Raw genomic sequence first — 71,192 nt, 5'->3', positions numbered from 1 at the left:
TTCCAGGTGTCAAAGTTAGGCTGACTGGCCTACGGTTCCCTGGGTCCTGTTTGTTCCCCCTTTTAAAGATAAGTACTATGTTTGCCCTTCTCCAGTGCTCTGGGACCTCACCCATCCTGCAGGAGTTCTCCGGATAATTATGCATGGTTCTGAGATTGTTTCAGCTAGCTCTTTTAGTCCCTTTGCATGAATTTAGCCAGGCCCTCCTGACTTGAATACATCTAACTTATCTAAATATTGTTTAACCTTTCCCCCGTATTTGGGCTTGCATTCCTTCCCCCTTGTTGTTAATAGTGTGTTAAGTATGTCATTACCAGTAACCTTTTTAGTGAAGATTGAAACACACTAGTCATGAAACACCTCCGCCTTCTTGATGTCCTCAGTTATTAGCTCTCCATTCCCGCTAAGTAAGGAACTACACGTTCTTTCATCTTTCTCTTGCTGCTAATATATGTTAAGAACCTCTTCTTATGGCTTTTTCTGTTCCTTCCTAGGTGTAACTTATTTTGTGCCTTAATCTTTCTGATTTTGTCCCTACATGGGTATGCTACTCTTTTGTACTTCTCCTTCGCACTTTGTCCATGTTTCCACTCCTTCCTTTCCTTAGAATAAAGACATCTGTGATTTCATGAACACTTTCACCCAAATTGTCTTCCACCTTCAGATTTGCTACCTTTTCCTCCCTGTTGGTCAGAATTAAGTCTAAAATGGCTGGTCCCCGCCTTCCTGCCCCCCAGCCCTCCCGGTTACTTCCTCTACAAAACGGAGTCCGCAATACATTCCAAGAACTTTTGTGTTTTTCTTTATTCCTTTTCCAACAAATGTCTGGGTAGTTAAAGTCCCCCATTACTATAGTACATCCGTACCAAAAGGTCGCTTTTATTTATTATCCTTTTTTCTTTGCCCAGAGACAATTGGTCTGCCTCTCATCTACTCCTGCAGCAGAGAACAAGTGTATATATTCTTGCTGTATAATTCAACACATTCTCCCTTTTTACCTTGCCTGTCCCTCCTAAACAAGCTATACCCCACTATACCAATATTCCAGTAATGAGACTCATCCCACCAAGTTTCTGTGATGCCACTTAAGTAGTAAATTTACAATTATACTAATCCTTCCAGTTTATTCCCCATCCGCCTGGTATTTACATATAGGTATATGAGATTCTAAGTATTTGCCTCTACTGGTTACTCTCTTCTTCCGCCTCTGACTCTACATGTTCCCTCCCACAAAAAATCTGGCCCTCTGTTAAGGTGGCCCTTTTTTATGCTTTTCTGTTGGCTTTTGTCCCCTGCGCCCTTTAAACCTACTTAAAAGCCCTTCTCTCTAGGGGGCTTCTGGGTGTGCCTCAGCAATCCTGCAGTGATGTGCAGCAGACTCTGCATCCTGCAGAATATTCCTGTCTCTGGTATCTGTAAGTCTTGATGAATAGTTTACATGAAATGGGGCATATCTACCCACTCATTGACTTGTACCAATCCCGGTGTGCCTACTTAGTTTAATTCAGATAGTTCTATGGGGCATTAAGATCTAATTTAGGAAAGCAATCAGCAGTAGATGTGCCTACCTCTGCTCGTTATTCTGCGTTCAATCCCTCACTAGGCAGGATATCCCTATTATACTATATGTTCTGTTGTCACTAGACTGTGTGTTTCTCCTCTAATAGTTCAGCAGGAGAATAACTGATGTTTCCTGACAGACATCACCTCCACAGATTACCTCGCCTTTTGCTTCTGCGATAGAATATTCTGCATCACTTTTGTTTTCCATTTTTCCATCTGCCACAAAGGGTAAAGGGTGTGCTCAGAACCTACCTGCTGTGCCTTTAAGAAAGGGTCCAATTATCAGCGTGTATTTCTCATCCTCCCCTGTAATTCTGAAAGATGAGAATGTAGCAAATACATCATTGTTGTCAAAATCTCTGAGATCGACACGAAGCTCGTTGGGACCTTTAGAAAACAATTTGAAAGCAAAATGTTCAGCACCTTCCATTAGTGTTTATTAGTGTTATTGATTGTTTCTATTGCACAAGCTCCTAAAGGCTCTACACACAAATCAGGCTCCATTACGTTGGGACCATTATTATCATCTAGTTTGAATTGCCTGCATCACACACATCACAGAATTCCACCCACTGATTCTTGCATCAAGCCAATATCTTCCTATCGACTTTATCAATTCAATTTCCATCCACCAACCTGACCTCCCTATTAAAAACCTGCTCCATGTTATGCTTTGCGAAGGTAGTTCAGAATCGATGACCTCATCCAGGCTGTAGCATCCCTTATTGCTGTACTGTGGGCGAACCACCCGAGGACAAAATGCTGCTCCAGGAATTATGACTGGATCCAGGCCATCTACCACAGCATTACTGGTTTCAATAGCTCTGTGTGGCAGGACTGGGCTGTAAGGAACAGGAAGGGGTGTCTGCAGCGGAAGTGTTACCTCTCCCGATAGTACAACTCTATACCCTGTGTCCATGGCTAAAGTGTGGGAACAAAACTTGGTGGAGAAGGTTGCTGTAAGGAAAAGAATGCATCGGTGATGTCTTTACCAAGGGATGTCAGCAGGTGGATATTGTCATTCCCCAGCCAGAATTCTGACAGCTGGCTGCCAAAACCTCTCTTGTATGAATACCAGTCACGGTAAAAATCCACAGAGCCATCCACCCGTCTCTGGAATACCTGCAGGGAAACAGGAGGTTCTCAGCTGGGAAATCCCACGTTGTTTTCCATCCTACTAGAGCAGAAGACCAGAAACTCTGAGACTGTAAATCATTGAATGAGACTTAATGTGGTCAGGTCTATTTCAGCCTCAGGTGACTATTGCAGAGGGAGGCTTGTCTCAGAGGATCGTATTAAATCTTGGCAGCAACTGCACTAGGTTAAAGGATCACATGGTCCGAAATCTACAGCACTGGACTGGATCAGGACTCCTGGGTTCTATATGCAGTTATGCCACTCGAGCAAGTCACATCACCTCTGCTTTCTGTCCTGCCCTTTGTCTGCCTTGTCTATGGAGACTGTGAGCTGCAAAGGACAGGGGCTGTCTCTCAGTATGTGTGTTCAGCACCCAGCGCAATGGGACCCTGATCTTCATCGGATTCTCTAGGCACAACTGGGATATAAATAAGCATAATAATAAATTAGAAGGTTTAAATGTGATGTGTATACAGGATTCAAACCCCTCATCTCCTCAGCTCCCTAGAACACTCCTCCACTCGTACTCAGAGGTTGCTGGAGCGACAGAGCAGCTGATAAACTAGAAGTGGAAGGAAGAAGGAATTCTGATTCCGGAGTCTGGGCAGCTATTGAGCAGGCTCTGAGAGCCGGGCAGAGAATAGCCAGGAAAAGGGAAACCTGTGTCAGAGCAGTGACAAATGTCCCCTTAGACGGGCTCTTTTAGACTCTAAAGCTCCAGGTTCCCTCCATGGAACCCATTGCGTTCACAACCAAGTTATCTCCACAACCAAGGACTAGGGAGGATTAGAAGGGCTCAGGAAGTGTCTGTATTTTTATTTCAGCTAACCATGGGGAGCTAACAGCTTCAGAGCTTCTGTCCTCATGCTTTTCTCCTAGCTGCAACCCACTGGCTAAGGGCCACCTCCCATTCTTGGGACAGTAAACTGTTTGTTGTTCAAGAAAAAACATCCAATGAGCTTCATTATGCTCTGTTCTTACAATCCATCCTCCGCCATCTGTGTCCATGTCACACAGCACAGTCATGGCTTTACAGTCACGGGGGTAGATGGTGTACCAGCCGCTCATGATGTTGCCTCTAGCTAACAGCTCCTTGCAGTTCTTTGCTCCTGGTTGAAAGAAGAATTGAAACATGTAAATTGGTTGTATAACTCTCCTTGGAGCAGGGATTCATGGGCTGCTTTATGTTGCACTGAGGGCCAGATCAATTGCAGAATCAGGTAACTGGAAAAGAATCTTTGAGTCATCTTCTCCTCTCCTCCACACTGTAGCATATGGGAATGGGGTAGTATCCCTTTAAATAGTTTCAGAGTAGCAGCCATGTTAGTCCGTATCCGCAAAAAGAAAAGGAGTACTTGTGACACCTTCGAGACTAACAAATTTATTTGAGCTGTAGCTGACGAAAGCTTATGCTCAAAGAAATTTGTTAGTCTCTAAGGTTCCACAAGTCCTCCTTTTTTAAATAGTTTGTGGTCCTTCTGTGTTCATCTTTGGAAACCTAATAGAGCAGCAGCGTATGTACCTCGCGAGGCTTTTCATACTCTCTGTAGTTAGCAAACCAAATGATTTAGACTCCAGTGTGCCAGTCTGGTTTGTAAGTTTCTTTGCAAGAGGAAAAGACACAACCACTAGCCCAACCCCATCTGTTCTGTGTGAGAACAGATCAACCTGAACAGAGGATTGGCTGAAAGTGTCTTGAAAACACAGGGAAATTGAAATGTTCACAAAGAGTTGTACTGAAAGTCCCCATGCAGCATTTTCAAATCTCTCTGTGAGTCAGAAGGGCTTCGGGTTATCATGTAACTTGGGTGAGCACTCACCTGGAAAAAATATCAGATTTTCACAGGAATACTCACATCAGTTTGCAAGTGAACCTGTCGGCTGAAATGTATTTCCACAAAAGATTCACTGGCCAATTGCTAACAGCAAAATACCTTCATTTTAAAAGATCAATTTGTCTATCTCTAACGGGTTTTCATGTTTGGGTCTCTGGAATGAGATGACATTTAGCGGTCATAAGAAACTCTCACCTTTCTTACACAGTATGTCTTCCACGACTTTCTGCACTGGTCATGAAAAGAAACACAATAGAAAGTGAAATGGAACCAGAAAACATTCTACTGTCTTTTAAACTGTGTAATTGGCCAACTCGTACAGCTGGGATAGCAAAGTACTCGTTATCTTGAAAATGCACTAGACAGGTTTTTAATTGTGAAAATCCAAGTGCTAATGGATGCACACACATCTCTGATCTGAGCCTTCCAGCATTAACCATCAAGACAGCTCTCATTATGTAGCCAACACTATTTTGTCACCCACCGATGAGGCTCCTGCTTGCAGGGCTAAGAATTGGTCCTTAATAGACGAAGTTAGTTGCTGGTCAGTTCATAGGAGCAATGCCCACAAAGCCAGGGGAGTTACATGTGCTTACGCTAGCTGTGAATTTGACTCTATTTTTTTTAAAAAAATTCCAATCAACAACGGGAGAATAACAGTTAAATAAAGTACTGGTAGAAAAAGGGTCATTCCTTTAACTGGACATATAAATAGGATCAATTTCTTGTGATTCATACTCCCCACTCCTGGTATGTGGGAAATATAAGGAGGGGTAGGAGAAAGTAACCTTCTCTAGGATACACCTCCAGATCTACAGATTTCACTTATATTTCAGCTGTTCTCTCTCATACCAAAGGTCATCTGGCTAGTGTTGTTCCGGATGTTACAACACAAGGATGGCATGTGTTTTTGTAGGCACAGCTATTTCTCTCTTTATAGAGCCCAAATCTCACTGGAGGATCAGTGAGCTTGATATTGTGGACATGGTAACTATTCAAGAAACAAGCTTCTTCAGCCACTTAATTTTTAGTGCTGCAAAAATAAAACTGAAATGATGTGTTTAGTATAAAGGAGAGTGCAGAGGTTCTCACCAGGTGTTCCGGGCATTCCTGTACATCCCGGGGCTCCTTTATCTCCTAAAAAAAGAACTCAGAATAAAATCCTTGTTTTACCTGGAGGTCACCTCCATAATTCACCATCTCACTACAGCAATCGCTTGGGTTTCATTGTGTGGAGGGGCTAGTTCAAGGCCTATGTACCAGCTACACTCCGCATGATCTGTTAAAGTTGGCGTTTTGTGGGACTTAAGTGATGTATGTTGCCAACTCTCAGGATTTGGTCATGAGTCTCATGATAATTATTGTTTTCCTTAAAGCCCCAGCTCCTCGGGTCCAGTGGATGTGACATGATTTCAGCCTTTGGTCTTAAAGAAAAAGTAAGTTTCTAGCCCTCAAAGCTACAGCAAAAGCTTCAAAATGTGCCCCCTAAATACTCAAAAGCAGAGGGCAAATAAAAAGAACATCAGATCTATTATTTTTACATAATCTCATGATTCTAAAACCAGTCTCCAGATTTCTGATGAACCTAACTTAAGTTTTTCAAAGATTTGGGGTTGGCAGAACTGCATTTATCTTATCTTGTCTTCTGCATTGGCTGAAATGAAATAGGCTTAGGCTATGTCTACGCTGCAGTTGAGATCTATTTCCTGTGACTGCATAGGACGTCATGACAGATCAGACATTATTCTTAGAGCTGGGTGAAATTTTTCCAGCAAATATTTTATCACAATTTTGAAATGTTCCAACTCTTCATTTCAGAACAACAATGCGTTTTGTCATTTGGCTTTTAAACCAAATCAAAAAGGGGACATTCTTGTTTAACTGGAACCAATTTCATTTCAGCTTTTTTGTTTGGCAAGAAGTGGAAGGAAAAATTGTATAATGAAACGGGGTAGGGGGATTGTTGGTCTCAGTTCCTCTATCACCATGAATAGCACCATAAAGTGCCCTGCTCTGCAGTGAGAAGAATCATCTGAGGTCTCTCACCTTTCACTCCAGGGTGGCCAGCAGGACCTCTTTCTCCTGATTGAACAAAAAATAAGTCAGTAAAGACTGATCAGAGAGAGCGAGATCTTGACACTGGATCAGAACTGAAGTTCTGTTGCAATAATAAACCCTTTATTGTCAAAAATAGAGTGAAGGGAAGTTATGGTGGTTTGGAGCCCAGATATTATAGGAATTGGTGTTTTATAACTAGCTCTAATTGATATTTGATTAAAAACTTATTTCCTGTTCTTAGGTCACCTATAGGAAAACACAGTTCTCTGCCCTTTGTTACTTTACCTTTTGGGCCAGTTTTTCCCTCCTTTCCAGGGATCCCCAGAGGTCCCTGTTCTCCTGCAAACACAGAAAACTGACTGAATATTTTCCAAGGTAGCGTAAATACTGAGTACATAAATCCCACCTACCACCCCAAACTGGAATTACAAGAACTCATCTGTGTCAAAATTCAAATCACACATCAGGATCCCCTAGCATGGACTCTTACATGGAGGCCCATTGAAGTCAGAGGGATAAGTACATCTTGCTGCCAGGTGAGAACCAAAGCTGATAAACAACCATTTTATACATGCTATCTTTAATGTCATAGCTCATGATAATAATCATGATTTCCTCTTCTCTAGCCCCCTCATCCAAACTTCTCAGAGCACTTTACACAGATCAATGAATTGTGCCTCCGATAACCTCTGGGAGGTAAAGGACCATTATCGCCATTATATAGAGGAGAAACCTGAGGCTCAAAGAGAGTGACTTGACTAAGGTCACACAGCGAGCCAGTGATAGAGATGGGGAAAGAACCAGAGGACTTGGTTGCCAATCTGACACCCCAAAGGGAATGGACAGTATTTCAGAGCTTGGTTATTCTGAAGCTCCAATCCCTTGCCATAGGATATGGGAGATGCCATGTGAATTTCCTCATATCAGGGTTGAGGGGAATCTTCAAAGTCTGAGCATATTACAAAAGTAATTCCCATTTACATCATCACCAGCCATGTCTGATTCCCATTCAGTGCCTGGGAACGTACCTCTTGTTCCTGCATTTCCTTGGTCTCCTCTGGGCCCTGTGGCACCTGGAATTCCAGGGCAGCCTTGCACAATGGAGAGTTTATCAGTACTGTTGAAACCCACTAAGTTCACCTCTGGGGAAAGAAATGAACCCATAATCAATGATTGTTAGCTTCTCAGGATCTGAAACATTCTACAGAAATCCAGAGGGATAAACCCAGCAAATGAAAGTCTAGATAGTTCCTTGGTTTTCTTTACTCTATTAGTGATAAATCCAACATTTTCTTCAGTTTTATGCATTTCAGAGACAATGCCCTAATATTAAAAGTTGGGGGTTATTACTATTAGTCTTTGTTTTAAGTTATAGTGAAAACAAAAGTTAAAAAGAAGTTATTAAATATTTGTATTAAAAGAAATCACTTCAGACTTAATTTTGATGTACACATCCCTCTGCAGTGTTTGCAACCCGACTATTGCAGCATTGTGTCAGTTCATGAGAGTCTTTTAATGAAATTAAGTACAGAGAAACAAAAGCAGAATGAAATGCAGAGGAAAAACAAATAGCTGCCATTCAGTTAAGAAATTGAGCAAAACTGAAATAATTTAAAAAACAGTTGCTCTTACAATATCAGATTATGGACGTAAGGAGATGAAACGTGAAGGCAGTACTGCTCTGAAATAATACATTAATTTATGCATAAGATGGCAAAGCCTGTATTCAATCCTTGTTTAGCAAACCACCCATTTCCTTCAAAGAGACCATTTGCCTGAATGAAGTCTCCACAAATTTGACTAAATCTTGCATTAGGATCACAGGATTTCATGATGAACTAAAACAAACCTTCAAATGCTGCTGGATTCTCAACCCAAAGCGCAGAAATGAATGTGTTGACATTGAAAGAGTTGTATAGTGGATTTGCGGTGACAGATACACAACAGTTGTGATTTTACAAATAATCATCTTAATTTGGTAAAGGTGAATTTTATAAAGCAGAGGGATCTGAAATCATAGGCTCACTCTGAGCTTTGAAGATTGAGATTTTATTTTCCAGAATTTAGATCATCTTCCTGTGTGGGTCGGTCAGTCACCAGTTTAGAAAGGCTTTGGCCCCAATATGCAAAGGAGATGGGAGCTTTAGACAGAGAGATTCCAGCAGCAACACAGGGAGGTTAGAAGATAGCAAATGAGCATGAGGGAGAAGAGGTCAAATCAAATTTTGAAGAATCTCAATGGAGACAAGAGACAACATTTTCACAACATGGTTTCTGAAAAATGTGTCCTATTTTCTGAACACCTCAAGTCTGTGTTGTACACTTCTGCAGTATAGATTAATTTTGACAAAGGAATTTTGTACAAAGAAGCTGTTCATTTTATTATTTAAAAAGCGCCATGAGCAGGCAAAACACTTTATAGATGTGTAGGACAACAAACATTCCTGAACAGTTCCCAGTTCTCCAGGGTTCAGGTTGGCAAGAGCCACAGTATGAAACGCTGATGGGACAGGATTGTCTTTCACTCACCTGGGCAGGTGTCCTGAGCCTGACAAACCGTTGCTGCTAGACAGAGTAAAGAGAGGAGAGTTTTCTGGGCAGCTCTCCCCATGGCTGGTGCTGGTCTCAGCAACGGCAGCTTAACTTGTCTTCTCACCACCTTCTCCACTTTAGTATTTCAGTCCCTTTAGCCTTTTATATGCAATAACAATAGACCCTAGAGCAAATAAAGTTCTTTGCCTCCGGCATGTCAGCGCCTCCTTCCCACTCTCCACATTCCAGCAGTTTCCACTGAGATTTTTATGCTGCAGCGGTCACAACTGGAGCTGATTAAATGGCCCGATAGGACATGTTCAATACTGGACTAGCAGCTGTTGCTTCCCCCACACAGCAAATAATGATTGTTGAACGGAGCCAGTCTGAATCTTTCCTCACAAAGTTGATTCCTGTCAATGTGTCTTCTGAAATAGTAAAATAAGGTGCCAAATAATGAGCCCAAACTGACTTTCTCCATCCCGTCGAAGCCCCCTGTTGGCTTCAGTGGGAACCTTTGGGAGAACAAGGAGAGCAGGATTGGGTGGATTTACTCGCCAACTGCTCTATTACTATGATGTGTGTGACAGTAGCCACAGGAGGCCTCATGTCAGATTGGACCCCCCTGTGCTGAGTGCTGTGCAAACCCGCAGTAGGAGCCAGTAATGGAGGGATCGGTTCCAAGACCAGAAGTGACTACTGTGATCATCTCATCTGACCTCCTGTAGAACACAGGCCACAGAACTTCCCCAAAATAATTCCTAGGGCAGAGCTTTTAGAAAAACACCCAATCTCGATTCTAAAATGGTCAGTGATGGAGAATCTAGCACAACCCTTGGGAAATAGCTCCAGTGGTTAATCACGCTCACTGTTAAATATTTACACCTTATTTCCAGTCTGAATGTGTCTAGCTTCAACTTCCAGCCATCTCTGCGCCAAAGACCTTACGATCTAAGCAGCCAAGACGAATGAATGATGGGGGGAAATAATTATTATCCCGATTTTTGCAGTGTTGTGTGTGCCTGTGTCATAGAAAGGAAGAAGGAAGAAACGAATGGACAATTTCCTTAGACACTAATGGGACTCTTATAACCTACAAATTGTGCACTGGTGCCAGGTAAATGTTGTTTCAGGTCTTAGTGTCAAAAGGTTGGAAAAAACTCAGGGAACATGGTGAGCAAACTGGTCAAACTGAAAGCTTATAATGGGGGAACTCCTTCCTACTAAAGGTACATGTGTACTAGCAGTGACAGTAAAAGATCAAACAGAATTGTTGGATTTTGAGATCGTGAAAGGGAATAAAGCAGGTACATTGGATTTAAAAACATACCCAGCCCTTGGGCTGATTCAAAGAGTGCACGTGGGTGAGGAAGTAAGGGACACGTTGTCCAGAACATTTGATAAAACTGTAATAGAAACAGGGGTGGAGTCAGACATAGTGCATGTCAGACGGATCAAAAAAGAATTGTCCAGCCTCAGACAGGAAGTGGAAAGAATTTGCTGAGGCTACAGGTAATGATGGGACTTTACAGAGGGTATTAAGGCTATTATTACGGGGTGGCCAGGACATTCCATACCATGTCCCTATTTACAGTTTAAAGCAGAACTAACTGTTATTGATGGCATGAGGCTTAGAGGAAGTAGGAGAGTAGATGTTACAAGCTGACATGCTGACTAGTATACAGGAAGGGTGCTGGGTATGGCAAAATGTAAATACAGAGCAGAGAGAGACTGTATTGGCCACAAATGAACAATGACAGAGAAAACTGCTAAAACGTGTGAAACATGTCAAAAATACCAACTAAACAGAAAAAAGATCCTATGTTTTAGCACAATGAACAAAGAGCATGGTATGAAATTGGCATGGATTTATTTACCTATGCTGGTAAAAGCTATGTTTTGATGGTGGATTGTTATTCTCTTTGGCTTCAGTGAGGATGCTCGTGTTAATGCCGTGATCTTCCCACTTGATGCAAAGGATATTCCAGAGGCATCGTTGGTGGTACCTCTCCAGACTCCTGAGGTGCTGTCGATAGGTTACTCCATTTTTGCATCCATAAAAGTGTGTAGGAATAACAGTTGTCTTATGGACCATGATCTTGGTGTCCTGCTGAAGGTCACAGTCCATGAAAAACCATTGGAGCAATTTCCCAAAGGAAGCACTTGCACCCTTTATCCTGTGCTGGATCTCACTGTCAATTTTTGCGTTTTGAGAAAGTTGGCTACCAAGGTAGCAGAAGTACTCGACTGTCTCCAGAATCTGACCCTCAATGGCAATTTGTGGTGAGTCATGTGCAAGGCCTGAAGCAGGCTGCTGGAGCACTTTAGTCTTCTCAATATTGAATGAGAGTCCTAGGCTTTGGTAAGCTTGTGCAAAAACATCCAGTGTGGGCTGAAGTCATTCTCAGTGTGTGCAAGGATGGCACAGTCATCAGTGTACTGAGGATCTGTAATGGACACCCTGAAGACTTTAGACACCCCGTCCGGCCATTCTATATTGAACGTCAACTCCATTGGGCAGGCTGTCTTTAACAAGGAGCGAAATGACTGCTAAATAGATCGAGAACGGGGTTAGGGCAATAACACATCCTTGCTTAAACCCAGTTCTGATGATGAAAGCGTCAGTCTCCAGGCCATTACAGAGAACAGTGGCAGACATCTGATCACACAGAAGACTTAGTACCTTGATACATTTTGGAGGGCAGCCAAATCTATGCAGCACCATCCTCACTGAAGCCAGTGTCACCAGCATTGAAGCAATGATCCTCATGCACCAGTTGATAGTCGTGCTGGGAGTAGGGGGAACCCATCCCCCTCAAGGCCCCTGTACCACAGCCCCCGTGAGGTAGGGGGGCAGGGAGGCACGGGGGAAGGTGTGGTGGCAGTCATCTCCCTCGGTCCCGGGATGAGGCAAGAGCTGCTGCCTGGGGGCTGTAACATTGCCTGCCATGAAGCAGCAAGCCACCTGCCCGTCAGGCCTTCCCAGCCGACCCAGAGCTGGTCGCGGCGCACCAACTCCGTGGAAATGCGCCCGATGGGGGCCAGGGCCGTCCAAGCGGCAGTCCCCATCTGACACCGCCTGGAGTGGGGGTGAGGGCAATCTGTCATCCTGGGCCGGCTTACCAAACCCACCAGGTTTAATCCTCCAGGCAGACTGCGCGGATCCCACCCGTTTACCTCTTAATGGTTTCACACACTCTTGAACTCTATCTTCAAAGTTCTTTTCAACTTTCCCTTGTGGTACTTGTTGACTAACGGTCTCGTGACAGTAATTAGCTGTAGATGGAGGTTACCACCTACTTTGGGCTACAGTGCCAAGCAACCCGACTCCAAGAAGACCCGGTCCCAGTATGCTGGGGCTACTACCGGCCTCACACTGCCCACAGGCTGTGTCTTGATCAGAAGGACTCGAATACCCGAGAGCCGCACCAGGGATTGGGTCTTCTATACGCCACATTTCCTTTGCCCCACCGCAGGACGGGAATTCAGTGCTGGACTCTTCCCCGTTCAGTCGCCATTACTTTGGGAATCCTGATTAGTTTTTTTTTTCCTCCGCTGACTAACATGCTTAAATTAAGTGGGTCGCCATGTCTGATCTGAGGTCACAGTTGGATGGGGACCAAGGGGAAGTTCTTCTGGCTGATAATGTTCCACAGTTTGATGGAAATGAATTTAAATAATTGGCTAGCAAGTATGGGGTTGGGCATGGAACTTTGAGTTCCAGGTATCCTCAATCCAACGTACTTGTAGAGAATGGTGTGAAAATGTTAAAATGGCTTTTGGAAAAGGCCACTGCCATGGGTACAGATCCATATTTGACTATACTGAACTGTAGAGCAGCACCAATGAATCATGGACTGTCACCTGCAGAGAGCCTGTTTGGCAGGAAACTGAAAACAAGACTCTGTAACTCAGTAGTGATCCCGAAAGACACTACAAATTTCTAGTTAAGACTCCAGGGATTGATCAGGCCATTTACAAAATGATAATTTATGCTTTTTAGGATTTTTAGAGGCAGTTTGAAATAACAAAAAATCACTTTTTCTTTTCGTGCTCTAAAATCAGACCCGTATTTTTATTTATGGCGTTCATTTTCAGACACCGCCCAGTATGAGAGTAACTAAGCTGGCAGTGTAGGCCTAAACGAAGTGTGTTTTTGTGCTGCTTAATTTATCCTTGATTGTGGGAGGAATCGTAAAAAAAAAAAAAGATTTTCCATGCAGAATCTAGCAGAGATCAGCAAAGCTAGAGTGGGGCCGGGGAGAGGCTGTAGCAGGCCGATACACACCTCTCAGTGTCCCACTGCATGAGAAGGCCACAGACACAACACATCCCACCAGCGGTTCGGTCAGCACTGGCGCATGCCCAGAGGAAACGTCTCCTAGCAGCAGCCAGTGCTCGGCAGGCTCAAACGCGGTGGAGTTTCAAAGGCATTGCAGGGCAGGTGGCCACGGGTCCCCTGGGAGCAGCGGCGATATGTAGGGCGCTCATGTGGGACCAAGTGCCCCCCTCCCCCGATTGGCCTGCTGAGTTGTGGGGCGGGGAGAGGGGCTCTGTCCTCCTGTTGCGCCTGCCCCGCCGGCACGCTCGGCCCCTGTCCCCGGCAGCAGGGCCCAGGCAGGGGGCAACCCACCGCTGCTGCCAGCTCCCCAGCCCAGCTCTCTCAGGCAGCCGCTGTGCTGCGTGGAACAGAGACCTGGAGCGGCCGGTTCCAGCCGGCGTGAGACGTGGCTCCATCCCGCTCTCCACCCGGCCCGGCTGCCGGAGACGGTGACTGAACATGCCCAAGAGGGGGGGGCACCGTGGGAGAAGGACAGAGCCTCCCCCAGGCCCCGGAGAGAATATGGGGTGGGGAAAGCCTAGGCATAGGAAAGTGGGGGGTGGCTTGGGAGATACGTGGGGGGGTTACGTGCCCTCCCCTTTAGACTGTGCCCCCTCAGTATGGGGGAGAAGCAGGAGTCGTCTCTGCCTGGGAGCCCTATAAGAATTGGGGCTGACGGCCAGGGACGGGGTTAGACACGTGCAACCCGTGCAATGGCAGGAGCCCTGAGCCAGCCAAGGGGCCCCCTGCCATGGCGACTGCGTCGGGTGCTTGTGAAGGTGGGGTCAGGAATCGAGCGGGAGAAGGTAGACGACAGGGGCAGATGAATAGCTGGGGCAGGCTCAGGGCTGCTTGGCCGTACAATGTCTGCCCAGCACAGGCCGCTGCTGTTGTTGGGGGCCTGCTGGAACCCCGAGGAAGAGCCGTGCGCTGAGCCCCACGGCCCACATTTGAATTTGCCCCCGGGGGGGGGACGACTCCAAAAGGGTGGCTCTGCCGTGAAGTCTGATGAATGGGACTGGCAATGGCAGAGCCTCCGTTTTGGTTGGAGGCCCCCCCTCCCCCCGCTGCCTGCTAGGGCTCCGACTCCAGCTCTGCTGGCAGCAGCAGCTGTGGTTTGCGGCGCTGACTCCCGCGGTCGCAGGTCTGGCTTTGGCAGGAGCCGTGGTGATGGCTCTAGCAGCAGCAGCTCTGGTGCAGGGCATGGACCTGGGTGGGGCATTGGATGGGCGGGGGAGCAGAGCAGGAGGTGCAGAAGCAGAGATGGGAGTTGTGGGGGGTGAGGGAAGAGAGAATGTGGGACTTGTGATGGCATATGGGGGTCCACAATAAAAGCCTGCACCGAGGCCCTTCTTTTTCTTCCTCTGCCCCTGGCACAGGGAGAGGGAGATGGGGGGAAGGGGTGGGACTAGGGGTCCAGTCAGCATTTGCTGTTAAATTGTTAAATCTTCCACTGGGAATAATACCAGCATAATGAGGGGAGATTATGGCCTGTTTTGCCTCACAAGGCGCCATGGGCTGGGCGATGGGACTTTCTAGTGCGGGTTTAGCCTGAGATCGTCTCAGTGCTCTTCTGTTTCCACCCTCACCCTATTTCGACATGACCCTTCTGCAGCCGCAACGCTGCTGGCAGAGGTAGCTCCCCTCTCTTACACTCCCCAGGGTAGCCAGGCAAATAATGTCCCCTTCTGCCCAGGGCGCACTCTGCCCACAATGTTCACAATGCAGAGCCAGGCACATTTGGGCTTTAATGCTATTGAACTGTCTTGTGTGTACAAACAAATCTGAGACGTGGAACTCATTGAGCAGCCCTTGCTTTATTGACAGAGGGGAAGGTTCTCCAGAGGCAGACGCAGCATCTGAGGGTAATGAGTCCCCAACACCACAGGAAGAATTGCATGGCAGTGGTAGGAGCTGTGGTGGTGCTTCTGGTAATGGAATCAAGAGACAGCAGAGCCATGCAGGAGAGGAGACATAACCTAGACAGAGCTGGCTGACATTTCTCAAATTATGAGCTCTTCTGTGGACAAATAGCCTTTGAAAAAACATGAAAATTTTCATGAAATATCATTGATGTGGTTGTAATGTTTTGTTTGGCAGGAAAAAAAATCATACTTTTTTAATGCACAAAAGCCAAAAGCAAAAATGGGTTAATTTAGAATCTTTTGAAATGAAAACAACTGAAAAATTCAATTTTTTCCCCACAAAACTATTTTTATCTTTTTTTACCTGCTCTAGTCCTAGTGCACTGCGCTGGGTAAGTGTCTATGATGATGTCTGCCCCCTCATGGCTGGTGCATAAAGAAAAGATCTTTAGTGTCATCTTCGGATTAATGTTCATTATGACAGGCCTATAACTGCTATATACGAGCTCAGTATAATTATTACAAGTGCCTCCCTGATTGGCTACGCGGGCCTGATTTTCATCTCTGTCATCTTGTAGGAGAAGTTGTGCCCTTTGGATGACTTCCATTTCACCCCATTAGCATTGCTTTCATGGACCCCTTTCAGGTATAATCCGTTCAGGTTGGAGGCATGACAGTCCTTGTACCACCAGGCCCCTTTAAAGGCTTCAGCACAGTTCAATGACGACACGTCGTTGTCACGGTCGTGTGTTGAAAACATCATGCTGTTGTGCTCCATTAAAGAATCCCCTGTGGGAACAATTGGGTTTATTTATTACATGTTTTTACAGAGACAAGGTGGATGAGATATTCTCTTCTTGTTTACTTTTTACATTTTTACAGTTCAGTTCCCACAGCCCAGCCTGGTGGTTCTGCAGTGGGGTTACCAAATTTCTCCCTTCTGAGGCAGCAGAAATCTCCCTGGGGTCAGGAGAGAGATTGCAGTTTTATTTCCAGTAAGGAACATTTTTCACCAGGCCATATTCGGAGTGTATCTCCACACAAGATCGGATAGGAAACTCTTCAACCTGTCATGACTTAACTCAAAGACCAAAGTCAAAAAGGTGCTGATCAGGGAAGATCTATTAGCTGATTATGCTGCCCTCATAGCCCATGATGAAGATCTCTTACAAGAATTCATGGACCTCCTTTCAAGTACCTGTCAGGCATTTGCTCTCACCATCAGCATCAAGAAAACGGTTGTATTAGGACAAAGGGTTCCACAAGATCCTTCAATCACCTTAAATGCCAACCAGCTAGAAGTAGTCCAAAAGGTTCAGCGATTTAGGTTCTACAATGAGTACCAACCTCTCACTGGATGAAGAACTAAATGTTTGCATTGGAAAGGCTGCCACCACCTTTAGCAGACTAACTAAAAGAGCATGGAACAACTCAAAGCTTACCAGCAAGACCAAAATGCTAGTGTGCCAAGCTTGCGTCCTCAGCACTCTCGTGTGGTGGGCAAATTAGAAGGGCAAATCTCCAGCTGTGACAGCCCTGCTCAAGCGAAGATGACTGCAGTGGCTGGGCCATCTGAGTAGGTTGGAAGACGGACACATACCCAAGGAGAAGTGATACGGGGAGCTCTCAGAGGGAACAAGAATGTCAAGATGTCCCAAGCTTCGCAAAAAGACACATGCAAGCGAGATCTGAAGGAAAATTTGGAATTGATCCTGACCAATGGGAAATCCTGGCAAGTGATCGCAACAAGTGGTGCCATCATCTCCATCAGAGTATCAAAGTCTGTGACAGGAGCTAGCTCCTACAGCTTGAAGTGAAAAGAGCCCACAGGAAGCAAGCAGCTCCACAGCAAGATAGATACATTTGCAGCAACTGTCAAAGATCATGCAAATCTCGGATAGGACCATTCAGTCACATAAGACATCAGAGGCTGCAATTCCCACCGTCTTTCGTAGATGAAAGGATGCCAAAAAATGATAGTCTGAGCTCAGTTACACCACTATAAATCAGGAGTAATTCATTGCAGTCAATGTTCTCAGTCCTTGGGTGTCCTGAAATCAGTTTACACCATTGTGATGGTATAATGTGAGCCCAATGTGGTCCTAACACTAACAGCATAGCCCGGAGCCTGCTGAGGATTCAGGATCATAGATTCACAGAATCATAGAAATGTCGGGCTGGAAAGGACCTTGAGAAGTCATCTAGTGCAACCCCCTAGGCTGAGGCAGCACCAAGTAAATCTGGACCGTGCCTGAGAAGTGTTTGCCCAACGTGTTCTTTAAAACTTCCAGTGATGCGGATTTCACAACCTCTGTTGGAAGCCTATTCCAGAGCTTAACTTCCCTGGAAAAATCATGGAGCAGGTCCTCAAGGAATCAATTCTGTAGCACTTAGAGGAGAGGAAAGTGATCAGGAACAGTCAGCATGGATTCACCAAGGGCAAGTCATGCCTGATGAATCTAATTGCCTTCTATGATGAGATAATTGGCTCTGTGGATGAGGGGAAAGCAGTGGATGTGTTGTTCCTTGACTTTAGCAAAGCTTCTGACACGGTCTCCCACAGTATTCTTGCCAGCAAGTTAAAGAAGTATGGGCTGGATGAATGGACTATAAGGTGGGTAGAAAGCGGGCTAGATTGTCGGGCTCAACGGGTAGTGATCAATGGCTCCATGTCTAGTTGGCAGCCGGTATCAAGTGGAGTGCCCCAAGGGTCAGTCCTGGGGCCGGTTTTGTTCAATATCTTCATAAATGATCTGGAGGATGGTGTGGATTGCACCCTCAGCAAGTTTGCAGATGACACTAAACTGGGAGGAGAGGTAGATACTCTGGAGGGTAGGGATAGGATACAGAGGGCCTTAGACAAATTGGAGGATTGGGCCAAAAGAAATCTGATGAGGTTCAACAAGGACAAGTGCAGAGTCCTGCACTTAGGACAGAAGAATCCCATGCACCGCTACAGACTAGGGACCGAATGGCTCAGCAGCAGTTCTGCAGAAAAGGACCTAGGGGTTACAGTGGATGAGAAGCTGGATATGAGTCAACAGTGTGCCCTTGTTGCCAAGAAGGCCAATGGCATTTTGGGATGTATATGTAGGGGCACTGCAAGCAGATCAAGGAACGTGATCATTCCCCTCTATTCGACATTGGTGAGGCCTCATCTGGAGTACTGTGTCCGGTTTTGGGCCCCACACTACAAGAAGGATGTGGAAAAATTGGAAAGAGTCCAGCGGAGGGCAACAAAAATGATTAGGGGTCTGGAACACATGACTTTTGAGGAGAGGCTGAGGGAACTGGGATTGTTTAGTCTGCGGAAGAGAAGAATGAGGGGGGATTTGATAGCTGCTTTCAACTACCTGAAAGGGGGTTCCAAAGAGGGTGGATCTAGACTGTTCTCAGTGGTAGCAGATGACAGAACGAGGAGTAATGGTCTCAAGTTACAGTGGGGAAGGTTTAGGCTGGATATTCGGAAAAACTTTTTCACTAGGGGGGTGGTGAAACACTGGAATGCGTTACCTAGTGAGGTGGTGGAATCTCCTTCCTTAGAAGTTTTTAAGGTCAGGCTTGATAAAGCCCTGGCTGGGATGATTTAGTTGGGGATTGGTCCTGCTTTGATCAGGGGGTTGGACTAGATGACCTCCTGAGGTCCCTTCCAACCCTGATATTCTATGATTCTATGATACCCTTACACTTAGAAATGTATTTCTAATATCTAACCTAGATCTCTTTGTCACAGATTAAGCTGGTCACTTCTTGTCCTACCTTCAGTGGACATAGAGAACAATTGATCACTGTCCTCTTTATAACAGCTCTTAACGTATTTAAAGACTGTTACCAGATTCCTCCCTCTCAGTCTTGTTTTCTCAAGACTACACATCACCAGTTTTTTAATTTTTCGTCACAGGTCAGGTTTCTAAACCTTTTATCATTTTTGTTGCTCTCCTCTGAACTCTCTTCAATTTGTCCACATCTTTCCTGAAGTGTGGTGCCCAGAAGTGGACGCTGTTCTCTGGCTGAGGCCTCACCAGTGCTGAGGAGAGCAGGACAATTACCTACTGTTTCTTACATGCCACACTCTTGTAAATACACCCCTGAATGGTATTAGCTTTTTGTGCAACTGCATCACATTGTTGTGCATTTGATTTGTTCTTCCTAAGAAAGCGTAGGGGACAATTTCCTGGTGCAAGTGCTAGACGAGCCAACTGGGGGGGAGCTTTTCTTGACCTCCTGCTCACAAACAGGGAAGAATTAGTGGGGGAAGCAAAAGTGGATGGGAATCTGGGAGGCAGTGACCATGAGATGGTCGAGTTCAGGATCCTGACACAGGGAAGAAAGGTAAGCAGCAGGATACGGACCCTGAACTTCAGGAAAGCAGACTTTGACTCCCTCAGGGAGCAGATGGGTAAGATCCCCTGGGGGACTAACATGAAGGGGAAAGGAGTCCAGGAGAGCTGGCTGTATTTCAAGGAATCCCTGTTGAGGTTACAGGGACAAACCATCCCGATGAGTCGAAAGAATAGTAAATATGGCAGGCGACCAGCTTGGCTTAATGGTGAAATCCTAGCGGATCTTAAACATAAAAAAGAAGCTTACAAGAAGTGGAAGGTTGGACATATGACCAGGGAAGAGTATAAAAATATTGCTCGGGCATGTAGGAATGAAATCAGGAGGGCCAAATCGCACCTGGAGCTGCAGCTAGCAAGAGATGTCAAGAGTAACAAGAAGGGTTTCTTCAGGTATGTTGGCAACAAGAAGAAAGCCAAGGAAAGTGTGGGCCCCTTACTGAATGAGGGAGGCAACCTAGTGACAGAGGATGTGGAAAAAGCTAATGTGCTCAATGCTTTTTTTCCCTCTGTCTTCACTAACAAGGACAGCTCCCAGACTGCTGCGCTGGGCATCGCATCATGGGGAGTAGATGGCCAGCCCTCTGTGGAGAAAGAGGTGGTTAGGGACTATTTAGAAAAGCTGGACGTGCACAAGTCCATGGGGCCGGACGAGTTGCATCCGAGAGTGCTAAAGGAATTGGCGAATGTGATTGCAGAGCCATTGGCCATTATCTTTGAAAACTCGTGGCGAACGGGGGAAGTCCCAGATGACTGGAAAAAGGCTAATGTAGTGCCAATCTTTAAAAAAGGGAAGAAGGAGGATCCTGGGAACTACAGGCCAGTCAGCCTCACCTCAGTCCCCGGAAAAATCATGGAGCAGGTCCTCAAAGAATCAATCCTGAAGCACTTACACGAGAGGAAAGTGATCAGGAACAGTCAGCATGGATTCACCAAGGGAAGGTCATGCCTGACTAATCTAATCGCCTTCTATGATGAGATTACTGATTCTGTGGATGAAGGGAAAGCAGTGGATGTATTGTTTCTTGACTTTAGCAAAGCTTTTGACACTGTCTCCCACAGTATTCTTGTCAGCAAGTTAAAGAAGTATGGGCTGGATGAATGTACTATAAGGTGGGTAGAAAGTAGGCTAGATTGTCGGGCTCAACGGGTAGTGATCAATGGCTCCATGTCTAGTTGGCAGCCGGTGTCAAGTGGAGTGCCCCAGGGGTCGGTCCTGGGGCCGGTTTTGTTCAATATCTTCATAAATGATCTGGAGGATGGTGTGGATTGCACTCTTACCAAATTTGCGGATGATACTAAACTGGGAGGAGTGGTAGATACGCTGGAGGGCAGAGATAGGATACAGAGGGACCTAGACAAATTGGAGGATTGGGCCAAAAGAAACCTGATGAGGTTCAATAAGGATAAGTGCAGGGTCCTGCACTTAGGACGGAAGAACCCAATGCACAGCTACAGACTAGGGACCGAATGGCTAGGCAGCAGTTCTGCGGAAAAGGACCTAGGGGTTACAGTGGATGAGAAGCTGGATATGAGTCAGCAGTGTGCCCTTGTTGCCAAGAAGGCCAATGGCATTTTGGGATGTATAAGTAGGGGCATAGCGAGCAGATCGAGGGACGTGATCGTTCCCCTCTAATCGACATTGGTGAGGCCTCATCTGGAGTACTGTGTACTTACACTTAGAAATGTATTTCTAATATCTAACCTAGATCTCTTTGTCACAGATTAAGCTGGTCACTTCTTCTCCTACCTTCAGTGGACATAGAGATTCTATGATTCTAAGTGAAAAGTGATTCACTTGTCTTTACTGAATTTCATCTTGTTGAATTCAGACCAATTCTTCAATTTGCCAAGGTCATTTTGCATTCTAATTCTGTCCTCCAAAGTGCTTGCAACCCCTCCCAGCTTGGTGCCATCTGCAAATTTTATAAGCATATTCTCCAACTCATTAATTAATTAATTATCCAACTCATTAATGAAAATATTGACTTCTACCAGACCCAGGACTGACCGCTGCAAAACCCCATTAGAACCTCCCAGTTTGACAGCAAACCATTGATAACTACTCTTTGAGTAGTCTTTCAACCAGTGATGCACCCATTTTATAGTAATTTCTTCCAGACTGCATTTCCCTCATTTCCTTATTGAGAATGCCACGTGGGATTTTGTCAAAAGTCTTACTAAAATCAAAATATATCATATCTACTGCTTTCCCCTTATCCATTAAGCCAATAACCCTGTCAAAGGAGGAAATTAGGTTGGTTTGATATGATTTGTTCATGAGAAATCCATTGGTTATTGCTAATTAATCCAATTGTCCTCTAGGTGTTTACAAATTGATTGTTTAATAATTTGAGCGAGTGTCTTTCCAGGTATCAAAGTTAGGCTGACTGGCCTACAGTTCCCTGGGTCCTGTCTGTTCCTCCTTTTAAAGATAGGTACTATGTTTGCCCTTCTCCAGTGCTCTGGGACATTGACATATCCTGCAGGAGTTCTCCAGAAAATTATTCATGGTTCTGAGATTGTTTCAGCTAGCTCTTTTAATCCCTTTGCATGAGTTTAGCCAGGCCCTCCTGACTTGAATACATCTAACTTATCTAAATATTGTTTAACCTTTCCCCCGTATTTGGGCTTGCATTCCTTCCCCCTTGTTGTTAATAGTGTGTTAAGTATGTCATTACCAGTAACCTTTTTAGTGAAGATTGAAACACACTAGTCATGAAACACCTCCGCCTTCTTGATGTCCTCAGTTATTAGCTCTCCATTCCCGCTAAGTTAGGAACTACACGTTCTTTCATCTTTCTCTTGCTGCTAATATATGTTAAGAACCTCTTCTTATGGCTTTTTCTGTTCCTTCCTAGGTGTAACTTATTTTGTGCCTTAATCTTTCTGATTTTGTCCCTACATGGGTATGCTACTCTTTTGTACTTCTCCTTCGCACTTTGTCCATGTTTCCACTCCTTCCTTTCCTTAGAATAAAGACATCTGTGATTTCATGAACACTTTCACCCAAATTGTCTTCCACCTTCAGATTCGCTACCATTTCCTCCTGTTGGTTAGAATTAAGTCTAAAATGGCTGGCACCCCTCTTCCCGTCCTCCGCCCTCCCAGTTACTTCCTCTAGAAAATGGTGTCTGCAATACATTCCAAGGACTTATCAGAACTTTTGTGTTTTTCTTTATTCCTTTTCCAACAAATGTCTGGGTAGTTAAAGTCCCCCATTACTATAGTACACCCATACCAAAGGGTCACTTCTATTTATTATCCTTTTTTTCTTTGCCCAGAGACTATCAATTGATCTGCCTCTCATCTGCTCCTGTAGTGGAGAACAAGTGGTGTGCCTACTTTGTTTGAAGTGTCACTATAGGAGGTTTCAGAATTAATTGATAAACTTTACAGTAACAAGTCACCGGGACCAGATGGCATTCACCCAAGAGTTCCGAAAGAACTCAAATGTGAAATTGTGAAACTATTAACTATGGTTTGTAACTTGGCCTTTAAATCAGGTTCTGTACCCAATGACTGGAAGATAGCTAATGTAACACCAATATTTAAAAAGGGCTCTATAGGTGATCCCGGCAATTACAGACCAGTAAGTCTAATGTCTGTACTGGGCAAATTAGTTGAAACATTAGGAAAGAATAATATTGTCAGACACATAGAAGAACATAAATTGTTCGACAAAAGTCAACATGGTTTCTGTAGAGGGAAATCATGTCTTACTAATCTACTAGAGTTCTTTGAAGGGGTCAACAAACATGTGGACAATGGGGATCTAGTGGACATAGTGTATTTAGATTTCCAGAAAGCCTTTGACAAGGTTGCTCACCAAAGACTCTTAAGTAAATTACGTTGTCATTGGATAAGAGGGAAGATCCTTTCATGGATTGAGAACTGTTTAAAAGACAGGGAACAAAGGGTAGGAATATATGGTAAATTTTCAGAATGGAGAGAGGTAACTAGTGGTGTGCCCCAAGGTTCAGTCCTAGAACCAATCCTATTCAGCTTATTCATAAATGATCTGGAGAAAGGGGTAAACAGTGAGGTGGCAAAGTTTGCAGATGATACTAAACTGCTCAAGATCGTTAAGACCAAAGCAGACTGTGAAGAACTTCAAAAAGGTTTCAGAGTAACAGCTGTGTTAGTCTGTATTTGCAAAAAGAAAAGAAGTACTTGTGGCACCTTAGAGACTAACCAATTTATTTGAGCATAAGCTTTCGTGAGCTACAGCTCATCTGATGAAGTGAGCTGTAGCTCACGAAAGCTTATGATCAAATAAATTGGTTAGTCTCTAAGGTGCTACAACTTCAAAAAGATCTCACAAAACTAAGTGATTGGGTAACAAAATGGCAAAGGAAATTTAATGTAGATGAATGTAACATAATGCACATTGGAAAAAATAACCTCCAACTATACATACAATATGATGGGGCTAATTTAGCTGCAGCTAATCAGGAAAGAGATCTTGGAGTCATCGTGGATAGTCATCTGAAGACGTCCACGCAGTGTGCAGCGGCAGTCAAAAAAGCAAACAGGATGTTAGGAATCATTAAAAAAGGGATAGAGAATAAGACGGAGAATATCTTATTGCCCTTATATAAATCCATGGTACTCCCACATCTTGAATACTGCGTAAAGATGTGGTGGTCTCATCTCAAACAAGATATACTGGCATTAGAAAAGGTTCAGAGAAGGGCAACTAAAATGATTAGGGGTTTGGAACAGGTCCCATATAAGGAGAGATTAAAGAGGCTAGGACTTTTCAGCTTGGAAAAGAGGAGACTAAAGGGGGATATGACAGAGGTATATAAAATCATGAGTGGTGTGGAGAAAGTGAATAAGGAAAAGTTATTTACTTGTTCCCATAATATAAGAACTAGAGGCCACCAAATAAAATTAATGGAGAGCAGGTTTAAAACAAATAAAAGGAAGTTTTTCTTCACACAGCGCACAGTCAACCTGTGGAACTCCTTGCCTGAGGAGGTTGTGAAGGCTCGGACTATAACAGGGTTTAAAAGAGAACTAGATAAATTCATGGAGGTTAAATCCATTAATGGCTATTTGCCAGGATGGGTAAGCAATGGTGCCTCTGTTTGTCAGAGGGTGGAGATGGATGGCAGGAGAGAGATCATTTGATCATTACCTGTTAGGTTCACTCTCTCTGGGGCACCTGGCATTGGCCACTGTCGGTAGCCAGGATAGTGGGCTGGATGGACCTTTAGTCTGACACAGTATGGCCATTCTTATGTTCTGATGTACGTAGTTCAATTCTGATATTTCTATGGGGCATTAAGATCTAATTTAGGAAAGCAACGAGCAGTAGCTGTGCCTACCTCTGCTCGTTATTCTGCGTTCAATCCCTCACTAGGCAGGATATCCCTATTATACTATATGTTATGTTGTCACTAGACCGTGTGTTTCTCCTCTAATAGTTCAGCAGGAGAATAACCGATGTTTCCTGACAGACATCACCTCCACAGATTACCTCGCCTTTTGCTTCTGCCATTGACTATTCTGCATCACTTTTGCTTTCCATTTTTCCATCTGCCATAAAGGATGAGCTCAGAACCTACCTGCAGTGCCATTCACAAAGGGTCCAACTATCAGCGTGTATTTCTCAGTCTCCCCTGTAATTCTGAATGATGAGAATGTAGCAAATTCATAGTTGTCATCAAAATCTCTGAAATCGATGCGAAGCACATTGCGACCTTTAGAAAACAATTTGAAAGCAAAATGTTCAGCACATTCCATTAGTGTTTATTACTGTTATTGATTGTTTCTATTGCACAAGCCCCTAAAGGCTCTACACACAAATCAGTCCCCATTATGTTGGGACCATTATGATCATCTAGTTTGAATTGCCTGCATCACACACATCACAGAATTCCACCCACTGATTCTTGCATCAAGCCAATATCTTCCTATTGACCTTTATCAATTCAATTTCCATCCACCAACCTGACCTCCCTATTAAAAACCTGCTCCATGTTATGCTTTGCGAAGGTAGTTCAGAATCGATGACCTCATCCAGGCTGTAGCATCCCTTATTGCTGTACTGTGGGCGAACCACCCGAGGACAAAATGCTGCTCCAGGAATTATGACTGGATCCAGGCCATCTACCACAGCATTACTGGTTTCAATAGCTCTGTGTGGCAGGACTGGGCTGTAAGGAACAGGAAGGGGTGTCTGCAGCGGAAGTGTTACTTCTACTGATAATACAACTCTATACCCTGTGACCGTGGCTAAAGTGTGGGAACAAAACTTGGTGGAGAAGGTTGCGATAAGGAAAAGAATGAATCAGTGATGTCTTTACTAATGGATGTCAGCAGGTGGATATTGTCATTCCCAAGCCAGAATTCTGACAGCCGGCTGCCAAAACCTCTTTTGTATGAATTCCAGTCACGGTAAAAATCCACGGAGCCATCCACCCGTCTCTGGAACACCTGCAGGGAAACAGGAGGTTCTCAGCTGGGAAATCCCACATTGTTTTCCATTCTACTAGAGCAGAAGACAAGAAACTCTGAGACTGTAAATTGTTGGATGAGATTTAACGTGGTCAGGTCTATTTCAGCTCAGGTGACTATCGCAGAGGGAGGCTTGTCTCAAAGGATCCTATTAAATCTTGGCAGCAACAGCACTAGGTTAAAGGATCACATATTCCGAAATCTACAGCACTGGACTGGCAATCAGGAGGCCTGAGATCTATACCCAGTTGTGCCACTTGAGAAAGTCATAGCACCTCTGCTTTCTGTCCGGCCCTTTGTCTGCCTTGTCTATGGAGACTGTGAGCTGCAGAGGATGGGGCTGTCTCTCATTATGTGTGTTCAGCACCCAGCGCAATGGGACCCTGATCTTCATCGGATGCTCTAGGCACGACTGGGATATAAATAAGCATAATAATAAATTGGAAGGTTTAAATGTGATGAGTATACAGGGTTCAAACCCCTCATCTCCTCAGCTCCCTAGAACACTCTCTCCACTCGTACTCAGAGGTTGCTTGAGCGACAGAGCAGCTGATGCACCAGAAGGGGAAGGAAGAAGGAATTCTCGTTCCGGAGTCTGGGCAGCTATTGAGGAGGCTCTGAGAGCTGGGCAGAGAATAGCCAGGAGAAGGGAAACCTGTGTCAGAGCAGTGACAAATGTCCCCTCAGACGGGGTCTTTTAGACTCTAAAGCTCCGGGTTTCCTCTATGGAACCCATTGTGTTCACAAGCAAGTTATTTCCACAACCAAGGACTAGGGAGGATTAGAAGGGCTCAGGAAGTGTCTGTGTTTTTATTTCAGCTAACCATGGGGAGCTAACAGCTTCAGAGCTTCTGTCCTCATGCTTTTCTCCTAGCTGCAACCCACTGGCTAAGGGCCACCTCCCATTCTTGGGACAGTAAACTGTTTGTTGTTCAAGAAAAAACATCCAATGAGCTTCATTATGCGCTGCTCTTACAATCCATCCTCCACCATCTGTGTCCATGTCACACAGCACGGTCATGGCTTTACAGTCATGCGGGTAGATGTTGTACCGGCCGCTCAGGGTGTACCCTCTAGCTAACAGCTCCTTGCAGTTCTTTGCTCCTGGTGGAAAGAGGAATTGAAATATGTAAATTGGTTGTATAACTCTCCTTGGAGCAGGGATTCATGGGCTGCTTTACATTGCACTGAGGGCCAGATCAATTGCAGAATCAGGTAACTAGAAAATATTCTTTGAGCCACCATCTTCTCTCCTCCCCACTGTAGTGTTTGGGAATTGGGTAGTATCCCTTTAAATAGTTTGTGTTCCCTTTGTGTTCTATCTTTGGAAACCTACCACAGCAGCAGCAAACGTACCTAGCAAGGCTTTTCATGCTCTCTGTAGTTAGCAAAACAATTGATTTGGACTCCAGTGTGCCAGTCTGGTTTGTATTAACTTTGTTTGCAAGAGGAAAAGACGCAATCACTAGCCCAACCCGATCTGTTCTGGGTGAGAACAACTCAACCTGAACAGTGGATTGGCTCAAAGGTCTTGAAAAGTCATGGAAATTGAAATGTGACCGAAGGTTTGTACTACAAGTTCCCATGCAGCATTTTGAAATCTGTCTGTGAGCCAGAAGGGCTTCAGGTTATCACGTGACTTGGGTCAGAACTCACCCTGAAAAAATATCAGATTTTCACAGGAATACTCACATCAGTTTGCAAGTGAACCTGTCGGCTGAAATGTATTTCCACAAAAGATTCACTGGCCAATTGCTAACAGCAAAACACCTTCATTTCAAAAGATCAAAGTCTCTTTACTTATAGTTTAAGAACAGCAAATGGGGTAAATCACATATGTATTTTTTTGCAAATTGTCTGTCTCTCATGGGTTTTCATGTTTGGGTCGCTGGATGAAATGAGATGACATTCAGTGGTCATAAGAAACTCTCACCTTTCTGACACTGCATGTAATCCAGCACTTCCTCTTCTAGTCATGAAAAGAAACACAATAGAAAGTGAAATGGAACCAGAAAATATTCTACTGTCTTTTAATCTATGTAATCGGCCAACAGGTACAGCTGGGTTAGCAAAGTACTCGTTATCTTGAAAATGCACTAGACAGGTTTTTAACTGTGAAAATCCAAGTGCTAATGGATCCACAAATGTCTCTGATCTCAGCCTTCCAGCCTGAACCATCAAGACAGCTCTCATTATCTACTGACACTATTTTGTAACCCTCTCATGAGGCTCCTACTTGCAGGGCTAAGACTTGGTCCTTAATAGACTAAATTAATTGCTGGTCAGTAAAGAGAAGCAATGCCCACAAAGTCAAGGGAGTTGCATGCGCTTATGCTAGCTGTGAATTTGACTCAATATTCTTTTTAAAAAAATTCCAAGCGACAACGGGAGAATAACAGTTAAATAAAGTACTCGTAGAAATCAGGTCGTTCCTTTAACTGGACATATAAATAGGATCAATTTCTTGTGATTCATACGCCCCACGCCTGGTATGTGGGAAATATAAGCAGGGGTAGGGGAAAGTAACCTTCTCTAGGATACACCTCCAGATCTACAGATTTCACTTACATTTCAGCTGTTCTCTCTCATACCAAAGGTCATCTGGCTAGTGTTGTTCCAGACGTTACAACACATGGATGGCCACGTGTTTTTGTAGGCACAGCTATTTCTCTCTTTATAGAGCCCAAATCTCACTGGAGGATCAGTGAGCTTGATATTGTGGACATGGTAACTATTCAAGAAACAAGCTTCTTCAGCCACTTAATTTTTAGTGCTGCAAAAATAGAACTGAAATGATGTGTTCAGTATAAAGGAGAGTGCAGAGGGTCTCACCAAGTGTTCCAGGGACTCCTGTAGCTCCCGGGGCTCCTTTATCTCCTAAAAAAAGAACTCAGAATAAAATCCTTGTTTTACCTTGAGGTCACCTCCATAATTCACCATCTCACTACAGCAATCGCTTGGGTTTCATTGTGTGGAGGGGCTAGTTCAAGGCCTATGTACCAGCTACACTCCGCATGATCTGTTAAAGTTGGCGTTTTGTGGGACTTAAGTGATGTATGTTGCCAACTCTCAGGATTTGGTCATCAGTCTCATGATAATTATTGTTTTCCTTAAAGCCCCAGCTCCTCGGGTCCAGTGGATGTGACATGATTTCAGCCTTTGGTCTTAAAGAAAAAGTAAGTTTCTAGCCCTCAAAGCTACGGCAAAAGCTTCAAAATGTGCCCCCTAAATACTCAAAAAGCAGAGGGCAAATAAAAAGAACACCAGATCTATTATTTTTACATAATCTCATGATTCTAAAACCAGTCCCCGGATTTTTGATGAACCTAACTTTAGTTTTTCAAAGATTTGGGGTTGGCAGAACTGCATTTATCTTATCTTGTCTTCTGCATTGGCTGAAATGAAATAGGCTTAGGCTATGTCTACGCTGCAGTTGAGATCTATCTCCTGTGACTGCACAGGACGTCATGACATTATAATTAGAGCTGGGTAAAATTTTATTCACAATTTTGAAATGTTCCAACTCTTCATTTTGGAACAACGCTGTGTTTTATCATTTGGCTATTAAACAAAAACAAAAAGGGGACATTTTTGTCTAACCGGAACCAATTTCATTTCAGCTTTTTTGTTTGGCAAGGAGCTGAAAGGAAAAATTGTACAATGGGGGGATTGTTGCTCCCAATTCCTCTATCACTGTGAATAGCACCAGAAAGTGCCCTGCTCTGCAGTGAGAAGAATCATCTGAGGTCTCTCACCTTTCGTTCCAGGGCGGCCAGCAGGACCTCTTTCTCCTGATTGAACAAAAAATAAGAGAGCAAAGACTGATCAGAGATAGCAAGATCTTGACACTGGATCAGAACTGAAGTTCTGTTGCAATAATAAACCCTTTATTGTCAAATATAGAGTGAAGAGAAGTTATGGTGGTTTTGGAGCCCACATATTATAGGAATTGATGTTTTATAACTAGGTGTTGTATCAACCAGGCAAGGTACTAACAAGCAAGCATGCTTTTACTGTATTTTGAATTTTCTGATGTGGTGGTTTTTCATTAGTTTTCCTCTTGCAATTGTGTGTCTGCAGTGGTAGGGAACTTTTCAACAAAGGAGTCACAGCCTGGACTGTGGCTCCTGTATCCATGCTCATTATTTTGGCTTCAGCTGTAGCTGACTCAATCTGAGTAGCAATGGTTATTGCTTTTTCTAGTGTAAGTTGTGGTTCTAGAAATAAGTGTTCTCTTACACGAAGCATGGTTGTTTTCTCAATGAGCTGGTCTCTAATCATCTCATCTGCCATATTCCCAAAGTCACAAATTACAATCAGACTCCTCAGGGAAGCAATATACTGCATTGTAGTTTCCCCTTGTTTCCACTCACGCTGGCAAAATCTGTAGCAATTAGCTACTACATTCACTTTTGGCACCAAAAAAATTCTTTAATTCAGTGAGTGCTGTCTCATCTTTATCAACTGCAAGGGGAAAGGTGTAAAATATACGCTGCCCTTCTGCTCCAAGGCAGTGGATTAGCAGAGCACGCTTTCCTACTTCAGAAATCTCTGTAGCACTGATTGCAAGCAGATAAGTCTCAAATATATGGATCCAGGTAGTAAAATCAATTGGAGGTTCACCTGGGCTTTGCAGAAAGGGTGCAGGTGGGTTCAGAGGCAGAAGATCCATTCTCATTGCCAAAATGTTGTATCAACCAGGCAAGGTACTAACAAGCTTCAACAGGACTTTATTTTCAAAGTGGAAACCTCTTTACCAAGCTGCTGTTGCACCCTCGGTAGCTCTCTCCCAGCCTCTCAACTCCTTCCCCCTCCTTCCTGTTTCCTGTTCTTTCAGACTCCCAACAGCCAGTGCTCCCAATTCTAATAATTATAAGCAACATCTAAACACCACACTAAGACTAATTGATATTTGATTAAAAACGTATTTCCTGTTCTTAGGTCACACATAGGAAAACACAGTTCTCTGCCCTTTGTTACTTTACCTTTTGGGCCAGTTTTTCCCACCTTTCCGGGGATCCCCGGAGGTCCCCGTTCTCCTGCAAACACAGAAAACTGACTGAATATTTTCCAGGGCAGCGTAAATACTCAGTACATAATTACCACCTACCACCCCAAACTGGAATTACAGTAACCCATCCGTGTCAAAATTCAAATCCTGTATCTGCATCTGGCTCGCTGAGTTCCTGATCTCACATCAGGATCCCCTAGCATGGACTCTTACATGGAGGCACATTGAAGTCAAGGGGACAAGCACATCTTGCTGTTAGGTGAGAGCCAAAGCTGGTAAACAACCATTTTATACATGCTACCATTAAAAATGTCCTGGCTCATGATAATAATCATGATTTCCTCTTCTCTAGCCCCTCTCATCCAAAATTCTCAGAGCGCTTTACAGAGATCAGTGAAATGTGCCTCAGATAAACTCTGGGAGGTAAAGGACCATTATCACTATTATACAGAGGAGAAAACTGAGGCTTAAAGAGAGTGACTTGACTGAGGTCAAACAGCGAGCCAGTGACAGAGATGAGGAAAGAACCAGAGGACTTGGTTGCCAAGCTGACACCCCAAAGGGAATGGACAATATTTCAGAGCTTGGTTATCCTGAAGCTCCAATCCCTTGCCATAGGATATGGGAGATGCCATGTGAATTTCCTCATATCAGGGTTGAGGGGAATCTCCAACGTCTGAGCATATTATAAAAGTAATTCCCATTTACATCAGCACCAGCCATGTCTGATTCCCATTCAGTGCCTGGGAACGTACCTCTTGTTCCTGCATTTCCTTGGTCTCCTCTGGGCCCTGTGGCACCTGGAATTCCAGGGCTACCTTGGAGAATGGAGAGGTTATCGGTACTGTTGAGACCCACTATGGTCACCTCTGGGGAAAGAAATGAATCCATAATCAATGATGGTTAGCCTCTCAGGATCTGAAACATTCTGCAGAAATCCAGAGGGATAAACTCAGCAAATGAAAGCCTAGATAGTTCCTTGATTTTCTTTTCTCTATTAGCATTATGCATTTCAGAGACAATGCCCTAATATTAAAAGTTGGGGGTTATTACTATTAGTCTTTGTTTTAAGTTATTAAATATTTGTATTTAAAAGAAATAACCTCAGACTTAATTTTGATGTACACATCCCTCTGCAGTGTTTGCAACCTGACCATTGCAGCATTGTGTCAGTTCATGAGAATCTTTCAAGGAAATTACCTACAGAGAAACAAAAGCACTGGAATGGGTTACCTAGGGAGGTGGTGGAATCTCCTTCCTTAGAGGTTTTTAAGGTCAGGCTTGACAAAGCCGTGGCTGGGATAATTTGGTTGGGGACTAGTCATGGTTTGAGCAGGGGGTTGGACTAGATGACCTCCTGAGGTCCCTTGCAATCCTGATATTTCATGATTCTATGAAAAGTGGTATGAAATGCAGAGGCAAAACAAATAGCTGCCATTCAGTGAAGAAATTGTGCAAAAGTAAAATAAAAAGTAAAAAACAGTTGTTCTTACAAGCTCAGGTAATACATTTTAAAGAACTAAATATGTTTTTTTAACCTAACAGTCCCCTCTCTATATTATACACATTGTGAGATTTGAAATTATTTATAGGGACATCAGTGGAGAAAAATAGGGACATACCGGTCAACTCCATTGAGCTCTATTGTTGTGAAAAATTTTGAGGTAAACAAAATGTGGACATGGGTAATACTACCTGTTATATAGGAACTCTACTTCCTAATCTGGAACATTTGGGCATAAATTGTACATAGTAAATGATTTTCAAAATGATCATGAATGTAAGGAGATGAAACGTGAAAGCAGTACTGCTCTGAAATAATACATTAATTTATGCATAAGGTGGCAAAGCCTGTATTCAATCCTTGTTTAGCAAACCACCCATTTCCTTCAATGGAATTTCCTTCATATTTGCCTGAATGAGGTCTCCACAAATTTGACTAAATCTTGTATAAGGATCACAGGATTTCATGATGAACTAAAATAAACCTTCAAATGCTGCTGGATTCTCAACCCAAAGCACAGAAATGAATGTGTTGACATGGAAAGAGTCGTATAGTGGATTTGCAGTGATATGTACACAACAGTTGCGATTTTACAAATAATCATCTTAATTTGGTAAAGGTGAATTTTAAAAAGTAGAGGGATGTGAAATCATAGGCTCACTCTGAGCTTTGAAGATTGAGATTTTATTTTCCAGAATTTAGATCATCTGCCTGTGTGGGCTGGTACGTTGCCAGATTAGAAAGGCTTTGGCCCCAATATGCAAAGGAGATGGAAGCTTTAGACAGAGAGATTCCAGCAGCAACATAGGGAGGTTAGAAGATAGTAAAATGAGCATGAGGGAGAAGAGGTCAAATCAAATTTTGAAGAATCTCAATGGAGACAAAAGACAACCTTTTCATAACATGATTTGCAAAAACTGTGTCCAATTTCTGAACACCTCAAGTCTGTATTGTGCACTTCTGCAGTATAGATTAATTTCGACAAAGGAATTTTGTACAAAGAAGCTGTTCATTTTATTATTTAAAAAGCACCATGAAGAAGCAAAGCACGTTATGGACATGTAGGAGAATGAATATTCCTGAACAGTTCCCAGTTCTCCAGGGTCCAGGTTGGCAAGAGCCATAGTGTGAAATGATGTTGGAAAGAGGATTAAATCGTCTTTCACTCACCTGGGCAGGTGTCCTGAGCCTGACAAACCGTTGCTGCTAAACAGAGTAAAGAGAGAAGAGTTTTCTGGGCAGCTCTCCCCATCGCTAGTGCTGGTCTCTGCAACGGCAGCTCCGCTTGTCTTCTCACCCACCTCTCCTCTCCTTTAGTATTTCAGTCCCTTTAAGCCTTTTATATGCAATAATGATAGAGCCTAGAGCAAATAAAGCTCTCTGCCTCCGGTATCTCAGTGCCTCCTTCCCACTCTCCACATTCCAGCAGTTTCCACTGAGATTTTTATGCTGCAGCGGTCACAACTGGAGCTGATTAAATGGCCCGATAGGACACGTTCAATACTGGACTAGCAGCTGTTGCTTCCCCCACACAGCAAATAATGATTGTTGAACGGAGCCAGTCTGAATCTTTCCTCACAAAGTTGATTCCTGTCAATGTGTCTTCTGAAATAGTAAAATAAGGTGCCAAATAATGAGCCCAAACTGACTTTCTCCATCCCGTCGAAGCCCCCTGTTGGCTTCAGTGGGAACCTTTGGGAGAACAAGGAGAGCAGGATTGGGTGGATTTACTCGCCAACTGTGCTATTACTATTATGTGTGTGACAGTAGCCACAGGAGGCCTCGTGTCAAATTGGACCCCCCTGTGCTGAGTGCTGTGCAAACCCCCAGTAGGAGCCAGTAATAGAGGGATCGGTTCCAAGACCAGAAGTGACCATTGCGATCATCTCATCTGACCTCCTGTAGAACACAGGCCACAGAACTTCCCCAAAATAATTCCTAGGGCAGAGCTTTTAGAAAAACACCCAATCTCGATTCTAAAATGGTCAGTGATGGAGAATCTAGCACAACCCTTGGGAAATAGCTCCAGTGGTTAATCACGCTCGCTGTTAAATATTTACACCTTATTTCCAGTCTGAATGTGTCTAGCTTCAACTTCCAGCCATCTCTGCCCCAAAGACCTTACAATCTAAGCAGCCAAGGCAAATGAAGGATGAGAGAAAATAATTATTATCCCGATTTTTGCAGTGTTATGTGTGCCTGTGTCATAGAAATAATAAATAATAACGATGCATGCCCAGGCCATATCTGCTAATATACCACTGCTGCATTTTTCTACATGTCCATGTGATTTTTCAGTGACTGCTGCACGGCAGACGCTCCAGATGGCAGATCACTGCCAAGGTTCATTTCTTTATGTGCATGTGTGTTTTTGCTCAAGATGTGGACAAAAAATGACCTCAATGCCCAGCTTTTGGTAAGTGCTGCAATATTTGTAAGAAATACAATCATTGTGCCAAAGTCTGCAACCAAGTTCAGCAACTGCGGAAGAGGAAGTGAAGCCTGTGTGCTAACACAAGTGATCCAGGCAGGGAGCACAGACAACAGCTCAGGAGTTCTATCTAGGAGCTGTATCTGAAGAGGAAGGAACAAACGAATGGACAATTTCCTTTGAAACTAATGAGACTCTTATAACCTACAAATTGTGCACTGATGTCAGGTAAATGTTGTTTCAGGTCTTAGTGTCAAAAGGTTGGAAAAAACTCAGGGAACATGGTGAGCAAACTGGTCAAACTGAAAGCTTATAATGGGGGAACTCCTTCCTACTAAAGGTACACGTGTACTAGCGGTGACAGTAAAAGATCAAACAGAATTGTAGGATTTTGAGATCGTGAAAGGGAATAAAGCAGGTACACTGGATTTAAAAACATACCCAGCCCTTGGGCTGATTCAAAGAGTGCACGTGGGTGAGGACGTAAGGGACACATTGTCCAGAACATTTGATAAAACTGTAATAGAAACAGGGGTGGAGTCAGACATAGTGCATGTCAGACGGATCAAAAAAGAATTGTCCAGCCTCAGACAGGAAGTGGAAAGAATTTGCTGAGGCTACAGGTAATGATGGGACTTTACAGAGGGTATTAAGGCTATTATTACGGGGTGGCCAGGACATTCCATACCATGTCCCTATTTACAGTTTAAAGCAGAACTATCTGTTATTGATGGCATGTGTCTTAGAGGAAGTAGGAGAGTGGATGTTACAAGCTGACACGCTGACTAGTATACAGGAAGGGTGCTGGGTATGGCAAAATGTAAATTCAGAGCAGAGAGAGACTGTATTGGCCACAAATGAACAATGACAGAGAAAACTGCTAAAATGTGTGAAACATGTCAAAAATACCAACTAAACAGAAAAAAGATCCTATGTTTTAGCACAATGAACAAAGAGCATGTTATGAAATTGGCATGGATTTATTTACCTATGCTGGTAAATACTATGTTTTGATGGTGGATTGTTATTTTCTTTGGCTTCAGTGAGGATGCTCGTGTTAATGCCGTGATCTTCCCACTTGATGCAAAGGATATTCCAGAGGCATCGTTGGTGGGACCTCGCCAGACTCCTGAGGTGCTGTCGATAAGTTACCCTGGTTTTGCATCCATAAAAGAGTGTAGGAATAACTACTGTCTTATAGACCTGGATCTTGGTGTCCTGCTGAAAGTCATGGTCCATGAAAACCCGTGGAGCAATTTCCCAAAGGAAGCACTTGCACCCTTTATCCTGTGCTGGATCTCACTGTCGATTTTTGCATTTTGAGAAAGTTGGCTACCGAGGTAGCAGAAGTGCTCGATTGTCTCCAGAATCTGACCCTCAATGGCAATTTGTGGTGAGTCATGTGCAAGGCTTGAAGCAGGCTGCTGGAGCACTTTAGTCTTCTCAATATTGAGTGCGAGTCCATTTGGCAGGCTGTCTTTAACAAATTCCAAAATGACTGCTAAACAGATAGAGAATGGAGTTGGCGCAATAACACATCCTTGCTTAAACCCAGTTTTGATAACGAAAGGGTCAGACTCCAGGCCATTAGAGAGAATGGTGGCAGACCTCTGATCACACAGAAGACTTGGTAACTTGATACATTTTGGAGGGCAGCCAAATCTATGCAGCACCATCCTCACTGAAGCCAGTGTCACCAGCACTGAAGCAATGATCCTCAAGAACCAGTTGACAGTCGCGCTGGGAGTAGGGCGGGACCCGTCCCTCTCAAGGCCTCTCTACCACACCCCTTGTGAGGGAGGGGCTGGGTGGCATGGGCGAAGGTGCGGCGGTGGTTATCTCTCTCGGCCCTGGGGTGAGGCAAGAGCTGCTGCCTGGGGGCTGTAACATTCCCTGCCAGGAAGCAGCGAGCCACCTGCCTGCCAGGCCTTCCCAGCCAACCCAGAGCCAGTCGTGGCGCACCAACTCGGTGGAAATGTGCCTGATGGGGGCCAGAGCCGTCCAAGCTGCAGTCTCCTTCTGACACCCCTTGGACAGGGGGTGATGGGAATCTGTCGTCCTGGGCTGGCTGACTGAACCTGCCAGGTTTAATCCTCCAGACAGACTGCGTGGATCCCACCCATTTACCTCTTCATGGTTTCACGCCTTCTTGAACTCTATCTTCAAAGTTCTTTTCAACTTTCCCTTATGGTACTTGTTGACTATTGGTCTCGTGACAGTAATTAGCCTTAGATGGAATTTACCACCTGATTTGGGCTGCATTCCCCAGGAACCTGACTCCAAGAAGACCCGGTCCCAGCACGCTGGGGCCACTACCAGCCTCACACCACCCACAGGCTGTGCCTTGATCAGAAGGACTTCAGTACCCAAGAAGGGCACCAGGGATTGGGTCTTCTGTATGCCACATTTTCCATGCCCCACCGCAGGACGGGGATTCATCACTGGGCTCTTCCCTGTTCACTCGCCATTACTGCAGGAATCCTAATTAGTTTTTTTTCCTCTGCTGACTAACATGCTTAATTTCAGCAAGTCGCCATGTCTGATCTCAGGTCACAGTCAGATGGGGACCCAAGGGCAGTTCTTTTGTCTGATAATGTTCCACAGTTTGATGGGATTAAGCATGGATCGTTGGGTCCCACGTACCCTCAATCCAACGGTCTTCTGTAGAATGGTGTGAAAATTGTTAAATGGCTTTTGGAAAAGGCCACTGTCACGGGAACAGAGCCATACTTGACTATACTGAACTATAGAGCAGAACCAATGAATCATGGACTGTCACCTGCAGAGAGACTGTTTGGCAGGAAGCTGAAAACAAGACTCTGTACCTCAGTTGTGATCCTGAAAGGCAAAACTGACTTAGATGCCCATCTATAAAAAGGGAAATAAGGCCAACCCAGGAATTACAGACCATTCAGTTTAACTTCAGTTCCCATAAAGATAACGGAGCAAATATTTAAACAATCAATTTGCGAACACAGAGGAGATAATAAGGTGATAAGTAACAGTCAGCATGGATTTGTCAAGAACAAATCATGTCATGCCAACCTAATAGCTTTCTTTGACAGGGTAACAAGCCTTGAGGGTAAGGGGGAAGTGTTAGATGTGGTATATCTTGACTTTAGTTAGGCTTTTGATACTGCCCCGCATGACCTCCTACATGTTATGATGCCTCAGGCTGATTTGCTACTTTAAAAAAGTGCCAGGCAAATGAATAGTGTAAAATCAGAGAGACACGCCGATGAAGTGAGCTGTAGCTCACGAAAGCTTATGCTCAAATAAATTTGTTAGTCTCTAAGGTGCCACAAGTCCTCCTTTTCTTTTTGCGGATACAGACTAACACGGCTGCTACTCTGAAACTTTTGGGGAGTGTTGTTTTTAACATGCTGGAAGCACCGTGGAAAATAGAAAGTATGAGACCTGGATAAACAGCATAGCCCACTGCACAAAAAATGCAGCTTCAAGCATTTTCCCTTTAAACATTTACACTTGCCTTGGCATGATATCAATAGGTGAGTGGGGTGTGTGGCTTGTGGTCCCCAGTTATTCACACACTTATCCAGTGACTCTCAACTTTCAATCCAGTTCTCCCAGGATCACCTTTTTCTCCTGATCACAGAAAAAAAAAATCAGACCTATGCTATTTGTTGCTTTGAGTCTATGAGCTCAGTTCTCCTGTACAGGCACTGCCCTGCTTTGGGGGCAGCGTGGAGCCCAGCCCTGGTGGGAACTCCATGTACACCAGGGAAGTGCAGTGCCCCAGAGACCTTTAAGAGTCCACTTGCTCTTCCACCCATGAAGGTGACACAGCAGATGCATATCCTCTGGCCAGTGTGGATGGGATTGGAGGATATAGTCCCTGCCTGCCCTGGCCCAGTGCCACTCCCGGAAGCGGCCAGCATGTCCCTGTGGCCCCAGGGTCTCCACGCGCTGCCGGAATGCAGTTCCGCAGCTTCCATTGGCCAGGAATTGCAGCATAATGGTGGTGGTGTCTGCAGGCAGGGGTAGTGCATGGAGGCCCCCCCCCAGGGGCCACAGGGACATACTGGCTGCTTCTGGGAGCAGAGCACAGAGGGGGGAGCGCGCAGAGCCCCCTAACCCTGCTTACCTCAGGAAGCTCCCGGGCAGCCGTGTGCAGAGGGGCTAAGGCAGCTTCCCAGAAGCCACCAGAATGTCCAGACTTGGCTCCTGCTGGGGTGGGGGGGGAGAGGGTGGGTGGCTCAGAGCCCTGCCCCCATCCTCAGACACCGCCCCCGCAGCTCCCTTTGGCCGTGGTTCCCTATTCCCAGACAATGGGAGCTGTGGGGGCAGTGCCTGCAGGCGAGGGCAGCGCACGGAGTACCCCTGCCCCTACCCCCCAGGACCCGCAGCCGAACATGACGGCCACTTCCGGGAGCGGCGCAGGGCCAGGGCAGGCAGGGAACCTGCCTCAGCCCCACTGTGCTGCTGGACTGTTCGTGGCCAGTCTCCCAGTTTGGCTGCGGGAGGGTTGGCAACGTTAGGGAGCCTGAGATTGACTGTCAGAGGCTCCACGACTGACCTGTTGATCGTGATCTATCCGTTGGTGACCACTGCTGTAAAATGAAGATGAAAAATGGAGGTTTGTAGAAAAAAATGAAACTGTCCAGTCCATCTGGCTTATCACATTCATTGGCTTGGCAAGGACCAAGCTGTACAAGCTACACAATTGCCCCAGTGATAAAACTGAATCTTGAAAGTGCCTTTTGTCACTTGGGACCTTCAAACCTATTTTAACAGGAAGACTCCTCTGGCCTGCTTCATAATTGACCTACTCATAGGTTAGGTCTTAGGTTTTTCTCCTTTCAAGGTCATCTACAGCAGTGGATCTCAACCAGGGGTCTGGTTGGGCCCCTGGGGGGCCACGAGCTGGTTTCAGGGGGTCCACCAAGTATGGCTGGCGTTAGACTCACTACGGCCCAGGGCAGAAAGCTGAAGCCTCACCATGGAGGACTGCAGCCCGGGGCCCTGAGCTCCAGCAGCTGGGGCTGAAGCTGAAGCATGAGCGACTTAGTGTCGCAGTACCCCTTGTGGCGTGGGTCCCCAGGCAAGTGCCCTGCTTCCTGCCCCTTAATGCCAGCCATAGATTTTATATGGAGAAAAACAATTGTTGTGGTACAGGTGGGCCGTGGAGATTTAAAATCATGTTGTGTGGGGCCTCAGAAACCCTGATCTACAGGGTCTTTGGGTTTTATTTGATTTTAAGATCATCTTTCGCTGAGTTGGCTGGTAGCGCATCTGGTCTTCAGGTGTGCGAGTTTCAAGCAAAGTTTCTCTGGAAATATCAGCTACTACTACAGCTGCACCTTGACTGGTATTGAACGAATTGTTCTCCTGACTCAAACCTTGCCACAATGACAGATTCGTGGGCCCTGAAGTGAGATGCGGCTCACACACTTCTACTTTAGACTCCAGGGATTTACAAAAGGATAGTTTCTACTTCTTAGAATATTTGGAGGTCGTTAGAAGGAACAAAACATCACTTTTTCTTTTCATGCTCTAAAATCAGACCCGTATTTTTATTTACGATGTTCATTTTCAGACACCACCCACCATGAGAATCACTAAGCTGGCAGTGTAGGCCTAAATGAAGTGTGTTTTTTGTGCTGCTTAATTTATCCTTCATTCTCTGGGGAATCCTTCAAAAAAAAAATGTGGCTTTTCCACGCAGAATCTAGCAGAGATCAGCAAAGCTAGAGTGGGGCCGGGGAGAGGCTGTAGCAGGCCGATACACACCTCTCAGTGTCCCACTGCATGAGAAGGCCACAGACACAACACATCCCACCAGCGGTTCGGTCAGCACTGGCGCATGCCCAGAGGAAACGTCTCCTAGCAGCAGCCAGTGCTGGGCAGGCTCAAACGCGGTGGAGTTTCAAAGGCATTGCAGGGCAGGTGGCCACGGGTCCCCTGGGAGCAGCGGCGATATGTAGGGCGTTCATGTGGGACCAAGTGCCCCCCTCCCCCGATTGGCCTGCTGAGTTGTGGGGCGGGGAGAGGGGCTCTGTCCTCCTGTTGCGCCTGCCCAGCCGGCACGCTCGGCCCCTGTCCCCGGCAGCAGGGCCCAGGCAGGGGGCAACCCACCGCTGCTGCCAGCTCCCCAGCCCAGCTCTCTCAGGCAGCCGCTGTGCTGCGTGGAACAGAGACCTGGAGCAGCCGGTTCCAGCCGGCGTGAGACGTGGCTCCATCCCGCTCTCCACCCGGCCTGGCTGCCGGAGACGGTGACTGAACGTGCCTGGGGGGGGCGTACAGTGGGAGAAGGACAGAGCCTCCCCCCCACCCACCCTGCTGCCTGCTAGGGCTCTGACTCCAGCTCTGCTGGCAGCAGCAGCTGTGGTTTGCGGCGCTGACTCCCGCGGCAGCAGGTCTGGCTTTGGCAGGAGCCGTGGCGATGGCTCTAGCAGCAGCAGCTCTGGTGCAGGGCACGGACCTGGGCGGGGCGTTGGGATGGGCGGGGGAGCAGAGCAGGAGGTGCAGAAGCAGGGATGGGGCTTGTGGGGGGTGAGGGAAGAGAGAATGTGGGACTTGTGATGGCATATTGGGGTCCACAATAAAAACCTGCACCGAGGCCCTTCTTTTTGTTTCTCTGCCACTGGCAGGGTCCCCCCCGTGAATTTCCCCAACATCCCCGCCCCCGCAGTTTTGTGAACTAGTTACATGCAGTGTTGCGTGTTTAGTGACTGTGTGGAAATTTGAATTGAAATTGAAACATTAACACACACTTTAAAAGCATATACAGTGTATGATAAAATATGTGCATCTGAAAAAGTATAATAGATTTGAAAAGTATGAACATAGACTAGCTTCCTTATTCAGCTGTTGTTTTTTTATGACCATGTCAGTGCATTCATTTCGGTGATGTTGGTCAACCTAATAATTTCAAATTATGATTTGTAAGCAAAGTCTAAAGAGCTCTCCCTGACAGCTAGTGATGAGCTGGGGGCTGTGGGGAAAGGCTTCAGGACCAGATTATATTTACATTCACACCTAATCTACCTAGGTATCCAGCAAACAGAGCTGTGTTGCCCAAGTGATAGATTTTGGCTGGGTTGGGTTACAAATCACTTGAATGCAGGGGAAGGGCGGGTAATGAAATGTTGTTGTTCTTATTGTCTGAGTAAAGGGCAGTAGAACTGTACTTAGCCTGTGCTGATTGAGGGCATCAAGAGAGAGGGTGGAGACAGGTGTTTTGCTTGATGGTCTGCCTCAGTCACAAGTACTATTTGACCTGCTCCTCTCCACTGTTTAAAGACAGAGCTGATTAGGCTCCATAGATAGTCTTTTGTTTTGTTAAGTGACCACTACAGCTGAAATCAGGTCTAAGTGCTTAGACCTGCTGTGGGACAGTGTTTCTGTGGAAGAGATGGCCCAGTCTACACTAGCAGCAAGGTTCCGCCACTGAGAGCTCAGCTGAAATCACTGAGAGCTGGGTGGAACCTCAAAAGACCAACTAGCAGAGGTCACAGTGGCAAGTGGCAGCAGAAGCTGACGGTGCAGGGCCATTGACAACAGAGCGATGGAGTGAACAGTGGCACAACGAACAGCAGTGGCCAGAGCGAACAGTGAGCAGCTGGAGGAACGAGCAAGGTGCCTTCTTGCCCCCCATCTGGGAGGTGAACTCATGTAAAAGCACCTCTGGACTCTAAGTCTCCACTGATCAAGGACAACACCGGTGAGTGTTAATGTGGCTGTTAAGAATGCTGGAGACACAAGACCAGCAAATGCTCACTATCTTTCTGCAAGAAACTCAACTGACTGGCTAGAAGCATGTGGTACAACCGTGAAAGACTCAACAGTTGAAAAAATGAAGAACTCTCTCACCACAAAAAAAAAAATTTGCATACATGGCTGATGAATGCACAAATGCAAATGGGCATCAAGTATTAAGTCATTGTGTACGTTATCTTGATGTCAGTGGTAGGCCAGTAGATGCATTTCTAGATGTTCAAGTTATAGAAGACATATCAGCTGCATCTGTGAAAATCCACATCTTAGAAGAGTTAAATGCCTGTCAATTGGACCCCAAACAGATGGCTGCTTGTGGATTTGATGGAGCTGCAAACTTCTCTGGAAGACATGGTGGAGTACAAGCTTTGCTCAGAGAAAAGCATAACCCTAATCTCTCCTGTACACACTGCAGAGGCCATCTACTCCAACTAGTGCTAGTACGAGCTGCAGACTCTTCAAAAGACATTAAAAAACCTATAAATTTAATGTCTTCATTATATTCTTTTTTCAGCAAGAGTCCAAAAAGACTGAATATCTTGGAAAATATAGAAGATACACTGGGACTGAAGTTCAAATTAGTCCAACTTGGGAAAATCCTCTGGCTATCTCATGAGCGATCCTTGGCTGTGGTCTTAAAATTACTGCGGCCATTATTACTCACTTTGAAAAATGTCTACCAAGATGGATGGATCTAAGTAGTGAGGCTGGTGGATTACTTTTGCTACTACATTCAGAGAAGACTATTGCCATTCTCTCCCTTGTAAGTCTACTGTTGAAACCACTTGGGTCATTAAACAATGCCATCCAGGCATCTGCTACAACAGTAGTAGATCTTTGTCCAGCAATAGAAGCTACATTTGGGTCAATCAGAGAGCTATCCACTGAAAAAGTACTGGAAGAAGCAAAGACTTCAGTCCAGAAGTTGAGTAATGAAGGCATTTATATCGAATCCTTAAGTGAAGAGGACAAGAAGTGTTTGTTAAGACAACTGAAAAAGTACACAGACTTGATTCTTAAAAATCTACACCAGCGACTTCTAGATTCTACTCAACCTCTATGTAGCTTTTACAGGTCCCTGTCCTCTAAAACACCGACAGCTGAGTGGAGGGAGGCACTACCCGCAATGGGGCTGCCATGTGCTCAGGACAGAATAGAGAATTTGATCACAGAGTGGAATATCATACGACGAATAAATGAAGATTTGACTTCAGCTTCTTTTTTATCATCACCACTGGCTCTACCCAATCTTTGTGCAATGTTTCCTGGGATGAAAGAAGTAGGAATTCATCTCTTGTTACTCCCAGTCACAACAGCTACAGTTGAGCATTCTTTTGCCTCAGTTGAATAGAATTTTGTGTTCTGAAATAAGTCGCCGTCTGCCTGATCCTGTGAATGATCTAATGAGCATATCAACTGAAGGAATGGAAGTATCGGACACATAAGAAGCCACCAAAGATGAACGCATTGCATTCAAGATGTTCATTAACAGAGTTGTGCAAAATTATAACAAGAAACCAAGAAGGATGAAGATTTCGTGCTTCATAGAAGGCTTGAGTAGCCAAATTTAATTTTTGTGATGATTTTAAAACAAGAGTTAAATCTATTTAAATGGTCATGAAACATATTTTTCAGTTTTTACTATGGTGCCATAGAGCCACCTTCACCCTCACGGTCTCACCCCTCATCGGCCCTGACCCCTCCCACCCCGTAAATTCGAACACCCCTCCTAATTTCAATTCCTGGGAAAAACACTGGCAGAGGGAGATGGGGGGAGGGGGTGGGACTTGGGGTCCAGTCAGCATTTGCTGACCTTGGTGACTGTTAAATCTTCCGCTGGGAATAATACCAGCATAACGAGGAGAGATTATGGCCTGTTCTGCCTCACAAGGCGCCATGGGCTGGGCGATGGGACTTTCTAGTGCAGGGTTAGCCCGAGATCGTCTCAGTGCTCTTCTGTTTCCACCCTCACCCTATTTCGACATGACCCTTCTGCAGCTGCAACGCTGCTGGCAGAGGTAGCTCCCCTCTCTTTCACTCCCCAGGGTAGCCAGGCAAATAATGTCCCCTTCTGCCCAGGGCGCACTCTGCCCACAATGTTCACAATGCAGGGCCAGGCACATTTGGGCTTTAATGTTATTGAACTGTCTTGTGTGTACAAACAAATCTGAGACGTGGAACTCATTGAGCAGCCCTTGCTTTATTGACAGAGGGGAAGGTTCTCCAGAGGCAGACGCAGCATCTGAGGGTAATGAGTCCCCAACACCACAGGAAGAATTGCATGGCAGTGGTAGGAGCTGTGGTGGTGCTTCTGGTAATAGAATCAAGAGACAGCAGAGCCATGCAGAAGAGGAGACATAACCTAGACAGAGCTGGCTCACATTTCTCGAATTATGGGCTCTTCTGTGGACAAACAGCTTTTGAAAAAACATGAAAATTTTCATGAAATATCACTGATGTGGTTGTAATGTTTTGTTTGGCAGGAAAAAAATCATACTTTTTTAATGCACAAAAGCCAAAAGCAAAAATGAGTTAATTTAGAATCTTTTGAAATGAAAACAACTGAAAAATTCAATTTTTTCCCCACAAAACTATTTTTATCTTTTTTTACCTGCTCTAGTCCTAGTGCACTGCGCTGGGTAAGTGTCTATGATGATGTCTGCCCCCTCATGGCTGGTGCATAAAGAAAAGATCTTTAGTGTCATCTTCAGATTAATGTTCATTATGACAGGCCTATAACTGCTATATAAGAGCTCAGTATAATTATTATGGGTGCCTCCCTGATTGGCTACGCGGGCCTGATTTTCATCTCTGCCATCTTGTAGGAGTACCTGTCCCCTTTGGATGAAATCCAGTTTACCCCATAGCTTTCATGGGCTCCTTTCAGGTATAATCCGTTCAAGTTGGACCTATGACAATCCCTGTACCACCAGGCCCCTTTAGAGATTTCAGCACAGTTAGTTGAAGACCAGTCATTGTCACGGTCGTGTGTTGAAAACATCATTCCGTTTTGTGCCATTAAAGAATCCCCTGCGGAAACAATTGGGTTTATTTATTACATGTTTTTACAGAGACAAGGTGGGTGAGATATTCTCTTCTTGTTTATTTTTTACATTTTTACAGTTCAGTTCCCACAGCCCAGCCTGGCGATTCTGCAGTGGGGTTACAAAATTTCTCCCTTCACCAACCAGCAGAAATCTCCCTGGGGTCAGGAGAGAGATTGCAGTTCTATTTCCAGTAAGGAACATTTTTCACCATATTCTGAGTGTATCTCCACACAGGATTGGATAGGAAACTCTTCAACCTGTCATGACTTAACTCAAAGACCAAAGTCAAAATGGTGCTGATCAGGGAAGATCTATTAGCTGATTATGCTGCCCTCATAGCCCATGATGAAGATCTATTACAAGAACTCATGGACCACCTTTCAAGTACCAGTCAGGCATTTGCTCTCACCATCAGCATCAAGAAAATGGTTGTATTAGGACAGAGGGTTCCACAAGATCCTTCAATCACCTTAAATGCCAACCAGCTAGAAGCAGTCCAAAAGGTTCAGCTATTTAAGTTCTACAGTGACCACCAACCTCTCACTGGATGAAGAACTAAATGTTCGCATTGAAAAGGCTGCCACACCTTTAGCAGACTAACTAAAAGAGCATGGAACAACTCAAAGCTGACCATCACGACCAAAATGCTAGTGTGCCAAGCTTGCGTCCTCAGCACTCTCATGTGTGGTGGGCAAATTCAAAGGGCAAATTTACCAAGTGTGACAGCCCTGCTCAAGCGAAGATGACTGCAGTGGCTGGGCCATCTGTGTAGGTTGGAAGACGGACACATACCCAAGGAGAAGCGATACGGGGAGCTCTCAGAGGGAACAAGAACAACAGGACGTCCCAAGCTTCTCTACAAAGACACATGCAAGCAAGATATGAAGGAATTTGGAATTGATCCTGACCAATGGGAAATCTTGACAAGTGATCGTAACAAGTGATGCCATCGTCTCCCTCAGAGAGGAGCTGGTTCCTACAGCTTGAAGAGAAAAGAGCCCACAGGAAGCAAGCAGTTCCCAACCAAGGGTATGTCTACACTACCCGCCGGATCGGCGGGCAGCGATTGATCCAGCGGGGATCGATTTATCGCGTCTAGTCTAGATGCGATAAATCGACCCCCCAGTACTCTCCCATCGACTCCTGTGCTCCAGCTCCACGAGAGATGCAGGCGGAGTCAACAGGGGAGTGGCAGCAGTCAACTCACCGCGGTGAAGACACCACGGTAAGTCAATCTAAGTACATCGACTTCAGCTATGTTATTCAGGTAGCTGAAGTTGCATAACTTATATCGATCCCCTCCCCTAGTGTAGACCAGGGCTAATATAGATATATGTACAGCAACTGCCAAAGATCATGCAAATCTCAGATTGGACTATTCAGTCACATGAGAAATTGCAAACCATCTACATCAGAGGCTGCAATTCCCACTGTCTCTCGCAGATGAAAGGATGCCAAAAAATGATAGTCTGAGCTCAGTTACACCACTATAAATCCGGAGTAACTCATTGTAGTCAATGTGCTCAGTCCTTGGGTGTCCTGAAATCTGTTTGCACCATTGTGATGGTATAATGTGAGCCCAATGTGCTCCTAACACTAATAGCTTAGCCCGGAGCCTGCTGAGGATTCAGGATCATAGAATAGCAGAATCATAGAAATGTCGGGCTGGAAGGGACCTTGAGAAGTCATCTAGTGCAACCCCCTAGGCTGAGGCAGCCCCAAGTAAATCTAGACCATCCCTGAGAGGTGTTTGCCCAACCTGTTCTTTAAAACTTCCAGTGATGCGGATTTCACAACCTCTGTTGGAAGCTTATTCCAGAGCTTAATTACCCTTATACTTAGAAATGTATATCTAATATCTAACTTAGATCTCCTTATCATAGATTAAGCTGGTCACTTCTTGTCCTACCTTCAGTGGACATAGAGAAAAATTGATCACAGTCCTCTTTATAACAGCTCTTAATGTATTTAAAGATTGTTTCCAGATTCCCCCCCGCAGTCTTGTTTTCTCAAGACTACACATCACCAGTTTTTTAACTTTTCCTCTTAGGTCACGTATTCTAAACCTTTTATCATTTTTGTTGCTCTCCTCTGAACTCTCTTCAGTTTGTCCACATCTTTCCTAAGGTGAGGTGCCCAGAATTGGACACTGTTCTCTGGCTGAGGCCTCACCAGTGCTGAGGAGAGCAGGACAATTACCTACTGTTTCTTACATGCCACGCTCTTGTAAATACACCCCAGAATGGTATTAGCTTTTTGTGCAACTGCATCACATTGTTGTGCATTTGATTTGTCCTTCCTAAGTGAAAAGTGATTCACTTGTCTTTACTGAATTTTATCTTGTTGAATTTAGACCAATTCTTCAATTTGCCAGGATCATTTTGCATTCTAATTCTGTCCTCCAAAGTGCTTGCAACCCCTCCCAGCTTGGTGCCATCTGCAAATTTTATAAGCATATCCTCCACTCAATTATCCAACTCATTAATGAAAATATTGACTTCTACCAGACCCAGGACTGACCGCTGCAAAACCCCATTAGAACCTCCCAGTTTGACAGCAAACCATTGATAACTACTCTTTGAGTATAGTCTTTCAAACAGTTATGCACCCACCTTATGGTAATTTCATCCAGACTGCATTTCCCTCGTTTGCATTTTGAGAATGCCACATGGGATTTTGTCAAAAGTCTTACTAAAATCAAAATATATCATGTCTACTGCTTTCCCCTTATCCACTAAGCCAATAACCCTGTCAAAGAAGGAAATTAGGTTGGTTTGACATGATTAGTTCATGAGAAATCCATGGTGGTTATTGCTAATTAATCCAATTGTCCTCTAGGTGTTTACAAACTGATTGTTTAATAATTTGAGTGAGTGTCTTTCCAGGTGTCAAAGTTAGGCTGACTGGCCTACAGTTCCCTGGGTCCTGTTTGTTCCCCCTTTTAAAGATAGGTACTATGTTTGCCCTTCTCCAGTGCTCTGGGACATTGACACATCCTGCAGGAGTTCTCCAGAAAATTATTCATGGTTCTGAGATTGTTTCAGCTAGCTCTTTTAGTCCCTTAGCAAGAGTTTAGCCAGGCCCTCCTGACTTGAATACATCTAACTTATCTAAATATTGTTTAACCTTTCCCCCGTATTTGGGCTTGCATTCCTTCCCCCTTGTTGTTAATAGTGTGTTAAGTATGTCATTACCAGTAACCTTTTTAGTAAAGATTGAAACACACTAGTCATGAAACACCTCCGCCTTCTTGATGTCCTCAGTTATTAGCTCTCCATTCCTGCTAAGTAAGGAACTACACGTTCTTTCATCTTTCTCTTGCTGCTAATATATGTTAAGAACCTCTTCTTATGGCTTTTTCTTTTCCTTCCTAGGTGTAACTTATTTTGTGCCTTAATCTTTCTGATTTTGTCCCTACATGGGTATGCTACTCTTTTGTACTTCTCCTTCGCACTTTGTCCATGTTTCCACTCCTTCCTTTCCTTAGAATAAAGACATCTGTGATTTCATGAACACTTTCACCCAAATTGTCTTCCACCTTCAGATTTGCTACCATTTCCTCCCTGTTGGTCAGAATTAAGTCTAAAATGGCTGGCACTCCCCTTTCTACCCCCGCCCTCCCGGTTACTTCCTCTACAAAACGGTGTCTGCAATACATTCCAAGGACATATCAGAACTTGTGTTTTTTCTTTATCCCTTTTCCAACAAATGTCTGGGTAGTTAAAGTCCCCCATTACTATAGTACACCCATACCAAAAGGTCACTTCTATTTATTATCCTTTTTTCTTTGCCCAGAGACTGTCAGTTGATCTGCCTCTCGTCTACTCCTGCAGCAGAGAACAAGTGTATATATTCTTGCTGTATAATTCAACACGTTCTCCCTTTTTACCTTGCCTGTCCCTCCTAAACAAGCTATACCCCACTATACCAATATGCCAGTAATGAGACTCATCCCACCAAGTTTCTGTGATGCCACTTAAGTAGTAAATTTACAGTTATACTAATCCTTCCAGTTTATTCCCCATCCGCGTGGTATTTACGTATAGGTATCTGAGATGTTGAATATATTCCTCAATTGATTACCCACTTCTTTCTCCTCTGACCCTACATGTCCCCTCCCCCAAAAAATCTAGCCCTCTGTTAAGGCAGCCCTTTTTTATGCTTAGCTGTTGGCTTTTGTTCCCTGCCTCTTTTAAACCTACTTAAAAGCCCTTCTCCCTACTGGGCTTGTGAGTGTGCCTAAGCAATCCTGCAGTGGTGTGTAGCAGACTCTGCATGCCACAGAATATTCCTGTCTCTGGTATCCATGAGACAGGAATATTCTCTTTGCATGAAATGGGGCATATCTACCCACCCAGTGACTTGTACCAATCCTGGTGTGCCTACTTAGTTTAATTCAGATATTTCTATGGGGCATTAAGATCTAACTTAGGAAAGCGACCAGCAGTAGCTGTGCCTACCTCTGCTCGTTATTTTGCTTTCAGTCCTTCACTAGGCAGGATATCCCTATTATACTATATGTTTTGTTGTCACTAGACCTTCTGTTTCTCCTCTAATAGTTCAGAAGGAGAATAACTGATGTTTCTTGACAGACATCACCTCCACAGATTACCTCGCCTTTTGCTTCTGCCATTGAATATTCTGCATCACTTTTACTTTACATTTTTCCATCTGCCACAAAGGGTAAAGAATGAGCTCAGAACCTACCTGCAGTACCATTCACAAAGGGTCCAATGATCAGCCTGTATGTCTCAGTCTCCCCGGTAACTTTGAATGATGAGAATATAGCAAATTCATACTTGTTGTCAAAATCTCTGAGATCGACACGAAGCTCATTTGGACCTTTAGAAACAATTTGAAACCAAAATGTTCAGCACCTTCCATTAGTGTTTATTACTGTTATTGAATGTTTTTATTGCAGAAGCCCCAAAAGGCTCCACACACAAATCAGGCTCCATTATGTTGGGACCATTATGATCATCTAGTTTGAATTCCCTGTATCACACACATCACAGAATTTTACCCTCTGGTTCTTGCATCAAGCCCATATCTTCATATTGACCTTTATCAATTCAATTTCCATCCACCAACCTGACCTCCCTATTAAAAACCTGCTCCATGTTATGCTTTGCGAAGGTAGTTCAGAATCGATGACCTCATCCAGGCTGCAGTATCCCTTATTGCTGTATTGTGGGCGAACCACCCGAGGACAAAATGCTGCTCCAGGAATTATGACTGGATCCAGCCCATCTACAACAGCATTACTGGTTTCAATAGCTCTGTGTGGCAGGACTGGGCTGTAAGGAACAGGAAGGGGTGTCTGCAGCGGAAGTGTTACCTCTACCGATAGTACAACTCTATACCCTGTGTCCGTGGCTAAAGTGTGGGAACAAAACTTGGTGGAGAAATTTGTTGTAAGGAAAAGAATGCATCAGTGATGTCTTTACCAAGGGATGTCAGCAGGTGGATGTTGTCATTTCCCAGCCAGAACTCTGACAGCTGGCTGCCAAAACCTCTTTTGTATGTATTCCAGTCACGGTAAAAATCCACAGAGCCATCCACCCGTCTCTGGAACACCTGCAGGGAAACAGGAGGTTCTCAGCTGGGAAATCCCACGTTGTTTTCCATCCTACTAGAGCAGAAGACCAGAAACTCTGAGATGTAAATCATTGGATGAGATTTAACATGGTCAGATTCATTTCAGCCTCAGGTGACTATCGCAGAGGGAGGCTTGTCCCAGAGGATCGTATTAAATCTTGGCAGCAACAGCACTAGGTTAAAGGATCACATGGTCCGAAATCTACAGCACTGGACTGGCAGTCAGGAGGCCTGAGATCTATACCCAGTTGTGCCACTTGAGAAAGTCACAGCACCTCTGCTTTCTGTCTGGCCCTTTGTCTGCCTTGTCTATGGAGACTGTGAGCTGCAAAGGATGGGGGCTGTCTCTCAGTATGGGTGTTCAGCACCCAGCGCAATGGGACCCTGATCTTCATCGGATTCTCTAGGCACGACTGGGATATAAATAAGCATAATAATAAATTGGAAGGTTTAAATGTGATGAGTATACAGGGTTCAAACCCCTCATCTCCTCAGCTCCCTAGAACACTCCTCCACTCGTACTCAGAGGTTGCTGGAGCGACAGAGCAGCTAATGCACCAGAAGGGGAAGGAAGAAGGAATTCTCGTTCCGGAGTCTGGGCAGCTATTGAGGAGGCTCTCAGAGCCGGGCAGAGAATAACCAGGAGAAGGGAAACCTGTGTCAGAGCAGTGACAAATGTCCCCTCAGACGGGGTCTTTTAGACTCTAAAGCTCCAGGTTCCTTCTTTGAAACCCATTGTGTTCACAAGCAAGTTATTTCCACAACCAAGGACTAGGGAGGATTAGAAGGGCTCAGGAAGTGTTTGTGTTTTTATTTCAGCTAATCATGGCGAGGTAACAACTTCAGAGCTTCTGTCCTCATGCTTTTCTCCTAGCTGCAACCCACTGGCTAAGGGCCACCTCCCATTCTTGGGACAGTAAACTGTTTGTTGTTCAAGAAAAAACGTCCAATGAGCTTCATTATGCTCTGTTCTTACAATCCATCCTCCGCCATCTGTGTGCATGTCACACAGCACGGTCATGCCTTTACAGTCACTAGGGTAGATGGTGTACCAGCCGCTCATGTGGATTCCTCTAGCTAACAGCTCCTTGCAGTTCTTTGCTCCTGGTGGAAAGAGGAATTGAAATATGTAAATTGGTTGTATAACTCTCCTTGGAGCAGGGATTCATGGGCTGCTTTACATTGCACTGAAGGCCAGATCAATTGCAGAATCAGGTAACTCGAAAATAATCTTTGAGCCACCACCTCCTGTCCTCCCCACTGTACTGTTTGGGAATTGGGTAGTTTCCCTTTAAATAGAACTCAGAGGGACCATACACTATCTTTGGAAACCTAACGCAGCAGTGTACATACCTAGCGAGGCTTTTCATGCTCTCTGTAGTTAGCAAACCAAATGATTTAGACTCCAGTGTGCCAGTCTGGTTTGTATTAACTTTGTTTGAGAGAAAAAAAGATGCAGCCACCTGCCTAACCCCATCTGTTCTGTGTGAGAACAGATCAACCTGAACAGAGGATTGGCTCAAAGCATCTTAAAAACTCATGGAAATTGAAATGTGCGTGAAGATTTGTACTCCAAGTGCCCATGCAGCATTTTGAAATCTCTCTGTGAGTCAGAAGGGCTCCCAGTTATCATGTGATAACAGATACTCACAGGAATACTCACATCAAACAGTTTGCAAGTGAACCCATCGGCTGAAATGTATTTCCACAAAAGATTCACTGGCCAATTGCTAACAGCAAAACACCTTCATTTTAAAAGATCAAAGTCTCCTTGCTGATAGTTTGAGAACAGCAAATGGGGTAAATCACAGACGTATTTTTTTGCAATTTGTCTATCTCTAATGGGTTTTGATGTTTGGGTCTCTGGATGGAATGAGATGACATTTAGTGATCATAAGAAACTCACCTTTCTTACACTTTCTGTCTTCCAGGTCTTCCTCCACTGGTCATGAAAATAAACACAGTAGAAAGTGAAATGGAACCAGAAAATGTTCCACTGTGTTTTAAACTATGTAATCGGCCAACAGTGACAGCTGGGTTAGCAAAGTACTCGTTATCTTGAAAATGCACTAGACAGGTTTTTAATTTTGAAAATCCACGTGCTAATGGATTCACAAACGTCTCTGATCTGAGCCTTCCAGCCTGAACCATCAAGATAGCTCTCATTAGGTAGCTAATGCTATTTTATAACCCTCTCATGAGGCTCCTACTTGCAGGGTTAAGAGTTGGTTCTTAATAGACGAAGTTAATTGCTGGTCAGTTCATAGGAGCAATGCCCACAAAGCCAGGGGAGTTGCATGTGCTTACGCTAGCTGTGAACTTGACTCAATATTTTTTTCAAAAAAAAAAAAATTCCAGGTGACAACGGGAGAATAACAGTTAAATAAAGTACTGGTGGAAAAAGGGTCATTCCTTTAACTAGACATATAAATAGGATCCATTTCTTGTGATTCATACTCCCCACTCCCGCTATGTGGGAAATATAAGGAGGGGTAGGAGAAAGTAACCTTCTCTAGGATACACCTCCAGATCTACAGATTTCACTTACATTTCAGCTGTTCTCTCTCATACCAAAGGTCATCTGGCTAGTGTTGTTCCGGATGTTACAACACATGGATGGCCACCTGTTTTTATAGGCACAGCTATTTCTCTCTTTATAGAGCCGAAATCTGACAGGAGGATCAATGAGCTTGATATTGTGAACATGGTAACTATTCAAGATGAATATCCAATGAAGTGAGCTGTAGCTCACGAAAGCTTATGCTCAAATAAATTGGTTAGTCTCTAAGGTGCCACAAGAACTCCTTTTCTTTATTCAAGAAACAAGCTTCTTCAGCCTCTTAATATTTAGTGCTGCAAAAATAGAACTGAAATGATGTGTTCAGTATAAAGGAGAGTGCAGAGGATCTCACCAGGTGTTCCAGGGGCTCCTGTAGCTCCCGGGGCTCCTTTATCTCCTAAAAAAAGAACTCAGAATAAAATCCTTGTTTTACCTGGAGGTCACCTCCATAATTCACCATCTCACTACAGCAATCGCTTGGGTTTCATTGTGTGGAGGGGCTAGTTCAAGGCCTGTGTACCAGCTACACTCCGCACAATCTGTTAAAGTTGGCGTTTCGTGGGAATTAAGTGATGTATGTTGCCAACTCTCAGGATTTGGTCATGAGTCTCAAGATAATTATTGTTTTCCTTAAAGCCCCAGCTCCTCAGGTCCAGTGGATGTGACATGATTTCAGCCTTTGGTCTTAAAGAAAAAGTAAGTTTCTAGCCCTCAAAGCTATGGCAAAAGCTTCAAAATGTGACCCCCGTGCTCTCTAAATACTCGAAAGCAGAAGGCAAATAAAAAGAACACCAGATCTATTATTTTTACATAATCTCATGATTCTAAAACCAGTCTCCGGATTTTTGATGAACCTAACTTTAAGTTTTTCAAAGATTTGGGGTTGGCAGAACTGCATTTATCTTATCTTGTCTTCTGCATTGGCTGAAATGAAATAGGCTTAGGCTATGTCTACACTGCAGTTGAGATCTATTTCCTGTGACTGCATTGGATCTCATGACAGATCAGACATTATAATTAGAGCTCGGTGAAATTTTATTCACAATTTTGAAATGTTCCAACTCTTCGTTTTGGAACAATGCTGTGTTTTGTCATTTGGCTATTAAACAAAAACAAAAAGGGGACATTTTTGTCTAACCGGAACCAGTTTCATTTCAGCTTTTTTTGTTTGGCAAGGAGCTGAAAGGAAAAATTGTACAATGGGGGTATTGTTGCTCCCAATTCCTCTATCACCATGAATAGCACCAAAAAGTGCCCTGCTCTGCAGTGAGAAGAATCATCTGAGGTCTCTCACCTTTCGCTCCAGGGCGGCCAGCAGGACCTCTTTCTCCTGATTGAACAAAAAATAAGAGAGCAAAGACTGATCAGAGATAGTGAGAGCTTGACAGTGGATCAGAACTGAAGTTCTGTTGCAACAATAAACCCTTTTTTGTCAAATATAGAGTTGTCATAAATATAAAGGGAAGGGTAAACACCTTTAAATCCCTTCTGGCCAGAGGAAAAACCCTTTCACCTGTAAAGGGTTAAGAAGTTAGGACAACCTCGCTGGCACCTGACCAAAATGACCAATGAGGAGACAAGATATTTTCAAAGCCGGAGGGGGCGGCGGAGAAACAAAGGTTCTCTCTGTCTGTGGGAGGCTTTTGCCAGGAACAGAACAGGAATGCAGGTCAGAACTCCTGTAAAGGGCTAATAAGCAATCTAGCTAGATATGCATTAGATTCTGTTTTGTTTAAATGGCTGATAAAATAATCTGTGCTGAATGGAATGTAGATTCTTGTTTTTGTGTCTTTTTGTAACTTAAGGTTTTGCCTAGAGGGATTCTCTATGTTTTGAATCTGATTACCCTGTAAGGTATTTACCATCCTGATTTTACAGAGGTGATTCTTTTACTTTTTCTTCAATTAAAATTCTTCTTTTCAGAACCTGATTGCTTTTTCAATGTTCTTAAGATCCAAGGGTTTGGGTCTGTGTTCACCTATGCAAATTGATGAGGATTTTTATCAAGCCTTCCCCAGGAAAGGGGGTGCAGGGTTTGGGAGGATTTTTGGGGGAAAGACATTTCCAATCGGGCTCTTTCCCTGTTATATATTTGTTAGATGCTTGGTGGTGGCAGCAATAAAGTCCAGGGGCAAAAGGTAAAATAGTTTGTACCTTGGGGAAGTTTTAACCTAAGCTGGTAAAAATAAGCTTAGGGGGGTTTTCATGCAGGTCCCCACATCTGTACCCTAGAATTCAGAGTGGGGAAGGAACCTTGACAAGAGTAAAGGGAAGTTATGGTGGTTTTGGAGCCCACATATTATAGTAATTGATGTTTTATAACTAGGTGTTGTATCAACCGGGCAAGGTACTAACAAGCAAGCATGCTTTTACTGTATTTTGAATTTTCTGATGTGGTGGTTTTTCATTAGTTTTCCTCTTGCAATTGTGTGTCTGCAGTGGTAGGGAACTTTTCAACAAAGGAGTCACAGCCTGGACTGTGGCTCCTGTATCCATGCTCATTATTTTGGCTTCAGCTGTAGCTGACTCAATCTGAGTAGCAATGGTTATTGCTTTTTCTAGTGTAAGTTGTGGTTCTAGAAATAAGTGTTCTCTTACACGAAGCATGGTTGTTTTCTCAATGAGCTGGTCTCTAATCATCTCATCTGCCATATTCCCAAAGTCACAAATTACAATCAGACTCCTCAGGGAAGCAATATACTGCATTGTAGTTTCCCCTTGTTTCCACTCACGCTGGCAAAATCTGTAGCAATTAGCTACTACATTCACTTTTGGCACCAAAAAAATTCTTTAATTCAGTGAGTGCTGTCTCATCTTTATCAACTGCAAGGGGAAAGGTGTAAAATATACGCTGCCCTTCTGCTCCAAGGCAGTGGATTAGCAGAGCACGCTTTCCTACTTCAGAAATCTCTGTAGCACTGATTGCAAGCAGATAAGTCTCAAATATATGGATCCAGGTAGTAAAATCAATTGGAGGTTCACCTGGGCTTTGCAGAAAGGGTGCAGGTGGGTTCAGAGGCAGAAGATCCATTCTCATTGCCAAAATGTTGTATCAACCAGGCAAGGTACTAACAAGCTTCAACAGGACTTTATTTTCAAAGTGGAAACCTCTTTACCAAGCTGCTGTTGCACCCTCGGTAGCTCTCTCCCAGCCTCTCAACTCCTTCCCCCTCCTTCCTGTTTCCTGTTCTTTCAGACTCCCAACAGCCAGTGCTCCCAATTCTAATAATTACAAGCAACGTCTAAACACCACACTAGGTCTAATTGATATTTGATTAAAAACGTATTTCCTACTCTCAGGTCACCTATAGGAAAACACAGTTCTCTGCCCTTTGTTACTTTACCTTTTGGGCCAGTTTTTCCCACCTTTCCGGGGATCCCCGGAGGTCCCCGTTCTCCTGCAAACACAGAAAACTGACTGAATATTTTCCAGGGCAGCGTAAATACTCAGTACATAATTACCACCTACCACCCCAAACTGGAATTACAGTAACCCATCCGTGTCAAAATTCAAATCCTGTATCTGCATCTGGCTCGCTGAGTCCCTGACCTCACATCAGGATCCCCTAGCATGGTCTCTTGCAATGGAGGCCTATGTGAGTCATATGAAGTCATGTGCCATGTGAGTTTCCTCATATCAGGGTTGAGGGGAATCTCCAAATTCTGAACATATTACAAAAGTAATTCCCATTTACATCAGCACCAGCCATGCCTGATTCCCATTCAGTGCCTGAGAACGTACCTTTCATTCCTGCATTTCCTGGTTCTCCTCTGGGCCCTGTGGTACCTGGAATTCCAGGGCTGCCTCTGAGAATGGAGAGTTTATCGATACTGTTGAAACCCACTAAGCTCACCTCTGGGGAAAGAAATGAACCCATAATCAATGACTGTTAGCTTCTCAGGATCGGAAACAAGCTGCAGAAATCCAGAGGGATAAACCCAGCAAATGAAAGCCTAGATAGTTCCTTGATTTTCTCTTCTCTATTCATGATAAATCCAACATTTTCTTCAGTTTTATGCATTTCAGAGACAATACCCTAATATTAAAAGTTGGGAGTTATTACTATTAGTCTTTGTTTTAAGTTATAGTGGAAACAAAAGTTAAAAAGAAGTTATTTAATATTTGTATTAAAAGAAATCACTTCAGACTTAATTTTGATGTGCACATCCCTCTGCAGTGTTTGCAACCCGACTATTGCAGCATTGTGTCAGTTCATGAGAATCTTTTAACGAAACTACCTACAGAGAAACAAAAGTGGACTGAAATGCAGAGGAAAAACAAATACCTGCCACTTAGTGAAGAAATTGAGCAAAAGTAACATAATTTTAAAAACAGTTGTTCTTACAAGCTCAGGTAATACATTTTAAAGAACTAAATACGTTTTTTAACCTAACAGTCCCCTCTCTATATTGTACACATTGTGAGATTTAAAATTATTTATAGGGACATCAGTGGAGAAAAATAGGGACATACCGGTCAACTCCATTGAGCTCTATTGTTGTGAAAAATTTTGAGGTAAACAAAATGTGGACATGGGCAATATTACCTGTTATATAGGAACTCTACCTCCTAATCTGGAACATTTGGGCATAAATTGTACATAGTAAATGATTTTTAAAATGATCATGAATGTAAGGAGATGAACCGTGAAAGCAGTACTGCTCTGAAATAATACATTAATTTATGCATAAGGTGGCAAAGCCTGTATTCAATCCTTGTTTAGCAAACCACCCATTTCCTTCAAAGAGACCATTTGCCTGAATGAGGTCTCCACAAATTTGACTAAATCTTGCATTAGGATCACAGGATTTCATGATGAACTAAATAAAACCTTCAAATGCTGCTGGATTCTCAACCCAAAGCACAGAAATGAATGTGTTGACATGGAAAGAATTGTATAGTGGATTTGCAGTGATATGTACACAACAGTTGCGATTTTACAAATAATCATCTTAATTTGGTAAAGGTGAATTTTAAAAAGCAGAGGGATCTGAAATCATAGGCTCACTCTGAGCTTTGAAGATTGAGATTTTATTATCCAGAATTTAGCTCATCTGCCTGTGTGGGTCAGTCAGTCGCCAGATTAGAAAGGCTTTGGCCCCAATATGCAAAGGAGATGGGAGCTTTAGACAGAGAGATTCCAGCAGCAACATAGGGAGGTTAGGAGATAGTAAATGAGCATGAGGGAGAAGAGGTCAAGTCAAATTTTGAAGACTCTCAATGAAGACAAGAGACAACATTTTCACAACATGGTCTGTGAAAACTGTGTCTGATTTCTGAACACCTCTAGTCTGTGTTGTACACTCCTGCAGTATAAATTAATTTCGACAAAGGAATTTTGAACAAAGAAGCTGTTCTTCTTATTTTTTTAAAAGCACCATGAACAATCAAAGCACTTTATAGACATGTAGGACAACGAACATTCCTAAACAGTTCCTAGTTCTCCAGGTTGGCAAGAGCCACAGTATGAAACGCTGTTGGGAACAGGATTGTCTTTCACTCACCTGGGCAGGTGTCCTGAGCCTGACAAACCGTTGCTGCTAGACAGAGTAAAGAGAGGAGAGTTTTCAGAGCAGCTCTCCCCATGTCTAGTGCTGGTCTCTGCAATGGCAGCTCCACTTGTCTTCTGACCTTCTCCTCTCCTTTAGTATTTCAGTTCCTTTAAGCCTTTTATATGCAATAACCATAGAGCCTAGAGCAAATAAAGTTCTTTGCCTCCGGCATGTCAGCACCTCCTTCCCACTCTCCACATTCCAGCAGTTTCCACTGAGATTTTTATGCTGAAGCGGTCACAACTGGAGCTGATTAAATGGCCCGATAGGAGACGTTCAATACTGGACTAGCAGCCGTTGCTTCCTCCACACAGCAAATGTAGTATCGTGCAATGATGATTGTTGAATGGAGCCAGTCTGAATCTTTCCTCACCAAGTTGATTCCTGTCAATGTGTCTTCTGAAATAGTAAAATAGGGTGCCAAATAATGAGCCCAAACTGACTTTCTCCATCCCTTCGAAGCCCCCTGTTGGCTTCAGTGGGAACCTTTGGGAGAACAAGGAGAGCAGGATTGGGTGGATTTACTCGCCAACTGCTCTATTACTATTATGTGTATGACAGTAGCCACAGGAGGCTTCGTATCAGATTGGATCCCCTGTGCTGAGTGCTGTGCAAACCCCCAGTAGGCGCCAGTAATAGAGGGATATGTTCCAAGACCAGAAGTGACCACTGTGATCATCTCAGCTGACCTCCTGTATAACACAAGCCACAAAACTTCCCCAAAATAATTCCTAGGGCAGAGCTTTTAGAAAAACTGTGATGTTGCACCCCATAACGCTTTATAAAAATATGCCATGTAATGTATCTTTGCAAAGGTTATGTTCTGCTGCATGTATTCAACCTATTCGTATGCGTGTATCATTTTTATATCTGAAGTTCTGAGCATTGGCTCTATGCTTGTATTTAAAGTGTTTGCTGTAGAAAGCACCTAAGGCAGATTTGAACAACATAGTGTGAAGGGGTTATTCAAGTAAACGGAAGTATTTGGTGAACAATGGACCCTGATAGACACCAATCCACATCTGAGCTTTCCTGGGAATGTGGCATCAGCAGGTAAAGTTCCGAGTCATGCATGGACATATGACTTGCCCATGTGACTCCAAAACTCCATCTTGCATCTGGATTCTGCATAGGAGAGGAGAAGGGGTTTCCACCCACAAGAGAGAGACTATTTAAGCTCCTGGAAACCTCTCCATTTTGTCTTCAGCTGGCTCAAGAGGTAGCGTCTCCACCCCCACAAAGGATACCAGAAAGAAACTGGAACAAAGGAGAGTAACTACAGAGGTGTGAGTGATTGCTGGACCCAGACTAGAAGGAGACTAGTCTGTAAAATAAGCTTATTGGAACATCTCTGAGGTTGAGATTTCATCTGTAATCACTTTCTTACTGTATTAGGCTTAGACTTGTGTGTTTTATTTTATTTTGCTTGGTAATTCACTTTGTTCTGTCTGTTATTCCTTGGAACCACTTAAATCCTACTTTTTGTATTTAATAAAAACACTTTTTACTTATTAATTTACCCAGAGTATGTATTAATAACCGGGGGTGGGGTCAAACAGCTGTGCATATCTCTCTATCAGTGCTATAGAGGGCGAACAATTTATGAGTTTACTCTGTATAAGGTTTATACAGGGTAAAATGGATTTATTTGGGGTTTAGACCCAGGGCTGGCCTTACCATGAGGCGAACTGAGGTGGTCAGACTGTGGGGGCTGCCACTAGGACCCAGAGTGTAGAAAATGGTGTCTGCTGCTGATGCATATGTATTCTCTCTGCTCCAGATGCACAGAGATGGTGGAGTGCTGTGCTGGAGGGATGAGGGCACAAGAGACAGAACAGGCAGGCAGGAGAAAAGGGGAGAGGGAATAACAGAAAGCAGCAGGAGCTGCAGGGAGAGAGAGGAGGAGGAGTCTCTTATGTATCTCTCTAGCACCCCCAGGAGCCTGGACTGATTAACCCCAGCTCTTCAGGGAGCTTCCTGTGTCCTGCTGCTTCCCTGAACCCACTTGAGGAGAACAGGCAGTCAACTGAAGTAATAGGATCCAGTTAGGCCCTTAAACGCTGATATCTTCCCTCACTCAGGCCCTGCTACCAGCCTGCTTATTTGTCCCCTTCAACTGAGTGTTGAGAGCCACTATAGCTGGCACAGAACAGCAGTCATGAGTGAAAGAAGAAAACGCCCCTCTGGGGCAGCATTCAGAAAAAGAAAGAAAGCAAAGGAAGCTTTTCTATCTAAGCAGGAAGGAGCTCTCCTGAGAGACATAGACACAAATGGTCACGGTGAGCCTTCCGGCCCCAGTGAGGATGTGAGTGGTGAGGAGATGCCTGATCTTCCAGTTATTCAAAGTGCAGGTGACCTGACAGCTACTGCAGCATCCATATCTCCATCTCAAATGGATGTAACCATGCACATTCCTGAAGAAAACTGTAGATCAGAGAAGAGTGTGGTGGAGGTGCAAGAAACAGCTGTTGCTGAGTTTAGTTCCTTAAGTCTAGATGACCTAGGACTGTGGATCCACTTGAGCAGTAGCCTGAGGGACTTCCTTGTAGTGCATGGGTCACAGCAAGTGAAAAACTTCATGTTCCCCAAGGACAATGAAAATAGAAGTTTCCATCCAACACATTACTGGCTTGAAATCCCCAGTGGTGACAAAGTGGAGAGGCCATAGCTTATGTACTCAAAAACCCAGAATACTGCATACTGTTTTTGTTGCAAACTCTTCCAGTCTAATGTTCCAGCCACATTGGGTTCTATAGGAACAAAGGAGTGAAAAAATCTGGCTAGAAATCTGGCATGCCAGGAGAAGGCAGCAAATCACCAGAGAGCATTCCATAGGTGGACAGAGCTTGAGATGAGACTATGGTTAAAGGCCACCATAGCTAAACCATGGCTAAACCCGATGGAGCTGATGTGCTCAGAGCCCGTTAAGGAGGTCCTGCTGGGCAGCAGGAACCCCTCCACCAGGGTTACCTACCTGGCCAAGTGGAAAAGGTTTGCACTATGGTGTTCTCAAGGTCATGCTCCCCCGATGCAGGTGCCTATACCGTTCATTTTAGACTATCTACTGCACTTAAAACATAGGGCCTCTCGGTATCACCTCTCCAGGTCCACCTGGCTGCCATTTTGGCCTTCTACCCAGGAGCAGCTGGCCATTCAGTCTTCGTCAACCTGATGGTCAGTCACTTCCTGAAAGGTCTGTATACCTGCAGGTTAAGCAACTTATCCCAGCATGGGACCTTAACCTGGCCCTTTCCAGGCTAATGGGCCCCCCCTTAGAAACCCTAGAGACTTGTTCATTGCTCTATCATGGAAGGCGGATCTCCTAGTCACCATAACATCAGCAAGGAGAGTGTCTGAGCCTTAACCTCCAATCCTCCTTATACTGGTTTTTATAAGGACAAGGTGCAACTTAGGCCTCACCCTGCCTTTCTTCCAAAGGTTGTCTCCCAATTCCATGCCAATCAGGACATTTTTCTGCCGGTCTTTTACCCTAGGCCTCATGCAGATGCTCCGGAGCAAAGGCTGCACTCCTTGGACATTCGGCAAGCTCTGGCTTTTTACATTGAACACACAAAGCCATTCTGTAAGTCAAACCAGTTGTTTATGGCAGTTGCGGATAGAATGAAAGTCCTTCCAGTTTCCTCACAGACAATTTCATGGTGGATCATGTCCTGTATCCAGGCATGCTATGATCTGGCAAAAGTTTCAGCCCCTATACTAATGGCACATTCTACAAGAGCACAGTCCTCCTCAACAGCGTTCCTGGCCCAGGACCCGATCCAGGAGAGCTGCAGGGCAGCGACGTGGTCCTCGGTTCACACTTTCACTCTCATTATGCTATTACCCAGCATGCCAGGGACAATGCTGCATTCGGCAGAGTGGTGCTTCAATAGGCGATTCCACAAGCTCCAACCCCCACTCCTAGTTAGGGCTTGGGAGTCACATAAATGGAATTCACATGAGCAAGCACGTGAAGAAGAAAAAACGGTTACTCACTTTCTCATAACTGTTGTTCTTTGAGATGTGTTGCTCATATCCATTCCAAACCCACCCGCCTTCCCCTCTGTTGGAGTATCCAGCAAGAAGGAACTGAAGAGGTGGTGGGTCAGTAGGGATCTATATTCACTGGCATGAAGGTGTGACACCAGGGGGCTCCGCAGCCAACCCAACAGATGCTGCTAGGGGAAAAACCTTCCGACGACTGTGTACGTGGCATGCACACACCCAACTGGAATGGACATGAGCAACACATCTCGAAAAACAACAGTTACGAGAAGGTGAGTAATGGTTTTATCTCACTTTGGATAAAGCAGTAAGACTGTGTCAGGCAACAGAAATCATTCAGTGGCATAAATGTAACCCTTCTGCCCGTCAGAGCTGGCAGCAACAAGGCCCGGGTTCAGTATCTAGGGGTTCCATTCCAATAACACAATGCAAAACCGGCTCAAGCCCCCACCCAGTGACCTGGGACAAATATATTCCACCCCCCACTGGGCACCTCTAAGAGGCAATACTTCCCCTCTCACAAGCACTGAGTCTGAGTGTAGCAAAAGCCTTTTAATAACAGAGAGAAACAGTGTGGCATTATATTGGGGGAACACCACCAACAGGATTCATAACACAACCCATGAACAAAAACCCATCCCAAGCAAATTGGGCCGTGTCCTTTCCCTTTGGTTCTTGAGTTCAGCAACCCAAAAGTCACCCAAAGTCCCAAAAGTCCAACAACCCAAAAGCCTCTGTCCCTGGTCAGTGCAGCTCCAGAGTTTAAAAATTTATCTGCAGAGTTTTACCTCCCAACCTGGGTGGAGGTGGGGGGGTTAAGGGGCACCTTACATGGTCTGAAGCTGATTGCCCCACCTCTCCATGGGGCTCCACTCCGCTCCACCAGCCATCCCACAAATCACTCTGCTCTGCCAGCCCCCCATGAGCTGCTCCAGCCATCCCACAAACTGCTCCGCTCCACCAGCCACTCCACTCTCCCAGCTGTCCCATGAGCTGCTCCACAATATATCTTCAGGCTCCCCCACTACTTAACACAACACTCAGTGATTTCAGCTCTTAGTAATTTTAGCTCTTTTGTGATTTCACCTTGAGTAGGGGAGCCTCAGTGCTGGTCACCATCAGCCCAAAGTGAATTCAGCTCAGCAGCCTGTAACTAGACTCCTAATAGAATCAAAATTAGCTCTGACATTCTACAGTGGAGGGAGAAAGCCATGCAATTGGCATGCAGGACCCTCACCAGGGGGCCCATACCACCATATACTAATACCTTTACCCACCCTCTCTCAATTCACTGAGTTTTGGAACCCATGTCCCTTGCCTAGCGAGTCCTACTTAGTTGATGGCGAGTCCCTCCATCATAACAAAAGACCAAGTACAGTTCCACTGTCCTTGATTCACATAATCAGGATAATAACAATTTATTCTTCCTGCCCCAATAACAGAGAAACTGGGGACCCCACAGCAGCCAAAGTGACCATTTGGGCAGCTATGGGCTCATGCTAGGCAGGGTGGGTGTGCCTATGCAAATGAGATCAGTCCCTGAAGTTCTTTTCCACAACTTGCCACAACTTACCACCAGATGTCAGGGTGGAGCTCATCCTGACTCTGCTTACATAAAAATAATGGAAGGAAAACAGGACACTGCCACTCTAGATAGAGTGACAAGAGAGAGAAAAAACTGGCAAGCAGTCAGTCTGTACAAAACAAAAACATAGAGAAGAATGAAAAAGGCAAAGCACCAAGAGTTTGCAAGGGAAAGCTCAAAATGTGGACAAAGGATTGCTCAAGATGTGGACAAAAAACAACAACATTTTGGTAAGCGCTGCAATATTTGTAAGACATACAATCATTGTGCCAAAGTCTGCAACCAGGATCGGCAACTGTGGAAGAGGAAGCAAAGCCTGTATGCTTATGCAGTAATCCAGGAATAGAGCAAAGATAATAGCTCAGGAGTTCCATCCAGGAGCTATATCTGAAGAGGAAGGAAGAGATGAATGGACAATTTCCTTAGACACTAATGGGACTCTTATAACCTACAAATTGTGCACTGATGCTCAGGTAAATGTTCTTTCAGATATTAGCGTTAAAAGTTTGAAAAAAATAGAGAACATGGCTAGCAAACAGGTTAAACTTATAATGGGGGAAACTCATTCCTACTTGTGTACTACCAGTGACAACAAAAGATCAAACACAGCTGATAAATTTTGAGATAGTGAAAGGGAATAAAGCACCTATACTGGATTTAAAAACATGCCCAGCCCTTGGGCTGATACAAAGAGCGCATGTGGGAGAGAAAGTAAGGGACACGTTGTCCAGAACATTTGATAAAATTGTAGTAGAAACAGCGGTGGAATCACACTTGTGAGACTGATGCAAACAAAGTGTCCAGTCTCAGACAGGAACTGGAAAGAATTTTCTTGAGCTACAGCTAATAATGGGACTTTACAGAGGGTATTAAGGCTATTATTACAGGGTGGCCAGGACATTCCATACCATGTCCCTGTTTACAGTTTCAAGGAGAACTATCTGTTATTGATGGCATGCAGCTTAAAGGAAGTAGGAGAGTAGACGTTACAAGCTGACATGCTCACTAGTATACAGGAAGGGTACTTGGGTATAGCAAAATGTAAATACAGAGCAGAGAGAGACTGTATTGGCTACAAATGAACAATGACAGAGAAAACTGTTAAAATGTGTGGAACTTCAAAAATACCAACTAAACAGAAAAAAGAGCCTAGGTTGATAAACAATGAACAGTTAAGAGCATGGTCTGAAGTTGGTGTGGATTTATTCACCTATGCTGGTAAACACTATGTTTTGACGGTGGATTGTTATTCTCATTATCCAGAGGTTCTTTTATGAGAAAATACCACATCAAAACATGTAATGTGCATGAAATCCATATTTTCCAGGCATAGACTGCCTGAAGATCTCATGTATGGTAACTGTCCACAGTTTGATGGTAATGAATTTAAATAATTGGGTACAGAGTATGGGTTTAAGCATGTAACTTTGAGTCCCAGGTATCCTCAATTCAATGGTCTTGTAGAGAATGGTGTGAAAATTGTTAAAACAGCTTTTGAAAAAGGCCACTGCCATGGGTACAGATCCATATTTGGCTATTCTGAGCTACAGAGCAGCACCAGTGAATCATGGACAGTCACCTGCACAGAGATCGTTTGGCAGGAAGCTGAGAACAAGACGCTCTAACTCAGTAGTAACTCCTAATGACAATACTGACTTAGATGTCCATCTATAAAAAGGGAAATAAGGACAACACCCAGGAATTACAGACCAGTCATCTTAACTTCAGGACCTGGAAACATAATAACCCTAAGCAAATAATTAAGCAATCAATTTGCAAACACCGAGACGATAATAAGATGATATGTAACAGTCAGCATGGATTTGTCAAGAACAAATCGTGTCAAATCTAATAGCTTTCTTTGACAGGGTAACAAGACTTATGAATGGGGGGAAGCTGTAGATGTGGTATATCTTGACTTTAGTAAGGTGATACTGTCTCGCATGACCTTCTCATAACCAAACTCGGGAAATACAGCCTAGATGGAGCTACTATAAGGTGAGTGCCTAACTGGTTGGAAAATCGTTCCCAGAGAGTAGTTATCAGTGGTTCACAGTCATGCTGGAAGGGCATATCAAGTGGGGTCCCACAGGGATCAGTTCTGGGTCTGGTTCTGTTCAGTATCTTCATCAATGATTTAGATATGGCAGAGAGAGTACACTCATAAAGTCTATGGACGATACCAAGCTGGGAGGGGTTGCAAGTGCTTTGGAGGATAGGCTTAAAATTCAAAATGATCTAGACAAACTGGAGAAATGGTCTGAAGTATATAGGATGAAATTCAATAAGGACAAATGCAAAGTACTCCACATAGGAAGGAACAATCAGTTGCACACATACAAAATGGGAAATGACTGTCTAGGAAGGATTACTTCAGAAAGGGATCTGGGAGTCATAGTAGATCTAAATAGGCTAAATAGTAGGCTAAATATGAGTCAACAGTGTAACACTGTTGCAAAGAAAGGAGTACTTGTGGCACCTTAGAGACTAAGCAATTTATTTGAGCATAAGCTTTCATGAGCTACAGCTCACATCCCATGAAGTGAGCTGTAGCTCACGAAAGCTTATGCTCAAATAAATTGCTTAGTCTCTAAGGTGCCACAAGTACTCCTTTTCTTTTTGCGAATACAGACTAACACAGCTGCTACTCTGAAACCTGTCATGTTGCAAAGAAAGTGAACATCATTCTGGGATGTATTAGCAGCAGTGTTGTAAGCAAGACACGAGAAGTAATTCTTCCGCTCTACTCTGTGCTGATTAGACGTCAACTGGAGCCACTTTTCAGGAAAGATGTGGACAAATTGGAGAAAGTCCAGGGAAGAACAACAAAAATGATTAAAGGACTAGAAAACATGACCTATGAGGAAAGATTGAAAGAATTGGGCTTGTTTAGTCTGGAGAAGCAAAGACTGAGAAGGGACATGATAACAGTTTTCAAGTACATAAAAGTTTGTTACAATGAGGAGGGAGAAAAATGTTTGTCCTTAATTTCTGAGGACAGGACAAGAAGCAATGGGCTTAAATTGCAGCAAGGGAGGTTTAGGTTGGACTTTAGGAAAAATGTCCCGTCAGGGTGGTTAAGCACTGGAATAAATTGCCTAGGGAGGTTGTGGAATCTCCATCATTGGAGATTTTTAAGAGCAGGCTAGACAAACACCTGTCAGGGATGGTCTAGATAATACTTAGTCCTGCCTCTCGAGATCCCTTCCAGTTCTATGATGCTATGATTCTATGTGAATAACCAATGTAAGCGTAAACAAAAGATATATTATGATGGAGGGTCCAGTGTGTTGGCGCTTTTGAAGCCTAGAGATGCTGTAGGGATTCCTGATGGTACTTGCTGGGCACTGAGGGCAGTAGAGACTCATGAGGTCAGCCCACAATCTTATGATGTACAGACTCCTGAAGGACATACGTTTTGAAGGAACAGGCATCATCTGCAACTGCATCTTCCTTATTGAGGAAGGCCAGGGCTCAACAATGGCTTGATTCACCTGGGACACCTGCCCGCCAATCGGGAAGCTGCCCACAGCACAGACAGTGATGCCAACCTGCTCTCAAGCTATAGCTTCACTGCCCCAACCAGCCTGAAGGCACTGTAGTTGTGGGTTTTAATGTGCTGTTGTAACACAGGCCGGGAAGCCATTTAGTCACCACCCCTTCCCTCCCTTAGCTGCCCCTTTTCCTGTTCCAGGAAACAAATAAATGATATGCCTCGGAGGGTCTGATTTGCTATATTAGTTATTTATCCAAGAGGCCTTGTCATGTTAGCCATCTGCACCTCTGACCACTAGGTGGAGTCACTAATCATCAGGGACCCAAGGCTCACTGGTCCCCAAGGGAGATCCTATATTACTCAAGGAGGGAGGAAACAGAGAGCCTCCACCAACTTTAGTGATCAGGAGTGCACCAAAAGGGGGCTACTGCACACTGCAGCGAGTAACTCAGGATTCAGTCAGGGGTCAATCCTTGGGTGCACCATGATCAGTCTGCACCACCGTGAGGGTGTGATGGGAACACAATGGAATCCCACTCGCTTATCACTGAGCCTACTGAGGCTTCATACTGTGCCTAGATACACCTCCGGTGCGGACTCTGCAGTCCAGCGAATGCTTCTGCATCTGGTGTGTGGGAGTGAGGCTGTGCAGTTTGCGTAAAAGTGCGCATGTCCTCCCACTCAGTGACATGTGCCAGTCCTGCTGTTCCTACTTCATATAATTCAGATGTTTCTCAAGGGCATTAAGTTCTAATTTAGGAAAACAATCAGCAGTAGCTGTGCCCATCTCTGCTAAGAACTCTGCTTTCAGTCACTTCCCTTGGCAGGATATCCAAATTACACCAAAGCTGAATCTGTGCTCCAGCAATAGTGCCATAGGAGCAGAATAAATAGTATTTCTTGAAAGAGAGAGATCACTTCCATGGATTATATCACCTTTCACTTATTCAATCAGCCTCTGCATATAGACGCAGTGGCAAAGGGTAGTTACTACAGGAGCCCATCATGAGATTCCTGGTATATGAAAGGGACAGTACTTCATAGCAATTTTGTGTTGTAATTGGCATGGGATTTATTTGGATTCTGCCATAGAATATTCTACATCTCTTTGCCTTACCATGTTTTTCTCTGCCATAATGGATAAAACAGGAGCTGCCCAGAACCCACCCGCAGTGCCGCATCTTGTCATCCCCTACCTCTGCTGTTGATCCCTGACACGAGTCAAACAGTGCAGAGTTTTGCCATTGACCTCGGTGGGAGCACCCTAGAGCCTGTCATGCCTTTGTGAAATTTAACGTCTCTGAATCCCCACTCACTCAGATAAGGAGTAACTCAACTGATGGAAATGGAGTCACATTAGGGTTATACCAGCATAGGTGGGAAGAATACTGCCATGAGGAGGCCTGGACTGAGCAGCAGAAGTTTCTAGACCAGGCATAGCCAGCAATCCTTTCAGTGCTCTTCTATTTGCACCATCCCTCCATTCAGACGTGCCCTCTGGAGCCACAATGTTGCCGGCAGAAGTCACTATCCTCTCTTGTATTCCCCACTGTAGCCAGACAAATTACGTCCCCTTCTCGCAGGGGTCCACTCTGTCTTCCAACCCCTTTATAGACGCTCCGTGCAGGGCCAGGCAGATTTTGGCTCTAATGCTATTCAACTGCCTTGTGTCTCAAAAAGTGTTTGTGAAATAGGCATCATTAAGCCACTGTCTGATTTATTAAGAGAGGGGAGGGTTCTTCAGTGGGTGCTGGTGCTCCAGTCAGTAATGTTTTGCAGGAGAAGAATGGCATAACTGTTGTTATGGAAGCAGAGAAGGGCAGAGCCAAATTGGGATGGAGACATGAGCTAGATAGAGACAATTGAAATTTTTCACATTAGGAGTTTTTCTGTGGACAGTTTTTTTCAAAAATGAAAAATGTGAAACATCAACATGTTTGTAACATTGTTTTTCAAGAAAAATTCACAACTTTCTTCTTTTAAAAAAAATCTTTTTTATCAAAAATGTTAACAGAAAGATTGCGCATTAAATCCTCCTTTTTGGTCAATGACAAATGAGGATACCATTTAAATAATATATTTCAAAAAGGGGAAAATAAAAGCATATTCTGCAAAATGTCAACACACCTTTGAAATAAAACCAGTTTGGAAAGCTCAGAGTTTCTCACAAAAACGGTTTGTCTTTTTGTACGACCGGTGCTCCCAGTGCATCTCACTGGCTACATGTGGGCCATGCTGCAGTCCCCTAGCTGCTGCTGTGCAAAAAAACCAAACAGCCTATTACTTATAGCAAAGCGTTACACGTTCTTGAGCTCAGGTTGGAAGGGCTTCTAAGTGTGGTGCTGCAGATCATGGGTTCTATGCCTAATGATGACTCGGGGTCTGTATGTATTTAACCATGTATTTATTAGACTTTCACCAAGATTCCAACTACATGGATCTGGCTAATGAGGTCCCATTTCTGCCCTGTTACGTACATGGCTGCATCTCTCATTGGGCCAGCAGAAATACAGAGTGTAAAAGGTAAAGATAAGATGATGGTATAAAAA

At 44.4% G+C, this 71,192-nt stretch overlaps 3 protein-coding genes across 3 annotated transcripts in view; all 3 read right to left on the bottom strand.

Annotated features, from left to right (window-relative positions):
- The window catches only part of LOC141999719 (ficolin-2-like), a 12,186-nt gene extending 2,982 nt beyond the window's left edge, over window positions 1-9,204 (bottom strand). Inside the window, exons 1-9 of the mRNA XM_074973438.1 lie at window positions 9,123-9,204; window positions 7,622-7,735; window positions 6,879-6,932; window positions 6,582-6,617; window positions 5,628-5,672; window positions 4,731-4,766; window positions 3,682-3,809; window positions 2,556-2,685; window positions 1,816-1,950 (exon numbers count right to left, since the gene is read on the bottom strand). Of these exons, the coding sequence (XP_074829539.1) occupies window positions 1,816-1,950; window positions 2,556-2,685; window positions 3,682-3,809; window positions 4,731-4,766; window positions 5,628-5,672; window positions 6,582-6,617; window positions 6,879-6,932; window positions 7,622-7,735; window positions 9,123-9,204 (760 nt within the window). The remainder of the gene's footprint in view (window positions 1-1,815; window positions 1,951-2,555; window positions 2,686-3,681; window positions 3,810-4,730; window positions 4,767-5,627; window positions 5,673-6,581; window positions 6,618-6,878; window positions 6,933-7,621; window positions 7,736-9,122) is intronic.
- A 6,617-nt stretch (window positions 9,205-15,821) lies between these two features.
- Window positions 15,822-33,883, bottom strand: LOC141999722 (ficolin-1-like). Its single transcript, XM_074973440.1, has 10 exons — window positions 33,802-33,883; window positions 31,883-31,996; window positions 31,102-31,155; window positions 29,872-29,907; window positions 28,949-28,993; window positions 28,050-28,085; window positions 27,093-27,220; window positions 25,966-26,095; window positions 25,225-25,359; window positions 15,822-16,100 (listed from the first exon to the last, which is right to left on the bottom strand). The coding sequence occupies exons 1-10, from the start codon at window positions 33,881-33,883 to the stop codon at window positions 15,853-15,855; spliced, it is 1,008 nt and encodes a 335-aa protein (XP_074829541.1). The 3' UTR covers window positions 15,822-15,852.
- Window positions 33,884-45,518: 11,635 nt separating this feature from the next.
- LOC141999715 (ficolin-1-like) lies at window positions 45,519-59,894 on the bottom strand. Its single transcript, XM_074973429.1, has 10 exons — window positions 59,510-59,894; window positions 57,747-57,860; window positions 57,349-57,402; window positions 55,299-55,334; window positions 54,357-54,401; window positions 53,351-53,386; window positions 52,421-52,548; window positions 51,294-51,423; window positions 50,554-50,688; window positions 45,519-45,829 (listed from the first exon to the last, which is right to left on the bottom strand). The coding sequence occupies exons 1-10, from the start codon at window positions 59,589-59,591 to the stop codon at window positions 45,588-45,590; spliced, it is 1,002 nt and encodes a 333-aa protein (XP_074829530.1). The 5' UTR covers window positions 59,592-59,894; the 3' UTR covers window positions 45,519-45,587.
- Between the last annotated feature and the right edge of the window lie 11,298 nt (window positions 59,895-71,192).

Source organism: Natator depressus, chromosome 16 (genome assembly GCF_965152275.1).
Source record: "Natator depressus isolate rNatDep1 chromosome 16, rNatDep2.hap1, whole genome shotgun sequence".
In the NCBI taxonomy this organism is placed as follows: Eukaryota; Metazoa; Chordata; order Testudines; family Cheloniidae; genus Natator; species Natator depressus.
This window is presented reverse-complemented; position numbering and strand designations above follow the sequence as displayed.

Bases quoted from the DNA above. Each gene is read 5' to 3' on its own strand.
- LOC141999722 (XM_074973440.1), bottom strand. From the start codon at position 33,883: ATGGGGAGAGCTGCCCAGAAAACTCTTCTCTCTTTACTCTGTTTAGCA. The intron at 28,994-29,871 runs GTGAGAGACCTC...TTCTTTTTTTAG, and splicing joins TGGCCGCCCTGGAACGAAAG to GAGATAAAGGAGCCCCGGGA. The intron at 28,086-28,948 runs GTGAGACCCTCT...TTTCATGACTAG, and splicing joins AGGAGTCCCTGGAACACTTG to AAGAGGAAGTGCTGGATTAC.
- LOC141999715 (XM_074973429.1), bottom strand. From the start codon at position 59,591: ATGGGGAGAGCTGCTCTGAAAACTCTCCTCTCTTTACTCTGTCTAGCA. The intron at 53,387-54,356 runs GTGAGATCCTCT...TTTCATGACCAG, and splicing joins AGGAGCCCCTGGAACACCTG to TGGAGGAAGACCTGGAAGAC. The intron at 50,689-51,293 runs GTAAAGACATCA...TTGTTTCTAAAG, and splicing joins CCACCTGCTGACATCCCTTG to GTCCAAATGAGCTTCGTGTC.